We start from the raw sequence: 67,306 nt of genomic DNA, 5'->3' as shown, positions 1-67,306 counted from the left end.
ACGTGAATTCTACTTTGAGTTTCCGTGTTTCACTCCAGCTGTGAACTGAATTGTGGGATGCAGATCCTGACACGGAGCGGCTCTCGTGTGATCTGATTGGTTGATTTGCAGCATCAGTATTTGCAGACAGTCTGAGTGTGTGTGCTGGTTAGCAGCAGTCGTCCTCAGCTTTATGACAGTCGTGCATGCAGGACTGCCATAAAGTCCGCCGAGCTCGTTTGCTCAGGTGTGTTTTCTTACCTGCATGAGTGTAAAGGTCTTTGTTCAGCAGCTCAGTGAGTCACTGACGTGTGACAGCAGGGAGTCGCCGCTCTGCGATGCACTTTGTTGAAAACACGCAGTTCTTTGAATCTTTGGGCTGAAGGAAGGACAATACTCGGTGTATCAATGCTCAATCAACAATCATTTATTTCCATACAATTCAACAATAAGAGCATTACAACGTCCGGACGGGAGAGATGCTACCAGAGGGTCAGGCACATGTCTCAAAATGGTGACGGGTTGCTCAGCTTTTTATAGTCTCTAGTGGCCCCCGGCTAGTCGTAAAAGCCAAAACATCACATTTTTTCTCTGTTACAGCGCCTAAGTTATGACCTCGGCAGTTGTTTCTCTGCTTTCTGTAAGGTGGGGGTGTGGAATGTGGTCTATCTATCTCCCCTGTCTTTAGACACAGAGTCTCCTGCTTACAACCTTCTCTTCATGATTCAACAATTAAGCATGTCAAGAAAACAGTGTAACACATTCCCAGCAGATCAAGGATACAGAGTGATGCACATTTATCTAATGAACTAATATGTGAATATGTTCTGTTAACTCAAAAGTATAATGAGAACTAAACTACATACAGATCCCACACTCTATATTAAAGGGTATAATATGATCTACAACAATATCATAATTCAACTATTTTGATTACATCTATAAGGTAACATATAATAACAGAATAATATCACAACTTCAACAGAACTGATCAGACTTCTTTCAGTGTGACTAACAGACCAGCACAGGACCGATAACACCGATAAGATCCACCAAACACATCCAGACATGTTTGTTCAGAGCTGCAGCTCTTTGTGTACTCATTACACATGAAGGGAAATATCTGAAACCTTTAGAAACAATCGTTATTGATTATGGCTTCTAGGTCGTGAAAAACTATTACAAGATTTTCCTCATTTGGATCAAAAATGTTTCTGGAAAGCACATTAATGCTCTCGTGTTCGGTTGGGGCTCCTTTAATACGAAGCATAGCATGGAGGCGATCAGCTCACCTGGATGTTACCTGAGTGTCTCAGACTCTGTGGGGTTCAGGAGAGTTGCTGGAAAATCAAACACAGTAAGAACATCTGACCTCAGGTCTGACGCTGTGAGCAGCTCATAGGTGCTGCTGCACGAGGAAATCAGCAACTCCAGAAAGCTCGTCAGTGGATGAGCGCACGAAGCCCTCCGAGATCTCCTGACAGATGTTTCACTGACACCACGAACCAATCACCAGCACATGACCCCAAATCCATCTGTGCCTCTCTCGACTTCCTCTGGTGTCTCAAGCCATTTTGTCCTCGCCCAGGTAAGCTTCTCCTGCCGCTGTCTCTGGTTCAGGTGTGGCTTGATGTCATCAGTATGACAGTCAGAGCTCCTTTCCTTAAGATGTGTGTGAACTGTGACGCTCTGACCCCAGCACTCAGCGTTTGGTGATCTTATATGTGCAGCACTAAACTTGCTTTAATTTATGGACCACACAGCTCAGATTCCCACAGAGCATCAGATACAGAGAGTTCTGTCATTTATACTGATGATCAACAAAGTGCCAAGAGAAGTACGCCACGAGGAGTCAGGAAAGCATAAATAACGTGATTTAGAAACGGCACGACGGGTGTGACTGAAGAGAGGTCGCTGAAGGAGAACGACGGTGTTTATATAACAGAAACAGTTTTCATTCATAAATAAACAGTGACTGTGTGGTTGAGCTAATAGTTTCTGGATAAATCTGGCCCTCGGGCAGCGCTGGGCTGCTTAAATTTAATTCTTCTGCTCTGTGACGATGAAGATATTTAATAAAGTCAAAGGAAAGCAGCTCACTCGTCTGTCGGCAACAAGCAAAGTCTTCGGTCACGATGCTTCGTCAACATCTCTGACAACACGAGGCTCACCAATGATGGCCTGAACAACCACCTGGACTCTTACCTGGAGAAGATCCTTGAGCTCCAGGAGGCCCTCGCTGAGCAGGAGCAGAAGATCAGGAAGCTTTTGCATAGCCTTCACCAGAGAGCTGCAGAGCCAGGCGAGGCCACATCAGCCTCCCTGGCAGCCCTGAACGTGCCCAGCTCAGTTTGGGTCGGGTTCACGGTTAGCTGAAGAGCCTACAATATTCGCTCTGGTGTTGGTTCCACCAATCACACATCAGCCATTTCAACAAAAGTAATTTTAAGCCCAAACAGCATGTTCAGAAAAAAGGAATCGATTCTGCGGGAAAAACAGAAATCGTTAATGTGACTCAGTCCAAATGAATCCCAGACCCATGGTATGAATGGGTATCAATTTTAAAATGATAGTTGTTGTATTAGAAAGCTCAGGTGCCAACGCCACCCACCCAGCAGGGTGACCCCCCCCCCAACCATCTGTTTGTGGGTTAACTCCTGTGAAAACTAGCTGCTGATGTGACGATCGCTTTGACTCCACGATGTGCTCCGAACCTGTTTGCAGGAAATGTTTGAGATGCAAACAGGATGATGAGTGTTTGCAAAGCAAACAGCAAACTGGTCTGCTGAGGCGTGCGTGCTGGGAAAGGTGTCAGGTGTTCCTGATGATGTAAACAAACACCAGGGCCCTATTTCAGGAAGCCGGTTTAGAAAACTCAGAGTTAAAAATGATACTCAGGGTTGAGTAACCCCGAACTGTCCAACTCGGAATATTCGGTTTCAGAAAGGCTGATAACAATTAGTTCAGTCAACGCGGAGTTGCTTTAACCCCAAGTTAAGCGCGCGCACGAGGATACATAAAGCCCTGATTAGTGGAGCACAGATTAAGCGAGTCACCATGGAGACGGAGGGAAAGAAGGCGCGGTCAATGTATTTCACAGCGCTTGAGGCCGAAATTCTGATGGCAGCATATGCCGATAACATGCAAATTTTGCAGAAAAAAAGTAACACAGGCTCAGCTGCAAAAGAAAGGGAGCATGCATGGCAAAACATAGCCGACAGAGTCAATGCGTGAGTGTTAATTTAAACATTGATCGAGGGATTTCCACCCATTTAACACGTTATTTTATTACATTTTATTTTTTATTTCATACATTTTATTTTGTGATGTGATGTGAGCGCAGGTGCAACCCAACAGGCCCCAAACGTTCCTGGCAGCAAGTAAAAATGAAATATAAAAATATAGTCCAAACAGGTAAGGTGTAATTGTATTATGAGCCATAGTGCTTGGTCTGTTTGTCCCATGTAAATCAATTGCAGTTAGAGGCTACATTAATTTCCCCTCTGTAAGCACTTATTGAAATTATCTGAGCACATTACAAGTACATATTTGCTTACTCTGTGTGCTCAAATGTGACCCGTTATAGCCAACAGAAAAAAAAAGCGGAGGCCCGAAAAACAGGTGGGGGTCCTCCACCACCACCACTCACAGAGGCTGAGCAGTTGGCTTCCACATTTGTGATAATGTTGGCAGCATCACATATGATCTTCACAGTGCAGAGAACACAAATTAGCATCCATTACTATAATGAAATAATTTGTTAGTTTGAAATGCTACAGGGAACCATGTACCTGCACATTAATGCTGTGGAAAGACTTCCTGTTCACATAGTCTCCTTCATTTACTGAAGGAGCAATGATTGGAATGTGAGTGCCATCTATACAGCCAATCACGCCTGGGAACCGTGAGAATAAATGTAAAATTTAAGTAGTAGTCCAAGTATCACCACATCATGAATTAAGTTTCGTTCATCCTGATACCTGCAATTTTGTGGCATCCCTCTTTGATAAATCTTGTGGGTCTATGACCGGGGAACACCACAGACGAGTACAGGAGACGTTTCAGTGCAACTGTAACATTCCTGACTGCCCGACAGACGGTAGCCTTGGAAACGTGCTCAGTGTCACCAATATTATACAGAAAGCTCCCGTTTGCAAAAAACCGAAGTGCAATACAAATAATATGCACAGAACTGAGAGCATGTCCGCGATGTGTCACATGAGCAATATTAGGCCTGAGGATGTTATTCAAATAAATTATAGATTGTGCTGAAAAACGGTAACGTTCACACAGGAAATCATCAGGAAATGATAAAATGTCCAAACGCGCTCTAATCACTCTCTCCCGGCGGAGAGCTCTGCGGAGAATTTGGGCTTCAACATCTACTGGCTCTTCAAGGAAGGAGCACGCCATGTCTGACACTTCCTACAGTCAGGTTTCTGACAAAGAGGCGGAGACAGTCAGGGTTAGTTGAAGTAAACCTGCTAGGGGGCAGGTTAGCTTCACGGAGTGTGTCGTCATAGTAACTCACTCAGAATTAATCTGAACTCGCTTTGTGAAACCGAAAACCCAGAGTTTTCGTTAACTCAGGGTGTACTTACTCAGAGTTTGCACTGAAGCGGCTTCCTGAAATAGGGCCCTGGGCTCTGCAGTCTGTTCACACCTACAGGCCAGTGGACACTCTTTCAATGATGAGGATGTAACATCCTGGACAGGGAGGAACGCTGGTTTGAGGGCGGAGTCAAGGAGGCCATTTACGTGAAAAGGGAAAGACCATCTCTGAATGGAGGAGGGGCCTAAGGGTACATCTGTCACCATCTTACATGCTGTGATTGCAGCCATTCCCCAACTCTCTGTGAATGGTACTCATGGTTATTGATCAGTGGTCATGAGAATTTGCATAATTAAGATTAAGGAACTGACCTCACAGCCCATTGTTCCTTCAGTGGGCTGGTTTCAGTCATTATGTAAATGTCCTGTTTATAAGGTTGAAACCTGCGGTCAGCTGAGACTGAAGACGTCACCTGATGGTTTACGACACCAACTCTCTGCCATCTATAATCCAGTTTTGAGATCCTTCCCAGACGCCTTAACGCCCACTCACATCCTGGGCCATCTGACCTCAGGAATTCGCATGATAAGGTGGGGCCAGGTTTCACAATGAACACACCCGAAACTCTGGCTGATTGGGACCCACGCCCAGTTTCCCACCTTGGCTCAGGCGATTAGAGGATCATCAGGGGGTCCTTTGTCCCTCTGTGGGGGGTCACTCCCACTAGGTTTATATCTGGGACTCTCCACCATTTGACCTTAGAACTGAAGAAGCTTCTCAGATGAGAGGTGAAACGTCTTCAAGCAACTTAAAGAAGTCCAGACGCTTTTCTTTGCAAGCTCCTTTGACTACGATGACCTGGATGACTGAGAACCTTCACAGACATGATGACGAAACGTTTCTCCCTCTGAAGACGTCCAGATGAACAGAATCAACTTTTGGAGATTCACATATGATGTTTTTTGTTTAATCCCAGATATGAAAAATTTGCGACAGCAGGTAAAAAAATATGATTTTAAATGTATTAATTTAAAAATGATCGATAAATGTATTTACTGAGGTCTGAAAGCAGGACCTGCAACCTCTGCACCACCAGACCTCAGCCTGCATGTGGTAAAACACTGACCCCTAGTGGGGAGTCTGCTGTTATTACAGTTAGTTTTTCAATGATTTGCGGTTTTTTGTTTGTTTGTTTTTACAAAAACAACAACAAACAAAACAAACAAAATGTCCCCCAAAAATAAATAAATGACAACAAATAATTCAATAAAATGGAAGGATAACAAACTCTCATTATCTGAGTGAAAAGGCTCGATTTACATACTGACTTTTATGCCCGGCAACACTTTCATAATCAGATTTCACCAAAACAAAGATACAATAAATTATAGATAAATGAATAATGATAATCTCTTCCGTTTCACATTTTTCTGATTTTCAAACCTTTTTTAACATGTCTGCAGAGTGCAGCACGTCCTTCATGAGTTTTATTTTTAAATTTATTTATTTATTTTCAGATTTTTTTTAACTATTTGATTCTTTTAAAATATTTCCTCCAAGTTAAGAATTCATCTCCCTGATTTCAAACAATGGAAATTCTTTTGAAAATCATCAGAGCAGAACAGCTAGATCATACAAATCTGCATAAAAAACAGATTATTAGCATTAATTTAGATGAAGTCCGCCAGCAGAATTGATCACAAACAAAAACCCATCTTCATTCTCTTAATTTAAACATTACTCATCAGTATTTTATCAGTATTTCTTTTGTTATAATTTATTAATTATTTGTGTCAAATGATTTGACCAAGCTCCCACTAGAGGGCGCTGTCAGGTAACTTTAGCCTTCTGCAGAGCTTCTTAGCTTTAGTTTCACTTCAGATCAAATCAGCGTGTTTTAATTGCATCCATTTCACTTGGAGTAAAAAGGAGTAAAACTGTAACAGAGCGGAACAGGCATCGCAGCAGAAAAAGACCTGATGAAGAAGAAGAGAAAACGCACAATTGTTGGGCCCTGATGAGCTCGCCACCCTCTGATGTGGTCGCCGGCCTCAGGGACCAAACTGTGACTCACAAAGTGAAGCAGGAGCTCCATTCAGCATGAAGACAGTAAAACATCCCAGCAGAAACAAACTGAACATGTTTCTACTCACAGCAGAGTCTCAGAGGTGAAGCTGTTCAGTGAAACGCTGCCCTCTGCTGCTCACAGGAGGAAACACAGCCTCCAGCTTCAGCCTCTCAGAGCTGCAGCAGAGCACTGACACAGGAATCTATCCAGAGCTGGGAAGTAACTAAGTACAAATACTTCAAGTATTTGTAGAATTTTCAGGTATCTGTACTTTAGCTGGGTAGTTTTTCTCTGACAACTTTTTTATTTTTACTTCCTGCATTTTTTTGTAATGCAATGTTTATTTGTTTTTAGGACAAATGGAAACTGTCTTATACAGCAGCGGTCCCCAATCCCCGGGCCTCGGACCGGTACCGGCTCGCAGTTATTTCGTCACTGCGAGCCTTCAATCATCAAAGCAACTTCGGCATCTGGCTACTGCTGCAGGAGAGGAGTGAGCACAAAGGGAGTAACGTTTTCAAGTGTCAACAAACACCAGCAAACACACAAACTGTGTGTGTGCAGTTTGTCCCACAGTGTGCTGCCGCTAAAGTCCAGCTGCTTATTTGACAGGGACAGAAAAGACAGAGAGCTACGTTCACTCAGAGATGGAGACAGGTAAGAAAGGAGGAGAGGAAGCAGAGAGCTTAGAGTCACAGGAAGGATGCTCGTTTAAAGCTCACATGGAAGTGTTGTTAAATCTGTACGTGTCACATGATGTTTGTTCATAAAGCTGCTGCTAAACAGACTGACTGTTATTTAAAGGCTGCAGGTTAGTGCAGGATGAACAGGTGAGTCTGCTGCACAGTGATGGTTTAAAGTAAAGACCAGTGTGTGACTGTCTAATATAAAGACAGCATACACAGCGTGGAGGATGAAACCAGCCAGGACAATTGAAACATCTGCTCACATCTGGTTGAATTCAGGTGCGAGCACACCTGTGTGTACAGCCTGCACTAAGAAAACTTAGCTCCACTGGAGCTCTCAGTAGATGATTGTGAGCTATGATTATTTTCCCACACTGAGACATTCGGCTGATTTCAGGTTCCCCCACCTGCTGAATCCACTTTAACCTCTGACTGCTCACATTTTCCTGTTTGGAGTCAAAGTCACAGGCAACAGGAAAAGCTCATGTTCTACGTAACCGACTCAAGCTGAGCACATTTACATCTACTGATATTATTTTGTTGTTACATTAGGCTCAGGGTTCAGTTAGCTTTGCACAAAAATGGAAACCTTCTCCAAAGAGCTACTTTTACTTTCTTACTTTGAGTACATGTCAGAGCCGCCATCAGACCTCCACTCGGTGTGTGCAGGTCCTGTTCATGGTTCAGGTCAAAGAGACGTTTGCAGAATAAATATTGATAAATATTAATATTATTATTGGTTATTAGCTCTGTAGTTGATTCAGTTTTCTGTGTTTTTAAGGGAACAGGGAACGTGAGCGCTGCACTCAAAAAAATGAATGAGGTGGATTGTTCAGTGTATATTAATTATTTATTTTCATTTTACTTAAAATATATGTTTTTGTTAAGTTAACATATGTTTTTCTAATCAAGTCTACGTAATTGTGTCTATTATTCAACGTACATAATACTAATGTGTTACTTGATCGCATAACATTTAAGTTAAGTCAATTAGGATCGATATACCTTGTATATCCACAAGGTGGCAGTAATGCAAAAACAGTTGTAATGAAACCGCGCAGAACAAGAAGGTTTCACGGCTTGTGCCTGCTCATGCGCAAGACTTCAAATTTAACTGAAAAAGGCTGTTTTGGCGCCAAGCTGCTGTTTCTTTGAGAGGTAAGACCACTTTTTTCTTTGACTATGTTGTGTAGTATCTATATGTCCAGCATGGTTATATTTTGCGTTTGTCTTACAAGACATGTTATATCGTTTGCGTGCGCTTGTTTTACATTAGTTTTACTGGGTCCTGGACATGCTTATTTTGTGGACTGTGTAAGAAACATTTTTATTGTTTTTTGTTTTATTAAGGGATTAGCTACAGGGGTTCATGGGGTTATTCTTTCAAGGGGTTATTTTTCCATTTGCTTTCTTGGGATTCCTTTTCTGTAATCCGAGAGTCGGAAATATCGAATAGGATAGCAAGGATAGCATAAAGTGACATTTAAAATCCAAAAAGTCAAGGGCGAAAGCCACTGTGACACCATTGTTCTGCTCTATCAGTAATCTGTATTATGTAAAAATGGTCTGTAAATACAGCATGTTTCCTAGCGGAGTTATACATATCAATGTAGTTATAAATTACAGTTTGTGAAAGTACACACTTAATTTTTTTAATAAAATTATTCAAGACATATGAGTGGACAGACAATCCGGTTGTTCAGTGATGACGCGACGAATCCTACTTCCGGGTCTAAAGTAGTCTGCGTTTAATATGGCTTTTGTGTTGTTAACATGTTTAATGTTATGTATTTTCTTCTATTTGATCTCAAAAAGCTCCTAAAAAAGTCAGTGATCACTGTTGACCTCCCTCGGCTTTTATTACCGCTAATCATTTATTTAAGCTCAGTTTTTAAAACCTTAGGATGTAACTACAGCCCAGCCCATGCAGCAGTATATGAACGACTAACCTCATATGTGGATGGATTATCTCAGTTGTTCTCCTGGCTGAAGTTTGGTCCTTTTACAGCATCCTGCCATGCGATTACATTTGTTCCTGACCACCGAGAACACTCACATTAACTTTTATCGAGTGGAAAAAAAGTTAGCTTGTTTATATTATGCTAACATAGCTGTGTCGCTAGCGGTCACGTAGCACATCATTATATACCAGCTAGCCCAACTTCAGTAACCCTACAAACGTCACTGCTGTTTAGTTTTCTGTCTTCATTTATGCTGGAAGTGATAGCAGAGCTGTACGTTTTAATTTGTTTCCAAAACCCCGCAGTCAGGACATGCTATATTGTATTTAGATAGAAGCTAGCGAGCTAACTCCCTGCTAACTTCTAACTCCGTTAAATGTCATAAATTCCGTTTTCATGGATGCCTGGATGTTAAACTCCATTGTTACACCTGGTAGAGCAGAACGCTGATCATTTTATTAAAGATGAAAGACTTTAGACAGTTTTTCAACTCTCAGTAATGCCACAGTGATCGTTTGATATATGGACCTGCAGCGGAGTTTAGGCCCAGACACGGCTAGTGACGTCAGACTGAACAACCGGATGGAGGTCGACAGACCTGGTGATAATTGCTTCTATAGAAAGTTAGCACATGGCAGTGTCAATCTCTTGCTTTTCTTCTGAGTAGTATTTTATTTAGTTGTAATTCAAACAATAATTTGCTTCTTGAAATTAAGGAATTAATTTTTTTTTTCTTTATAAATCTCAGATCCTGCCTTTACCTGCTCCCTCCTATACTGATGTGGTGTATGTGGTATTGCTGAGCTTGTATGTGGTATGTGAACTGTTATACTTTTAAAAACAAAACTGTTTTATAAGTTAAGTTTTCTTTTGTGACCCATCCCATGCCCCTGTTATTTCTTCTCCACATCTGAACCATGGTTGCAGTTCAAGGGCCTGAGGCATGAAATTCTTTTCAGATCAGCTGTGATCAATATTTTTTGGAACTTGATAAATAACAATAAAAGCTGTAATGGCTCCATTAGCATTTTGTGTAAATGTTTGTGTTAAAATTATAGCTTTAATGAGGTCTTACTACATTAGTTTTAGTTTGTATATGTGTACATATAGTATGTATATTTACAGTACAGTATGTTGTGTTTGTTGACATATTTTCAGGTGGAAGCAGAATATGTGAGGATTACTACTGCTGCACATGTTCCAAGGCTTTTTACACAACTTGACCAATACACTGACCAGCTCATAAAAGTCTTCAAGAAAAAAGGAGGCGTTGCAGGGAAGAAAATTAGACAAACTTTGGCCCCAGCCACACAGGTGCGTTATTCTGTTGGTAGCAAAATATTATGGCTAATAAGATCATTTTCAAATTTAAACAGCTAGTGTATGGTAGCTGCACAGTGCACTTACATTTATATTAAGCAAGACAAAGTTTGGTACTCAAAACATTGGAAAATTTAAATTACCTAAACATATGTAAAATCTGATCCCTTGATTTAGGTTAAACCAGAAGTGAATGTTTTTATGTTATGTTTTGAATGCAAAAAAGATGATGTATTAGTTTGTCTTTACCTCCATTATGGACATATATAATGTGGTGGAAACCCTGCCCAACAGGTTAACTATTCATGTCCATGTGATGATTAGTTGGTCTTGTGTACATGTCTATCTGTGCAGTGGATATGTCATTCATTTTGCGTATAATGTGAGTTTCTGTCATCCTAAAGTATATCTGTTTTCTCTTCCTGTATCTCTGCCACTCTCTACAGAAGGAAACTATTGAAAAGGGGAGGGAGTGTGTCCTCAGGGCACTACCTTTTTACCTGAATGAAGACCCAAGCATCCTCTTCAAAGAATAATTGGTTGGTAATTTTAGTTTAGTTTTTTATCTGTATTAAACCAAATTTTGAATAACTAATGTTGTTGCATGTTGTTGTTGTTGTTGTAATTTGCATGGAACCTGTTTAAATGTTTTGGGAAATCTTCTTGTATACCCAAACTATTTATATTTATCGTTGAATCTGTAGTCTGAAATAGTGGCGCACTGGGGTGCATGTTCCTAATATTGTGTTTACGTCATTAAAGGGTAGCTTTGGCCCTTTTTCTTTCTTTTTTTAAAACTGGATGCCATTTTTCTATGTTTTTGTGTCTAAGCTACAGCTGTTCAGAGGGAGCTGGAACAAATTACCCTTGCTATCTTTACCATCGAAAGAGCTGATGCCAGCACTCCTCCAGCCGATGTGGGTATAACCATCTAGTGTGTCCTGCATGACCTGGAAGACCTGGCCTCTGCATGTGCACTCTTAATGGGTGGGATATATGCACTGAATCTCAGTTAACCTCAAGACTGAAAGCTAAGAGACAATCAAAAGCATTGAGATTTAAAGGATTTAATTGAGAGATGATACTGCACCAGAAATGTTGAAGGGTGGTGTGTATATTAGCGTTCAAGGCATATTGTTATGAGGTGGAAATATGTTCATATTCAGTTTGTGTTACATTGTGTGCATTGTAAAGGTAATTGCAATACATACTAAAAATAAGGGTAAGTTAGGAGGTTGATCTGATATCCTCGTGTTGGTGTTGTTCCCAGATCATCATACTAAATGTTGTTCCAGGATCAACATTGCAAGTGACCAATCAGAATGTTGTGACGTCATACTTTTGCGACTTCGGGAAAAACCGGCGTAAAACAAAAAACTGTACTTAAGCTGCGTGAAACCGCCTCTGTCCGCCGATCAACTGACCCTAACCCTAACCGTAACCCTTTAATAAACAGTAAGCAGAATTGATATTGTCCTTGCAACATTGGAATTTCATAAATGCACGAATGGCTTGGAATAGAATAACGTCACAACAATGTGATTGGTCACTTGCAATGTTGAACCTGGAACAACATTTTCATGATGGTCTGGAAACAACACCAACACGAGGATATCAGATCATCCAAGTTGGGAATGCAGGATGAATGTATATTTTGTGGACTTTTAAAGACGAACAATTGTTTCCATGTTAAAATGTTTACATCTGAAGTTTTTTGCCCAAACACTAGTAAAATAAATGTTGACAGTGGCGAGTGTTAAATGGTTACTGCTGTGCTGTTGCAAAAAAACTGAACGCTGACAAGCTGTTTTATTGTTAGACCATAATGTTGGCATGTTTTGTTAAAGTTTTATTTGGGATGGTGATGTAATTTTCTTTGATTGCTAATATCAGTGGACTATTTATTATCATTGTTGTTGTTGTTGTTACATTTTTTTTTTTATTTTTTTTTTTAAATTGTGGCTGTTGAGGTGGACACTTCACTTTGCATTGTTAAAGGAAAGCACTTCATTGGCATTGTGTTACTGGACTGACCCTAAGCAATCATTGCAAATAGCAACTTTGCTATCCATTTTAGACACTAAAAGAAAAAAAACACTCACAGACCTTACTAGCATCACATGTGCATAACTCAAGTGTCATCTTATCAATGTGTTATGTGATCTTCAATGCGTTTTTTTTTTTTTTTTTTTTTTTCTTCTATTTCTGGTAGATACAGACATTTAATTTAAAGTCTTGATGTTGCATCTGTCTACATACTGTTAATTACTAACCCTAATGAGCTGTTGTGTTTTATTTTGGACTGGGTTTACACAAATGCTCACTGAATGTGTTGGCAATAAAATAAATTTTAAAAAATAAGTTGGATGTACTTAATTCATTTGTGTGGAACCTGTTGACAAAATAGATTTATGTAAAACTAATTAATAAAGCACAAGGTGGCTGAAAATATAATATTTGAATTAATCTAACTTAAATTTAACATTTTACTGCCACAAATAAGAAATGTGTTGAAGTAACTAATCTAAACTATCTAACCTGAAAATATATCATCTTTGTTCATACAACATAACTTGATTTAGTTAGTCTTAAATATGTCTTGTTAATCTTAAGTAGTTTTTTTTAAATTAGATGAACTAAAGATTTTTGCTTTAACATAATTCAATTTCGTGGAACCTGTTGACAAAATAATTTTAATTAAAGTCAACGTTTCATTTTTTTGAGTGTGTGGTGCATACAGGGTGTCCCTCACGTCCACATCAGGCTCTGAGGCAGTCTCAGCGTCAGCTGTTTGTTACAGTATTCATCACTGTGAGATTCACGGTTTGGTGAATTTATCACTCACATATCTCGATTCCCTGCGTGGTTGTTGTATTGTGACACACACAGCTCTGAAATTCATATCTAATGAGGTCGTCCGCAGTAATAACTGAGTTCACAGGTTCACCAACACTGCACAAACGGGGTGTGCTGTGGCTGAACTCTGACCCAGTCCTCACCCTGCACGTTCACAGCCCTCGATAACAAACCACGGCCCACACCACCTGAGCACGCCCGAGCTCGCCGGATCTAAGCCGGGCCCGGTTACTACTTGGATGGGAAAACCTGGATTTTACTGAAACTGAGTTTCAGGTTTTCAGTCTCATTTCTGCGCAGATGCAGAGACGTTTGATCCTGAACTGATCTTCTCTGTGAACACACCTCTACAGGTCGTTTATTTGAACGTGTGCCGAGCTGCAGCTTTAACGTGACTGTATCAGCGTGTCGGGCTTTAATAAGCAGGGAAACCGGAGCGACGCACACGCGTGCGCAGTAACGGCGCCTTCATTAACGTCTGGACAGCTCTGAGGGATTTTTAGTCACAGACGCAAACTCTGCTTCTTGTTCACTCGGTTTTACACTTTCTGCATCTTCACCGGTTCAGAAGCTTCTTTCTGAAACTCCAACAAAGATGTTTCTGTTTCAGTGCTCTGAAAGCTGCCGTGGTTGCTTCAGTGTCTGTGGCTGAATGATTGTGCGTCCTTTGTGTTGCTGAATCAGTTGAGTGAGCACACCTGTGGGACAGCCTGCACAGTCAAAGCAGGACTCACGTAAAGAGTTGTGATGTGTGCATTTGCTCCTTAAACTGAACTAATGGGAAAGACTGAACTCCTGATAAACAGCAGCAGTGCTGTTCACACGTGCGGCCGTTGCTCTGGGCCTCGTTTCTGTCACACTTGTGTTTGTGTAACTGCTGGTTGTGCTATTTGATGCTGGAGTGAGTCCAACAGCCCTGAGGCTTAGAAACTGCTGGAAGGCTTTGCGTCTGTTATTATCAGTGAGGTATTTGAGGCTTTTTGATACCAGTGAGACTCGACGAGTTCTAGGAAGAGTGAACTCAGAGGCCACGATAGTAAAAATATTCAGCAGAGTGATTTCAGCTCGTCTGCTGCTCTGCAGGGATAAACCACATCATGCCTGGCAGGAAATAAGGAACCAGAACCAGGTCTGCAGAACCAGCTTCAGCTCCAGTAGCTGATATCCGTTTCTATCACGAACCCATGTTGTTGCTGCTCGATGGGAGCCATATTTGTAGTTCCCCGTTGATTCTGTCTTCAGCTCTGCGTCCTCCATAGTTCTTACTCCAAACTTCCTCTGAAATAAGCTAAGCTGGTGCCACAACCACGGCTTCATTGATGTCTGCAAAGACCCTGTATATCCCTCAAGCTATCGTCCAATATCCCTTATAAATGTAGACCTTAAAATAATCTGCAAAGCTCTCTCAAAGAGACTGGAGAAAATAACCCCCCTCTTAATTCATCCTGACCAAACTGGTTTCATAAAAGGTAGGCACTCATCAACAAATACACGTAGATTACTTAATTTGATAGACTACTCATACAGTAAAAACCTAGAAACTACAATATTCTCTTTAGACGCAGAAAAAGCATTTGACAGAGTTAACTGGAAATTTCTATTTGCAACTTTACACAAATTTGGTTTTGGATCCTCTTTCATTAACTGGTTAAAAATATTATATAATTCCCCAACAGCTTGTGTCAGAACAAATGACCAGACATCCTCCAGCTTCTGTCTCTTGAGGGGCACCAGGCAGGGATGCCCACTCTCCCCTTCACTGTTTGCAATTTTTATTGAACCACTAGCAGCAGCAATTAGACAGAATTCAGTAATTAAGGGCATAAAATGCAAGAACGTGGAACATAAAATCAGCCTTTATGCGGATGATGTGTTACTCTTTCTCCAAAATTCACAAACCAATATCTCTGGGGTGATTGAATTGATAAACTCTTTTGCAAGAATATCAGATTACTCAATTAACTGGTCAAAATCTACAGTTCTACCGATTAATTGCTCCTTCCATAATTCCTCTTCTACACCACTGCAATCGGGAAATATAAAATATTTAGGTATTAATGTTTCTCCCAAGCTTGCAGATCTAACTAAATTAAACCATATCCCACTTTTAAAGAAGGTAGAAGGTGATCTGGCTAGATGGAAATGTCTACCCATATCACTCATGGGAAGGGTTGCCGCTATAAAAATGATGGTCTTACCAAAAATAAATTATTTATTCTCAATGATCCCAACTAAACCGCCACAAGATTGGTTCAGATCTCTAGATTCATGTATGTCCAAATTCCTTTGGAAAAATAAACCCCCACGTATGAGCTTAAAAACACTACAAAAGACCAAGGATAAAGGAGGACTAGAACTGCCTAACTTTCAGCACTACTTCTTAGCCAACAGGCTTCAGTTTATCTCAGGATGGCTAAAACACACCCTCTTAGATGAACCTTGGCTAGATGTAGAACAAGCACTCTGCAATAATCTAGAGATCTCAGACCTACCATTTATCAGCTCAAACATCCAACGACATGAATGCTTTAAAAGCATCAACATCAGCTCTTCTCTGACAGCATGGTGGGAGTTTCTAAAATTGACGGCGTCTTCATTAATCCCATGCAAACGTACACCTATCTGGAACAACCCTGACATATTACAAAACAATAATATGATAAACTTTTCAGATTGGAGTGATAAAGGAATCAAATATTTAGAACATATACTAGAAGGAACAGAATTTATTTCATTTGACGGACTAGTTACACAATATGGGATCAACAAGAAAAGATTTTTAGAATATCAACAAATTAAATCCATAGTAAAAAAGAAATTTAAACCGGGTCAAGTTGAACTACAAACACCACCAAGTGTGGTTCAATTTCTTACTCTTAAACCCCCCAAATTACTTTCCAAAATATACAGAATGCTTTCTAAAACAGATGAATCAATATCACTTCCTATTGCAAAATGGGAAGCGGATTTATCAGTTAACTTAGACCTAAACTTCTGGTCTCAGATTTGCTTAAAAACCTTTCATCTAATTAGAAATCCCAGTCTTCAATTAATTCAATACAAAATATTACATAGAGTGCACTATACAGGTCATCGGATGTTCAAGATGGGCTTTACGTCTACCAACAACTGCTCACACTGCCAAACCAATTCACCGGACAATTATATCCACGCTCTTTGGTTCTGTCCACCAGTTCAGAAGTTTTGGCGCGAGATATGTGAAGACTTATCAAAGTGTCTGAAATGTAACATTCCAACTTCCCCTTTAGTGTGTTTGTTGGGCAGCTTAGATAATGTCACTTCAGAAAAGAATATAGCCCATATGGTTTTCACTGCCCTATGCATAGCCAAGAAAACAGTCCTCATGAACTGGAAAAATAAAAATAATCTTAATTCTAACCAATATAGAAATTATCTATTAGATTACATTAGTCTTGACACAGCCTCTGCCACCACATCAGATCAATTGCTCTGGGCTCCTTTGATCAGCTCCATCACCTAGTGGGGGTGGGGGGTCATAGTTTGGTCCCGCCTTCACTGTTGTGATTGGTGTGGGGGTAGGGACAGGCTTAGGGCGTCGGGGGGTTCCCCGGAGGCATCTTCCTTGGGGGGCTCAACCCGGGGTAGCGGTCATGTCCGGTTAGGGGCTCTGTTGGCTCTCCAGTGACTGTTTCCTCGCGGCTGCGTGCAGCGGGGCTAGGGGAGGGTCTGTGCTGACGGACGTGGGTTACTGACCTGGTAGCCTGGCTGGCCCTGGGTGGGTCCGGGATGGGCGTGAGGTTCTGGGGGCGCTCCGTCTCTGGGCTGGGACCCGGACTGGGCCTCGGGGGCTTGGGTCCTGGTTGGTGTGTTGCCGGGGTTGTGGGCGGGTGGGTGCATGGGGGCCCAGCCCTGGAGCAGAGTGCCGCCGGTGCGTCGAGCCACCTGGGGGGCTCTTCAACTGGTGGGGGAGATTGTCACACGTTGCAGGAGCTTTCCTCTCCTCAGGAACTCTCTGCAGGAGGGGGAGATACAGGAGAGGTGGAGGAAGATCTCAGCCTGGGTGTTTATTGTCTTATGTAGTCTGGAAGAAGAGTGGATGGTGGGGTGGGTGCAGTTTTCTCTGTGGTGGGGTTGGGTGGACTGTCCCGGGCTCTGTGGGGCCGGGCGGCGCTGCTGCACTGGGCCCGGTCTGGATGGGCCTGGGCCCCCTTTCCCTGGCGGGTCGCAGAGTATGGGGGTGCCTACTGGGGTCAGCGGGGGAGCTGGCCCCAGGGAGGGGTCACCTGCCCCTCCCTTCCTTCCCTCCCCATCTCCAGCTGCCTCCCTCTTCCCGCTCCACCACAACCACCCACACATGCAGCGCCTTGGAGTAGGGGTATGTCACCAGGGTGCAGAGGAGGCTACCCCCCCCCCCCCCCCTCCCCTTCTGGCTGCCTCTGCCTCAATTTTATCCCACAACTTAGACATTCACATTATTCACACTCTCATTACACATACATATAGGATCTTGGGGGTGGGCACGATACACGGAGTCCAAAGTACCATCAGGGTGTACACCCCACCCCTGGCATCGTTGCCCACCTCTCAATTTTAAATACACGTAGACATTGAGGGCCAGCAGGAGGGACCATGCACTTACCTGCTGCTCTCTGGCAGGTAGCTCCATGCCCTCCTGGGTTTTAAATGCACCTTAGAACACACATGCATCAACACTACAATGAGCGGGTGGAGGGAGGTTTGGAGTCTTCTCTCACCCCCGTTCTCTGCGACCTGCTGGAGCAGGGGGGCTAGGAGGAGGAGTTGGCCGTCCGACTGCGGTCTGGAGTGTGGAGCCTTCCTGCTGCTGCGGAGTCGGGGCGGTCTGCCTCCCCCCACCGCAGGGAAAAGGGAAACACCACCTGGGTCTGGGTGCAGTTCCCCCCTCCAGGGGCAAGGGCACCTAGACCCGGTTTGTAGAGTACGCTTGGGGAGTGTGATTGTGTGTACAGCGTCTCTTTATGTCTGTCTCCACGTTGGTTGAGTGTGGAGTGAGTGCATATGAGAGCATGAGGGTGGGAATGGATGTTTGTGTCTGTGTGTGCCTGTATGTCTGTGTCTATATGTCAGGTTGGGTGTCAGGCGCCACCTCTCTGGGGACATCTCAGGCCCTCCAAGGTTTGGAGGCCTATCTCCCCCCACCACCACTTCCCCTGCCAGTGGCGGACTCCCTCAGACATCGGTGCGTTGGTGGTTCTTTGTGTCCGGGGATGGGCGTCCAGGTACACACCGGCTCACTCCTTGGCGGCCGCTTATCGGGGCCTGGAGCCTGGGGCTCGCTCGGGCCACTTCGGAGGTGGGGTGCCCCCGGCCTCTCGGCCTGGGGCTCGGTCACTCAGGCGCAGCTGGGGGCCGGCGGAGCTCACGGGCGCGTCACTGCAACCCCCCCTGGCTTCTGCTCCGCGGCTGCTGAGTGAGCCCTCATCTGGGACTCTCCTCAGCTCTTTCTGGGACAGTGGCGCGGCTGCCCCTCTGTTGGTCTTCCTTGGTCTCTTGTGTTCTGGGGGCCTCTGGATGTCTGGAGTTTTGATCTCCTCCACACCTGCTTCACGCCCTGGAGGACGGGGCTGTGGCCCCCCCACACCCTCTAGCAGATCATTACATGAAGGAACCTTTTAAAAAAAACAAAAAACAAGCGCGTCCATGCTCACAGGTGTACACACGGGTGATCACACCCACAAACTACACCCTTTTTGGCTCCTACCTCAAAGCACACTGTGTTCTGTTGATCTTATGTGCTGCACAATAATGTTTAACATTTAGTATTTACTGTCATATTCCCATATATCATTGTGATGTTGTTTATTCTATTACTCTTGTTCTCTTCTGCTTGTTTTCTTTTTTCTTTCTCAGCAGGTGATCCAGGTGATTGATATATGCATTTTTTTTTCTCTGCCCGTTCTGTTGGTTTTTGTTTTTTGCCCTTCTCCCCCGTCCCTCTTCTCAGCTGTTTCTCTTTCCCTCTTTCTTTCTCCCCTTCTTTCCGCCAGTCAAGTCTGTCCCGTATTCAGTAAGTGAAAATAAAATAAACAATAAAAGGTGAATCAAATGGACCATTACGGCAAGGCTGGGATGGTCAATTTGGTAAAGTAAATCCGTTGGGCATCTTTCTTTGCCTTTAGACAACAATTCTGATGCAAAAGAGCCAAACGGGACAGGCAAAAAAAAAAAAAAAAAAAATAACTGAGTTCACAGGTTCACCAACACTGCACAAACGGGGTGTGCTGTGGCTGAACTCTGACCCAGTCCTCACCCTGCACGTTCACAGCCCTCGATAACAAACCACGGCCCACACCATCTGAGCACGCCCGAGCTCGCCGGATCTAAGCCGGGCCCGGTTACTACTTGGATGGGAAAACCTGGATTTTACTGAAACTGAGTTTCAGGTTTTCAGTCTCATTTCTGCGCAGATGCAGAGACGTTTGATCCTGAACTGATCTTCTCTGTGAACACACCTCTACAGGTCGTTTATTTGAACGTGTGCCGAGCTGCAGCTTTAACGTGACTGTATCAGCGTGTCGGGCTTTAATAAGCAGGGAAACCGGAGCGACGCACACGCGTGCGCAGTAACGGCGCCTTCATTAACGTCTGGACAGCTCTGAGGGATTTTTAGTCACAGACGCAAACTCTGCTTCTTGTTCACTCGGTTTTACACTTTCTGCATCTTCACCGGTTCAGAAGCTTCTTTCTGAAACTCCAACAAAGATGTTTCTGTTTCAGTGCTCTGAAAGCTGCCGTGGTTGCTTCAGTGTCTGTGGCTGAATGATTGTGCGTCCTTTGTGTTGCTGAATCAGTTGAGTGAGCACACCTGTGGGACAGCCTGCACAGTCAAAGCAGGACTCACGTAAAGAGTTGTGATGTGTGCATTTGCTCCTTAAACTGAACTAATGGGAAAGACTGAACTCCTGATAAACAGCAGCAGTGCTGTTCACACGTGCGGCCGAGGTCAGTAAATAACCCGTCTGTCTGCCTATTTTCAGCCTCGTTTCTGTCGCACTTGTGTTTGTGTAACTGCTGGTTGTGCTATTTGATGCTGGAGTGAGTCCAACAGCCCTGAGGCTTAGAAACTGCTGGAAGGCTTTGCGTCTGTTATTATCAGTGAGGTATTTGAGGCTTTTTGATACCAGTGAGACTCGACGAGTTCTAGGAAGAGTGAACTCAGAGGCCACGATAGTAAAAATATTCAGCAGAGTGATTTCAGCTCGTCTGCTGCTCTGCAGGGATAAACCACATCATGCCTGGCAGGAAATAAGGAACCAGAACCAGGTCTGCAGAACCAGCGTCAGCTCCAGTAGCTGATATCCGTTTCTATCACGAACCCATGTTGTTGCTGCTCGATGGGAGCCATATTTGTAGTTCCCCGTTGATTCTGTCTTCAGCTCTGCGTCCTCCATAGTTCTTACTCCAAACTTCCTCTGAAATAAGCTAAGCTGGTGCCACAACCACGGCTTCATTGATGTCTGCAGCATGAACATGAACACGAGTGAAAACGGAATAGAAACAAATTCATATTTTAAAGAATAAAGAAAACTGGGCTGGACTGGAGCATCTTTCAGTCAACGATGAGTTCAATCTGAAGGCAGTTTGCTTTCTCAAAATATAAATCAAGTTACCTTAGTAGGTGCAGACGGAGGTGCTGCTCAACCAGTGTTGGGGAGTAACGGAATACATGTACCGCCGTTACGTATTCAGAATACAAAATATGAGTAACTGTATTCCGTTACAGTTACCGTTTAAAAAGGTGGTATTCAGAATACAGTTACTTTGTTGAAATAAATGGATTACACTGCGGTACTTTCCTGTTTCATATTGTCGCGGGTCAGGACTGTTTGGGTTTTGTTTGACAGCTACGTTCTGTTGTTCCAGGCGGCAGCGTTACGGTTGCCATGGTTACAGGGCGACGCTCTCTCTCTGCGACTGTGTGTTTCCTGGGTGAGAGAGCGCCTTTTCGTTGTTGTTGTTGTTGTTGTTGTGCTAAGCTAACAGGCAGAATGCTACAAGCATAGCTCTAAAGAATGTAGCATCATGTTCAGTGTAGTCCGTGTTGCAGGGAGAATGGACTGCCATACACGTTATGTGTCTGTGAGCGAGGAGGGAGAAAAAGGGGAGTGGAAAGGTACGAGTTGTCGTCGAGGAAAAACGGGAGCTGGAAGCATGTAAATATAATAATAACCACTGCAGCCAAGAAGAGAGCCTGACGAGCCCAGTTGTAAGTAAGCTGTTAAGACTCGACTGTACGCTGTGTTCGTGTTTTCCTCCGAAAACAATAAGTTCCGTTGGAGCCTTTCAACGCCTCTCTCTGTCTCTGCTAGCAAAGTTGACCCACACAACAAAGTAAAGCTATTTTTCGGCTACGAGCCGACAGGGACCCCGCCGTATTAGTCAGAGGTCCCTTTACTACAGTTCGGAGTCGCGGACCTTCAGTAATAGTAATAAATCACACAGCAATAGTACATTCACGTTGTTGTAAAAAGCATGATAATATATTAAGTAATCCAAAGTATTCAGAATACGTTACTGTCATTGAGTAACGTAACGGAATACGTTACAGAATACATTTTGGGGCATGTATTCTGTAATGGAATACATTTTAAAAGTAACCTTCCCAACACTGTGCTCAACAAATCAGAGCATAATCTCGTCCCAGGATTGCTTACACCCCTACTCATCGTCTTCACCTCCTCATCACCTCCATTCGTTCATGCTGCAGACATCAGTCAGGAAGTTCATAACCTGTATCTGAGTTTAGAGAGGCATTTAGTCCCAGCTCAGCAAACAAACAGTTCTGTGAACTTTGGACAAACAGAGGCGGGAGTTCGCCGGACATGTGGCGCCTCCACCCAGACAGCCGGAGAAACAACAAGAGGAAGATGATTGTTTTCAGACGTGTCTTGATGCTCAATCATCCATCAAGACACGAACTGCTCAGTAAATTCAATCTTAAATATGAAGTTCTAACTCGAGTTGGATGTTTTAATATTTTAACAATATTTTTATTCAGATGGTTCAGTTCATGGTGAACCATCACTGGAGGCTGAGGAATGAACAAATCGCCTTCACCTCCACAGGCCCCACACGGATACTTTACTCTTTTAAACACCATGAAACAGTTTCACCCTGTTAACAGCAAAGACCTGGAGGACATCTTAGGTCAACTGAACTCCTCCTCCTGCTGTTTAGATGTCCTGCCAACAAGTTTTTTCAAAAAGGTCTCAAAGACTTTAGAGTCAGACCTGTTACAGATCGTCAACTTTTCCTTAATGTCAGGTGTGTTTCCAGAATCACTAAAAACTGCTGTAATCAAACCTATACTGAAAAAGGACAATCTTGACAAGACACAAATGAACAACTACAGGCCGATCTCAAACCTCCCATTTTTAAGTAAGATCATTGAAAAAGCAGTTTCTCAACAGCTCAGTTACTTCTTAAAACAGAATAATTGCTACGATGCCTTCCAGTCAGGTTTTAGACAGAACCACAGCACTGAAACCGCTCTGACCAAAGTGTTTAATGACATATGTCTGAATACAGACAGTGGAAAAATGTCAGTCCTAGTTTTACTGGATCTCAGTGCAGCATTTGATACAGTTGACCACAACATATTACTCAAACGACTGGAGAACTGGACAGGTCTTTCAGGAACTGTACTAAACTGGTTCAAAACATACTTAGAAAACAGGAAATACTTTGTATCAATAGGTAACTTCACATCTGAGCAGACAAGTATCACATGTGGAGTTCCCCAAGGTTCCATCTTGGGACCCCTTCTGTTTAACATCTACATGCTCCCACTGGCACAGATTATAAACAACAACAAAATAAACTACCACAGCTATGCAGATGACACACAAATATATATCACAATGTCACCAGGAGACCGAGGCCCTGTACAGGCTCTTGGTAAATGCATTGAGGAAATCAATGACTGGTTGTGCCACAATTTTCTCCAGCTAAACAAAAACAAAACTGAGGTAATAGTCTTTGGCGCCAAAGAAAAACGATTACAGGTCACCAGAGAACTTCAATCTATACATCTAAAAACCACAAACCAGGCGAGAAATTTGGGTGTAGTGATGGATGCAGACCTAAACTTAGAAAAACACATTAAGACAATAACAAAGTCAGCTTACTATCACCTCAAGAATATATCAAGGATAAAAGATCTGATGTCTCAACAGGACCTGGAAAAACTAGTCCATGCATTCATCTTTAGTAGGCTTGATTACTGTAACAGCATCTTTACAGGTCTACCTAAAAAATCAGTCAGACAACTACAGCTCATTCAGAACTCTGCTGCTCGAGTCCTCAGTAAGACCAAAAAAGTGGACCACATCAGTCCAGCTCTGAGGTCTTTACACTGGCTGCCTGTCCGTCAGAGGATAGACTTTAAAGTTCTGATGCTGGTCTATAAAGCTCTGAATGGTTTAGGACCAAAATACATCAGTGACCTCCTGACCCAGTATGAACCATCCAGATCCCTCAGGTCATCTGGATCCGGTCTTTTATCAGTTCCCAGAGTCAGAACCAGACACGGAGAAGCTGCATTCAGCTTTTATGCTCCTTATATCTGGAACAAACTCCCAGAAAGCCTCAGATCAGCTGAAACACTCAGTTTATTTAAATCCAGGTTGAAGACTCACCTGTTCTCAGCTGCATTTGAATAAAGCACCAAATCCACACTTTAAGCTTAAATTTCAAAACTTACATTTAACTACTGATTTTATCTACTGTTCTGATTTTATCTGTTTTGATTTTATATACTGTTGTTTGTTTGTTAATTAGTTAGTTTGTTTGTTTGCTTGTTTTAATCAATTATAAATCATGCTTTTTATTTGTTTTTGTTGCTAATGTCTCTGTAAAGCACTTTGAATCACCTTGTTGTTGAATTGTGCTATACAAATAAACTTGCCTTGCCTATGTTGGATGTTTTTGAGTTTTTGTAGTGGGTGACTGATGGTTCATGTGTTCCTGGTGATTGAGTAAACTCTTTTTACTAAGTGTGTTTCAGCTGGGTGGCTGTGCTGCCCTTCCATCGAAGTATGTGCATTTATTATGTATGATTGTAGGTCTACCTTACAATATAAAGCACCTTGAGGCAACTGTTGCTGTGATTTGTTGCTGTATAAATTAAATTCTTTGGTTATCTTGGGTGGGGTACACTGAGGAGTTTGGTAGCTCGCTCCCGAGTTTGGGTTTAGTTTCCTCGAGCCCCGTGCGCCTCTGATAAAGTGAGGTTACTGTTGTTGGTGTTGTGTATCAGATTATTGGGAGTTGCTCAAAGTAAACCAGTGGCTCTGACCTCTGCAGGGAACTGGGAGCAGGTTGAGATCCTTCATTAGTTATGGTTCTGAAGCAGGTGGGCCTTTGGTTGAGTTGGTGTAGAGGGTGTAGTTGTAGCCGTGCGCTGATGGTGTAGGACCACATGGTACACGACTGTCTGTGGGGTGGAGACAAAGATCACTGGGTGTTGCTACTTTTGGTTTTTGTAACTGTCTTGTTGTGCTTCTGTGTGCAGGTCACATGTGGCTTTGGTGTGTTCGCTGTAGCACATTGGGATCCTCGTGCAGAGGCGTCATGTGACAGCATTTAGCTTTGCTGTAAGACGTCTGCTGGTTATACGTATCTGCTTTGCTCAACGGCATTTACAGAGATGCCTTTTACTTTAACTGGTGATTTGGTCTGTTGGAGTTGTGTCGTTTGAGACTGGAAGAAAGCAGTTTCCACATCGTTCAGGTCTGGAATATCAAAGACCCGAGACTTCAGAGCGGCTCGTGCATTTGTTCAGGGCTCCTGGAGGAAGCCTGTTGAGGGGAACACTGCAACAGCTGTTATTTATATTCTCAGCAGTTGTTGTTGTTGTTGTTGAGAATTTTTATTGTAATTTTTGTATTATAGTGTCTCAACAGTACTTGTTTGTTTTAATTTCTTTACTGGTTTGCAAGCATTTTTATTTAAGATCCCCCCCCCCCCAAAAAAAAAAAGATAATATTCATTTTCTATTTAATTATGAACTTTGTCCTAATTATGTCCTGGGGTTTAACTATTTAAAATAAAATGGATCACAAAAAACACTCAAGGTCATGGAAATTCATTGAGATTTGCAATTCAATGACGCATCCACCTTATTTATTGAAAAGTATCTGCGATACTGGCCCGTATTTATTTGGTATCAGATCGATACCAAAAAAATGCAGCATCGCACACCACTAGTATCCAGTTGTTAAACTGTTTGCTCACATGGAAACGAAACACTCTCAGTACCACAGCTGCATGTTTGTGGAAACCTTCAGTGAGGCCATACTGTGGTTTAAGCTAAGAGCTCTGGCAGAACAGAATAATCCTTTAATTGTCCCACAAGGGGAAATTTGGTTGGAACAGCAGCAGAATAAAAGCACATTTACACACAGAACAGAAACACAAACCATTTCTACAGAAAAAATATTTACATCATGGACAATAGTTACAAAAACAGAGTACTGTACAGTTATTAAGATTAAAGTAAAGGTTTTTTCATATACTCTGAGAAAAATAATATGCAAGTTACAACAGTAGTAGTTGTTTCATTGATTAGTGCAAATTACAGCATTGATGTAAACATCTGTGTTTGTTGGGAGCAGTTCTGATTGTGCAGTCTGACAGCTGCAGGGAGGAAGGACCTGCAGAAACGCTCCTTCATGCATCGAGGATGCAGCAGTCTGTCACTGAAGCAGCTCTGCAATTCAGCAACATCTACATGCATGGGCTGGGAGACTCTGTCCATCAGAGATGCTATTTTGGCCAGAGTCCTTCTGTCTCCCACCACCTGCACTGGGTCCAGGGTGCATCCCAGAACAGAGCTGGGCTTCCTGATGAGTTTATCCAGCCTCTTCCTCTCAGCTGCCGATAAACTGCTGCTCCAACACACCACACTGTAAAAAATGACAGATGCCACCAGAGTCATAGAAGGTCTTTAAAAGCGCTCCCTGGACTCCAAATGACCTCAGCCGCCTCAGCAGGTAGCGTCTGCTCTGACCCTTCCTGTACAGAGCATCAGTGTTGTGGCTCCAGTCCAGTTTATTATTCAGGTGAACACCCAGGTACCTATAAGAGTCCACTATCTCAATGTCCACTCCCTGGATGTTCACCGCTGTCAGTGTGGTGGGTCTGCGTCTCCGGAAGTCCACCACCAGCTCCTTGGTTTTCCTGGCGTTGATCAGCAGGTGGTTCTGCTGACATCAGTCCACAAAGTCCAGAGTCCACTGTCTGTACTCTGAGTCGTCCTCACCTGTGATGAGGCGACTATGGCAGAGTCGTCAGAAAACTTCTGTAGGTGGCAGCGTGGGGAGTTGATGGAGAAGTCTGCAGTGTAGAGGGTGAAGAGGAACGGTGCCAGCACAGTTCCCTGTGGGGCCCCCGTACTGCAGACCAGCGTGTCAGACACAGCCCTGTGACCTCACATACTGTGGGCATCCTGTGAGGTAGTCCAGTATCCACTGGGACATGTGGTGGTCCACTCCTGATAGCTTCCAGCTTGTCCCTCAGAAGTCGTGGCTGGATGGTGTTGAAAGCACTGGAGAAATCAAAGAACATGATCCTCACAGTGCTTCCAGGCTTCTCCAGGTGAGTCAGAGCTCGGTGCAGGAGGTAGATGATGGCGTCCTCCACCCCGATGCCAGGCTGGTAAGCAAACTGCAGCCGATCCAATGAAGACCTCACCAGGGGGCGCAGATGGTTTAGAACCAACCTCTCGAGGGTCTTCATCAGATGTGCTGTCAGGGCTACCAGCCTGTAGCTGCTGAGGTCCTTGGGATGGGAGGTCTTTGGTACCGGTACCACACAGGAGGTCTTCTACAGCTGTGGTACTTTCCCCGGTGGGATGGTATGTGCGTTCCTTCTCAGGAAACACTGTCACCTGGTTACTAAAAGTGTAACGCCCTGCACACCTGTCGCTCCTGACAAATCGCTGTTTTTTTTCCAGGTAAGCTTAGCTGGAAATGAGTTCTTCAGTTAAATACAAACACAGCAGCTGTTCGGGTCTGATGGAGGATTCCAGCTGTGCAGCAGTCCTGGCTCTGCTTCACCCTGTTGTTGCATTCACGGACACTCAACAGCGCTGTTTCTCCATCGTGGCGACGTGTGGCTTCTCTGCCTGATGGCGCTGTAACCTGCACGTGTGGGCGGCTCACTGAGCTGCTCGTAGATGCCGGTTTCTGGAAGCGGAGTTTGAAGGTCACGGTTATCGGCCTCGTCCCTGCGCACAGAGGTTCTGCTGATGATGTCGTGTTGTGTAGCTGATGAGATGTTCACAGTGAGGAACATGATTCAGTTTGTTATTGACGCTCTGCCTCTCTGATACACTCTTTTGATACCCGATCATGTGACCTGTCAGCAGGTCACATGATCGGGCGTTAAACAGCAGAAACAGTTTCCTCCAGCTGTTTCTTTAGCACTGCTGACCGTTCCAGACTTTTTGCTTCCATCTCAACCTTTTAGAGACATTTTGATGTAATCAAACTGAAAAGTTCTTAAAATGTTTCTTAGTTTAAACGTTTGACATGTTTGCTGTTCTTTTGTTAATAAAACACGTCTTCTGTTGTGTCGTGTGTTTGTTAAGAAACATAAATTAAGAACATTTTGATAATTGTTGCCATGTCGAGTTTTGGAACCTCAGCTCAGAGCGATCAGCAGAGACCGGCTCGGCTTCTCCTGCGGGGCGGGTCAGAGACGTCTCGGTGAGTGACGGCTGTCATCGTGTCATACAGTGAAAGTCAAGCATCACGCTGGGAGAAAGCCAGGAAGGGTCAGAGGTCAGCTCAGGGTGTAGAAGCAGGTTAGGCGACATTCACTGATGGCAGCGAACCGAGAGGGCAGTTTCACTGTGATTTTAATCCCCTCCCCTCGCTGTGTGAAACGGGCAGGTTTACAGTCCTGAGGAGGGCGTGATCGGCTCCGAGCCCTGGGCGTGGGGTTTCACAAAGGAATGGGGAGGGGTGGTCATAAACACAGCGACAGTCAGAGTAATGAGCACGTTCAAAGGGCAGGAGATTAAAGTGTTCCAGCTCAGGATGTTTCCAAAGAAAAGTGATGACATTCAGCTGGCAAACACAGGCGATTGTTTGAGAGCAGAGAAAGTCTCCTCTGAGGAAGAGAGACGCTTTTTGTTCTTGTCCCGTTTGGTTCTTTAGCACACCTGGGTGCACACAGGTGTCACACAGGTGTCGAGGGTCACCCAGCACCCACGGAGCAGAAGCCAGAGTGAGCCAAGCTGCAGGCCCATACCTTCCTCCTCCCGCTCATGTAGTGTTGCTGCGTGTTGTTTGTGCAAGAGACAATCTTCTTATAACGGCCTGAAAACAGAGGGTTACATGAAGGATACTCACAGAGCAGCTTTAAATAAAGTAAAACATGTTGTTTTGGCTTTAATTAGAAATTATTGGTGCGTTTCTCTGAGTGAACGGCGTTCCTGAACGCCCACGTGTGTGTTTGCTCTCCTTTTACTCCCACGGCAGCGACCCTCGACCTGCTCGGACTCCACAGGTGTGTTCGCACCTGATAACCTCAGATCATTTCTCACAGAGCTCATCGACATGTCGGCCGTGTTTGGATTTCTCAATCCTCAACTGCCTCATGAAACAGTCAGCGATCAGCTCACTGCAAAACGTACCTGCGTTCATATCCCGAGTTCTCAGTACACAGCTCTCTGTGAGAGTACTCTGATTACTGCTGCTGAGGAAAGATAGAAAATAAAAAATATGATAACACATACAGAGGTGATGTCAGAGTCTGCAGGAGCGACTTGGAGAAGGTCCCGGGTGGATTTGGACTAACCTTTCCTAAATCCCTGCATAGATTTGATGTGACTGAATAAAGGATGTTAGGGTGTGTTCAGATTAAGAGCTTTAACCTTTAAAGGTTAAACGCGTGTTCGTTCTGACACCTTCAGAGGCTCGCATGATGAAAGTGGGACAATCTGTCCTGCAGGCAGCTCCTGAAGTATCCTGGAGAGGATACAGCTGGTTCAGTGTTTTGGTTCCTGAACACGAGGTTGGGCTCACAGGCGGAGCTGCTTTCAGGTCCAGAGACCCCGACCTCCAGCTCGAGGATCTGGAGATTCTTCGCTGCCTCTGTGACCTCAGCCCACCGAGCCATGTTTAGAGCAAACTGTCACATTTTACAGCTTTCATTAAAAACATCCGAGCTCTGAACAGTTCCCTGGTTATCTGATGAATATCTGATGATCTGCACTGATTGTAACTTTGTAGATTCATGTTTTTGTTTGTGTTAAGCTGCTTCACTGTCATCGCTCCTCTGCAGGGTGCCTCCTTGGTCTAGCTTTGGCCCGTGTGTGCAGCAGGGAGCCTGATCGCAGCCTGCTGTTGCTGTCGGGCTGTTCCTCGAGCTGTTACCACCCCCTCCACACCCGTCATTCCTCAGGAGTCGCTGATGTTTACTGAGGCTTTGGCTGAAGCGTCGTCTGCTCATTAATCTCCCTCCTTTCAGGATGCAAAGGTCGTGCCAAGCCTGCAGGTGAAGCAGGGTTGATAAAAGCATCAGTGTGTTACAGGTTACATTTTTCCGTGACCCCCCCCCCATGCCTCGCCCAGCCTCACCTTCTGTTTGAGTGACAGCTCTTAGGCTGCAGGAGTTATAAAAAGGAGGAGAGCTCTGCAGCTCCTCACTCTGCTCTCTGTCGTCTTCAGCTACAGCAGGAACGCAGCATCGACCATGGCCTCCTTCACCCGCTCATACTCCCACTCCGTCAGGTCCTCCATGGGCAGCAGCGGCTCCATGAGGGCCAGCAGCGTGTACGGTGGAGCTGGAGGCTCCGAAGTCCGCATCTCCTCCTCCTCTGTGGGTGGAGGGCTCAATAGCAGCCTCGGCGGAGGACTCGGCGGAGGCTACTTGTCCTCCGTCAGCTACAACGGTTCTGGCATGGACGACAGCCTGATCGGCAACGAGAAGTTCACCATGCAGAACCTGAACGACCGTCTGGCCTCCTACCTGGAGAAGGTGCGCAAGCTGGAGAAGGCCAACACCGAGCTGGAGCTGAAGATCAGGCAGTTTGTGGAGAACAAGGTCGGCCCCTCCACCCGGGACTACACCACCTTCTTCGTCACCATCAGTGACATCACTGCAAAGGTAAAGCTTCCTCACCCTCCCTCTGACAGCTGGTCCCACAGGTGCTCTCACCTGCGCTGCGTTTTTAACCCTCTGTTTATTTCATGTTTACGTTATTTTGAATGATGATGTCACTGCGAGCTTCGTCCTGTTCCTTTGAACGTCGTTCATCATGATCTGCAGGATCTGTTCCTCTGCAGAACTTTAGTTTTCTACACTCTCTCCAAGCTGTGACACAGAGCGCCCTCTACAGGCCATATCCAGGCTTTACTTCTCACTCATCTTCAGTTTGTTTCTCACAGAAACTCTTTGTTAATGTTTTTCCTCCGGACTCGCTGAGCGGTCCTTGGTCTTTAGATCTTTAACTTTCTGCTAACCTGTCCTTCAATGAAGTCATCATCCCCACAGTCACATCTTTTTAAATCTGAGGATTACGCTCGCAGGACGCTGCTTTTAGTTCATGAAGGGACAACAAAAGGCTTCATTCAGCAGCGCTGCACCTCACCCCGCATCCGAACAAAACCCAGAAAGAGCTGCAGACAAAGGTAGCAAATCTCCCGTTTAACTGGAGCGGTGCCTTCAGAAATCAGAGGACTGAAGGATGTCTGATCTAAAATTAGAAAAGAGAACATAAACCTACACGCTGTAGCTCAGTTAATACAAATTAAATGTAAAATAATGCATTTATACAACTGTCAAATCTAATCACGCAGGAAGTCTCCAACTGGGTGAACCAGCACACAGTCTGAGGAGGTTTTACTTTTCTGATCTGAACCTCAGTCATCTCTGACAATCTGGGTTTTCCTCACAAAGATGAATAAAGTCTGTTTTAATTAGAATAAATTTTTGGTTAATTAAAAGTTCTGAAATATCTGTAAAATGAAAAGTGAATAAAAATGGAAAATGGGAAAGTATCACTGCTCTGTCTGATTGGTTAGAACTGGCAGGGGGCGTGGCAGTAATCAGTAATCCTGTGGCCCCGCCCCCTGCTGACTTTCACTGGCAGCCAAGTATTTATCTTGATTAAGAAACATGACCTTGTGTTTCCTGTAGTACAAACACTCTTCAAACTAAAAGACCTGCACTGCATCGGTAATTACAAAATAAAAGCACCTTAATGTGGATCAATAAAGTTTCATCTTCATCCATTACGATGTTTTTTGTCTCCAGATTCAGGAAGCCACCAAGAAAAACGGAGCCATTCACCTGAGCATCGACAATGCCCGGCTGGCTGCTGACGACTTCAGGACAAAGTGAGTCTGCAGGAACCCGCAGAGCGGGTTGCAGTTCCTCTGACGCCCAGCAGAGGCTGCTGCAGCCATCAGTCCACATGTCTGAGATCACGTGCTACTTAATGTTAGCACATAACTTCGCATTATGTTATTCCTCCCCACTGTCGCCACGTGGTGCTAATATGAGATGTTTTGGGTTCTCGAGACAAAATGAGGCTTCAGGTGGAGACATCGACGGAGCATCGGTGACGTTCTGATAGAGTTGCCAACTGGGAAATTCCGTATAATCAGCAAATCTGGTTCAATCTGGGGGCGATTGTGGCTCAAGAGTTGGGAGTTCGCCTTGTAATCGGAAGGTTGCCGGTTCGAGCCCCGGCTCGGACAGTCTCGGTCGTTGTGTCCTTGGGCGAGACACTTCACCCGTTGCCTACTGGTGGTGGTCAGAGGGCCCGGTGGCGCCAGTGTCCGGCAGCCTCGCCTCTGTCAGTGCGCCCCAGGGTGGCTGTGGCTACAATGTAGCTGCCATCACCAGTGTGTGAATGTGTGTGTGAATGGGTGGATGACTGGATATGTAAAGCGCTTTGGGGTCCTTAGGGACTAGTAAAGCGCTATATAAATACAGGCCATTTACCATTTACCATTCTATCTGCGATGTCACACACAGTGCATATTTACACTCTGTTGTGTCCCTTATTTGATGGTTAAAAAATTGGCAGCCCTAGCTTCAGATGATGCTTGGAGTCTCCATCAGCAGCAGTAGATCAGAGCGGCGTGTCATGGTGAACATTTGAAATAAAGCATGCACAGGAGCAGGATCTCCTCTGATATGAGTGTCATTGTTAATACTCCTGTTACTGCAGGGGAAAAGGTCCAATGATATTAGGAAGTTTGAACAGCAGGTGGCGCCACAGCAGCTCAGATTGAATCACTGAGCCTCACCTGTGATCCATCCTCCTCATGCAGGTATGAGAATGAGCTGGCCATGCGTCAGTCGGCGGAGGCTGACATCAGCGGGCTCAAGAAAGTCCTGGATGACCTGACGCTGGCTAAGAGCGACCTGGAGATGCAGATCGAGGGCCTGAAGGAGGAGCTAATCTTCCTGAAGAAGAACCACGAGGAGGTGAGTGTGAGAGTCAAATCAGTGTTGTTGCCTGTGGAGTGTGGAGTCAGCTGCTTAAACACAGATTTTGTTCTTTTACTGTAAGAAAACTTGTTTTTAGCTGAACATGAGTGTGTGTGTGTGTGTGTGTGTGTGTGTGTGTGTGTAGGAGCTGCTCGCCATGCGGAATCAGATGAGCGGTCAGGTGCATGTGGAGGTGGACGCCGGTCCACAGCAGGACCTCACAAAGGTCATGGCTGAGATCAGAGAGCACTACGAGGCCGTCACCGCCAAAAACCAGAGAGAGCTCGAGTCCTGGTTCCAGACCAAGGTACCTACCACCATGACATCACTTCCTGTGACCGCAGACGTCTCCTGTGTATTAACCTGTGTGCGTGTTTCCTGCGCAGACTGAGACTCTGAACAAAGAGGTCATCACTCAAACCACCTCGCTGCAGACGTCCAGGTCAGAGGTCACGGAGGTGAAGCGCACGCTGCAGTCTCTGGAGATCGAGCTGCAGTCCATGTTGGGCATGGTGAGTGTCACATGACCTCCATTCTGCAGCTGGAGGAGCTTCAGGTTGTTCACTGTAAAAGAGAGAGGGGCGAGCTGTGAACAGAGGCGGGCGATAAACGTCCGATGAACTTCAGGCTGTTTCTAATCTTCTGTCTGAACACTGACGGGTCACATGAGCCGAGGTTTGAAAGCAGAGAGGAAGATCAATAAAAACTAGGTTTTAGGATAGGAACGGCTGAGATGAGTCAAATCTGAATAAGGGTCTGACTGCAGGTGTAGCTTTTGATCAGCTGACCTCACAAACGCTGCGTTCCTCTGCAGAAAGCGTCGCTGGAGGCCTCTCTGGCTGAGACGCAGAACCGCTACTCCATGCAGCTCTCCAGGTACCAGATGCAGGTGAGCCGCTGTTCATCCTGAGCTTGCGGGTTGTACCTGAGCACGCTGCTCTTCGGTCTCACCTGTGACTCTGTTGTCCTGCAGGTGATGTCGCTGGAGGAGCAGCTGACGCAGCTGAGGTCCGACCTGGAGCGGCAGGGGCAGGAGTACCGCATGCTGCTGGACATCAAGACCCGGCTGGAGATGGAGATCGCTGAGTACAGGAGGCTGCTGGACGGAGAAGCCACCAGCAGGTGAGACTCGCGCTTCGATGAGTGAAGCTGAAGCTAATGGGCGATGCAGACGCTAACCTGTGCGCTGTTCTGATTGGTCTGCAGTGTCACCACCAAGTCCTCGAGCACCACGACCAAGCGGGTGGTGATGGTGGTCGAGGAGGTTGTTGACGGGAAGGTGGTGTCCTCTTCTTCCTCCACGTCCTCCTCTGTCCTAACCAGCTGAGCCGCTGCAGCCAATCAGCGTCTCCTCTCAGAGTGCTGACAATAAACCGAGAGTCGACATAAAAACTCAGAGTGTGTCTTTATTTCAGCGCCAGCACAGCAGACCTCCACCTCTTTAAGCTCAGAGAAGAAGAGCGCTCAGGTTTCCTCCAATCAGGGAGTCAGAAGCATCAGAGTAACCTGCAGCGTACCTGCAGTGCATTCTGGGTAAAGTGTGGGACAACTGAATATGTTTTTCCTTCTGGGTCAAATACATTTTTTAATAAGGTCATTTTTTTATATGTAAAACATTCAGGGTACAAAGTGGCTGAAAAACCTGAACGGCCCGCACAGTCATGTTGGCGTCACTGTTCTCGCCCTTCATTCGAACTTTATTTAAACCCCTCGGAGGGTTTTGGCAGCAGCTGCAGCGACTCTGCAGGCTGCTTCATGCCCCGCACCGCTGCAGCCTCGGTTTCCTCCCATCATGCCTCAGGGCGTCATTGCTCAGGTTGAGTTTAGTGGCTCTTATATAAATCAGAGCGTCAGGCAGCAAAAATATGATTGCATAAAAAATGCACAAATCAAACATCATTAGTTTGACCTGTTTTTATGCTTTTTTAATAAGTTTTTGTATTTGTTAGCGAAGTCCCAGCACAGCTGTACCTGCCACCGTCACGAGGATTAATAAAGACCAACGCTGGCTCGATGTCCACACTTTGTTAAGCAAAGTGCTTTATGGCTGTAGCTCAGGCGGTAGTGCAGGCCATCTACTGATCGGAAGGTTGGTGGTTCAATTCCTGGCTTCCATTAGACTGCATGCCAAATGTCCTTAGGCAAGATGCTAACCCCAAATTACTCTCCATACTCTGATGCATCCATCGGAGTATGAGTGTGTGTTAGTTAGAAAGCACTCAGAAAATGTGCTGGAGTGAATGGCTGAATGCACAAGTTCTGCAAAGTGCTTTGAGTGCTCAGAAGAGTAGAAAAGCGCTACATCAGTGCATTTACCATAGGAAGTCATCATTTTTAAACATTTAATCAGACACTCGATTTAAAAGCCGTGAGAGGTGAACGATGAGCAGGTTTGCACTGTGTCGTCATGTTTTTGTGTTTCAACACAAGTTTTTCATAAATAAGTAAAAGTAGAAACACAAAATCTCCTGAACACAGTCGTCACGTTGTGACTCGTTTACAGTACTTATGAGGACCCGGCCTGTCCTGATAACCAGGACTTAAAACCCCAAAACAACTTCAACCTAACACTAGTTCTAAACATGAGCCTGAATCCAAATATTCGCCCTCACACGGCTCTGGAAAAACGACGGGTCTTTATTTTGGAGAAGTTCATTTCCCGGTTCTTCCCCTCCACTGTCCCGTTGTGTGTGTCACTATTTAGAAGACGCTACACAAACAAAGGTGTTCTCACCCAATTTCCATGAAACTCGCACTTTATCAAAACGTGTCCTGACAACAACAGCGTGAGGAATCAGGAACCACCTCAGTGTCCAGGAAGTCTTATCCTGAAAATATGATAGAAATAGAAAAGTACCTTCAGCGACGACCTCTACATTTAACAAATGTTGTAACTTTATGTGATCATCACAAAGTGTCCAACACATCGAGACTTTCTTAAAGTCTTTCCCAACCGTGTTCCTCCTTTGGCTGGTTTCTCCCACATAAAAGCTCGACTTTAACATAAATACGGTGACTTGAACACTGGTTTCAGTCACCCTCTGGCTCTGTGTGTGATTTTACTGCTTTCGCCGTTCTCACTGCATTTTAAAATGTTCCTCAAAGTCTTGGCTGTGAACTCGGTTCCCATAAAGGAGGATGTGAAAGAGCCCAACACAGAGTGACGCTGAGGTTTAATGGGCAGGTTCAAACATCTATCCAAGTCAACACACGTCAATAAAACTGCTCTAAAAATAGCGATAAACCGAGCGCCTGCTGTAGCTGCTGCTTGGCACTGAACACGTTTGCATCTCTAATCTGATGCTTGTGAACTCATAATGACAGTTTATGGGAGTCGGCCTGCAGCAGTGTGCTGACCTGTGCAGCACTAACACGACTTCAACACAGCGTGACAGTTACAGTGTCATTACCACTCCCACGCCGCAGGCCTGAATTTAAATGACTGCGAGCTCAATATAAACCTGCCTCCTGCCTCGGTGCAGCCGAGCGTGTTGCTAATTAGATCCAAATTAGCTGTGAGATGTTTCACAACTGTTCTTTCCTGTTGACTCGGTGAAAACTTGGCATCATATTCAAATCTCATCAGGACAAAAACATCTTTAATGACGTTTCTATTTCCAAATCAACACTTTCATTGTTTTGCAAACATTTAAAGTAGAGGGAGCATTTTTGATTGGTTGGCCATTTTTATTTTATGAAAGAAGTCAAACTCTTCAACGATGCCAACGTCAGGTTTTTGTTTTAAAGAAACTGTTGGACTAAATTTGATCTTTGTCACGTTTTCAGTGGGAGAAACGTTTCATCATCACCAGGTGACGTCTTCAGTCTCAGCTGACTGCAGGTTTCAATCTTATAAACAGGACATTTGCATAATGACTGGAACCAGCCCAGTGAGGAACAATGGGCTGGGAGGTCAGCTCCTTAATCTTAATTATGCAAATTCTCATGATCATTGATCAACAACCACTGATCAATGTCCATGAGTCCCATTCACAGAGAGTTGGGGAATGGCTGCAATCACAGCATGTAAGATGGTGAGAGATGATTGAGCATGCATCAGGAGGTTTTAGTTTTGGCTCATGTGATTAGGTAGAGGATCAATAGAGGGTCCACGGCCCTCTTGGGGACACTCCCATAGGGCTTAAACTTTCCAGGGAAAGTTGAGTTTCATGTTCTCTACACCTGTTCCTCTCACTGTGGTTAATCTCATTGTTGGAGCTGATTATACAGAATCACCGGAGAATAACCTGAAGGCAGCAACGATAAACACCGATAGGTGGGAGAGCTAGGGTTGCCTGCTACCACAAACTGCCCTTGAGCAAGGAACTGAACTGAGGCCAAACGGTGGTTTTGCCACTCTAAAGGTCGTCTACCTTTTTAATGCACACGTCGAGCCTGCAGCTGAACATGATCTTGAAGTGGCAGCTGGTCATCTGGTAATATGTTAAAACCTTAAAATGAGGCGAGCCAGTTAAGCTACATGAGACATTTCAAATTAAAATCACCTGAACTGATGGGAGTCGACTTGGACACTGATGCTCTTGTTCTGAAACAGCATCGTGTTGTCACCGAGCTGTGGACATGACCCGGGACCCGTCTCTGACCTGAACTCATTGTTGGAGCTGTTGGTTTGGTTCATCCTGAGACTGGTCTGTCTGTACATCTTTGTACTGTGTTTTACCAGGAAAGGTTGTGAGTCTGTTGGCTTCGTTCCCCCAGCAGACTGAACATGCTGCCGTGTTCAAAGAAGTGTGACAATTTCTTTTAAATTAAATTCAAATTAAACCTGAGTCGACATTTTGAAGTGGAAGATTACAAAACGAGACCTGGAGATTTGACTTTCAGCAGTAATAGTTCATAAATGGGCTCACACATGCCTGCAGGTTTGCATATACAGAAATATGAGCCTGTAAATCAGCCGTGGTGTTTTCAGCTGCAGGGCTCGGGCTGGTACATGTGGTAGCAGATCTTCAACTGCCAGCCACATCCACTTCTTGTCATTCCAAAGATCAGACCTCATTTTGCTGTCGGCCACTTTGAGCGAGTAATGGTTGCAGTCGAAGCGTTCCCCAGACTGACGCCTGAACACGAGCACCGTACATGGATCACACAGTGCAGCGATTCAGAGAGAAACATTATAAAAGAAAAAATAAAATCAAATATAAACAGACAACAAAGCGATGCGGTTACAGTGCCGTACCAAGCTCTGACGGGAAAGTGACTCGCTGTGTTGTCCAGCCACTTGATAAAATTCTTGGGTTTTGATCTTGGAGGTTTATTTGAAATGTGCTGGTTGTGTCTTTGTGGAGATTCAACCTGTTGACAAAGCTACAGAGTTTCTGGTCGACCTTTGTGTGGGCACTCGATTCAGGACACGGTGGTTCTGTTTTGGTGACTTATTGTGTTTGATTTGGGAATATTGGAGCTTAACGGTCCTTTGGACACGACTGGCCAATCACGACTCAGTTATTTTGTTATGTACACAGTAAAAAATGGAGTGTCAATATTTCAGAGTAAACCTATTTTAACCTAGATAGAGTATTTACAACTTTATGAGGAGTAAACCAGCTCTAACATCAGAGTTAAAAGTCAGTGTAAAGTTTGTTAGTCACGCAGTGAAGACTTCACACAGTGTTGATTATTACCAGTCCGCAGGCGTGTGCGGCCTCAGAGCTCTAATGCGCAGGGAATTTTCTCCGAAGAACTGCCACAGTTAACGTTCCCATACTGGTCACATTGTTTAAAAGGTATTTTTAAACTAAGTAGCTCTTTATAGTTTCACTGATGTCGAGCGAGGACATGTTAGCAGCATTTACCCATAGGTTTAATGGCATTCCAGTAGCTACATGCTAGCAGTTGCTAAAAGTTAAGATGTTCGTTATCTTCTCACTGCGTTAATATGAACCTAAAACATTTTAACTATGTATTTCTGCTGTCTAAATAATACCATTGTCACATGTCAAATCGCACAGTTTGAACAACTAAATTACCGTTTATCAGTAAGCTAATAATCGCTAATTAGCTTACATAAGCGAACATACTTTCAGAAAAAGTGGGTAACATTACCATAAAGTTAACTTTACTGGTTTATATTATTTTAAGCAAATGCCAAAGGCATACACTACTTTAGAGTTTTGCTCATTATTTAGTAAGAAATATGTATTTTGTGTAAATTAACTGATAGCAATGTTAATGACATGTTAAGTAATATTAAGTAATGTTCCTATTTTATAGAAAGGTTTAAGAGTATGGAAAAACCAAATCTCTGAGAGATGCAACCAGAAGACGGATGAGAAACATACTTGAGGCTGAGATGACAGAATGACATGGGTAAGAATCAAAAATGTAAGATATAAAGAAACATTTTAAACATTGTATTATTTTTAATTGTGATATTTAATGCCAATTATTGAATTTCTACATTAGGACATCTCCCCCTAAAAACGTAAGAGTGATGTATGCGCAGGGCATTGTTGCTCTGTCTCCATATCTGGAAGACCCATATTCACAACATGGATATGTAAGTAAAGGGAACTTTTCAACATGAAATACATAATTGCCCTCAGAAATGTTGATAACATAGTCCTTCTTCGTTTATTTAATTACATAGAAACATTACTACGATCCAGAGAGCAGTTCAGGATACATTGCATGGCGGTTGAAGACCATTCAACGAAAAGCTGTGGAGGAAAGAAGCGTCTCAGTTTGCAAATCTCCCAAAAGTAAGTTCACTTATCATTTAAATGATACCGATGTAATTTGTAGGCAGGATTCAATCATACACCTCTCTATGTTCTGTATTTTTGCATTACAGATAGAACAAGATTTCCGACTCCTGTTTTGTGAGGTCACTGGGAGCAAATTCTTGGAGAGGTGGCTCACCAATCTCAAAGCAAAGGTTGTAAAGGAAAGTCATGGACTTGTCCCGACCTCAGAGCTCTTGGAGTTAATGTGCAATGCTGAGTCAGGTACTGAAGTTGAGAATGCTATGATTGTGACTGTTTTTATTTGCCATTGTTGGTTATATAGGTAATTCTGTCAATTCAATGTATTTTTGGAGTAATTCTTTGTTTATTCGTCTGTAGGCTGGGACAGTGACTTGTCTACTATCTTGCTGCTGCTACATCTGCTACCACCATCTGCACAAGGGCGAAAGAGACCAGGAAAGATGTCTGCATCTCAAGCTGTCAATAACCTCATCAAATTCCCAAAGGTATGTTGTTTAAAATATACTTTCCATCACCTCTATTTTCATGGACAGTGAGTTGAGCTAATCTACTGTCAGAGGATAGTCACTTAATACTGTTGTTTAATGTGTTGTTGTAGGCTGGAACCAGTGTACAGCAGCATCTAGACAACATCACCCAAAGCAGTCAGCCCTACCATCTTACTCAGGGATCCACAAGAAGCAAACAAGACAACAGCGGGTCTGCTGGGGTTTCTGCAAACCCTGAATTATACTCAGTGGAGCCTGAAACACATTACTGTGACACGTCAGAAAACGAAGCACAGGTTAGCGTTCTGACCTGAGGACGGATTTACAGTGGTCACCTCTGGGTTGGTCTTTGCATGTGTTGTGAGAGCTCTTTGTCTCGATGTGCTTCATTTCGAGGTTTTAATTTCGTCTCGCTCATCATGATTTGGACTTGCTGTAAAAATTCGGGATGTTTCAGATGTTGATTAATCTGAAAGTCAATCGCAGACTTGTTGACAATAAACTGGAAAAGAGTCCTGATAGTTTTGTTTGGGGTTTTTTAACATTTATTTATTGGTTTTAACCGGTTTTACATGATACACCGTGAACATACAACAAAAACAACATAGTAACAGAAACAAAAACAAAGCAAACCATAACAGAAGGGAAGGGCAGATATAGGACTGTTCGATATAACGATATATATCTGATGACGATATAAAAACGTCTGTCGTTGCATTTCACGCTATCGTTTGTTTCGTGGTGTCGCAAAATAAACTGTTTACGGGAATTTTTTTTCATGGTTCTGATGTCACTGTAGTGGCTGTATTAATAAACTTCTCTTCCTCTTATATTTAATATAACCACACTACAGACGGACAAGCGCCTGTTTTTATGCGTTGTCGTTAGCAACAACGACGGTAACAGCATCGCGTGTCCGCTTGTTTATGTTCCACATAAACTTTTCACAATAAAGCTCAAGATCCGGTTGAGACTTTTCAAAATAAACTGAATCACGTGAAAGAGCAGATTATTTACGGATGAGAAGTAAAAAAAAAAAAAAAGACGCCAGGTGCTAAAAAACAAACAAACCTTAGACTCAAACGTTAGAACAGGCTTTTCCCCGCAGCACGCCGTGTAATAAATACTCACAAAGAAAACAGCGTTTCATGCATCGGTTAAAACACTCGACTCCAGCTACATGATGCGCAGCTGGAAACACTTCAAGCAAGTCGAGCTGCTCGAGATTCACAGAATTTACAGAAAATGTTACATTTTTGTGATTTATATGGTTATTAGACGATAGATGTCTTATATCGGGATATGAGATTCTGGTCATATCGCACAGCCCTAGACAGATATACAAATCAAGTTAGCACTTCAGGCCGTTAAGGCCACAGTGTGCACGTTGCAGTTCTCCAAAACATTGTAGAATTTTGATCATAAAGCCCCAAACTTGTACAGTTTATTTCTTAATGCATAAGTTATTTTCTCCATAGATAGTATAGATGTCAGTCTATTAAGCCGCTGAGATAGTCCACATATTTTTTGATTTTTCCAGCACATAGCAATACAGCGCTTGGCTTCCAAAAGTCCAGTCGTTAACAGAGCTCTATTGTTTGCAGCAGGTACAAAATTATTCGGGTATATATTTAAAATACATATTTTAGGATGAAGTGGAATCACATCGCTAATAATTTGACTCAACAGATTTATTACCTTTTCCCAAAAGATTTTCACACGTGGACGCTCCCATATACAGTGAAATAAAGTGCCTGTCCACTCCACACTTAATACAGGAGTCTGGGATGTTTCAGTTAAAATGATGCATTTTTGACGGAGTCTTGTTAACCATTTATATTGAAGTAGTTTAGATTGCACATTAATTGTCTGACTCTGGGCCAAGGAGCATGATTTATAGCACTCATCATCAGATATGTCCATTTGCAAATCTTTCCTCCAAGCCTCTAAAATAGACTGTGTTGATTCTTTGGAATTTTCCATAAATAATTTATACAATGCAGAAACTCGGTATTGTAGCGGCAGCCTTCGGTCCTTCTTTGCCGCTTCTGCAGAACGTAAAGTTTCTGACTCGTGCTCTTGTTCAGTCGCTTGGATGCCTTCCGGTAGCAAAAAAACGAGGCGAAGGAGAAAAGGGGCAAAACATTTATTTTCCAAACAAATCGAAAGGTACAAAACAAATGCCTCTGGTGGGCGCTCCGTTTATATTTCCTTTATGTTACAACCAAAAAATAACATTAAAACGGCGACGGTCAGAACGGCGACGGTCAGAAAACTGTTGCTCCACGTCCTGCTTGCTTACCTAACCTTTTTTACCCACACCCCTCCGCATGCGGGCCAAATACACACCCCTTTACGACATCTACCAACACTTTACAACAACAACAGACTAATAAAGCAGGATTAATTTATGGAGCACAGCATATTACATTATAACATAAAATGATCAAGATTATAATGGAAACTTAAAGATCATGACAAATACTTAAATATGGCATGATGTAACTGAGTGAAATTATTGGCCTGGACTTGGCTCCAACACTCGGCCTCTCCCATTTAGATGCTTTATAACTGTGTTCTCTAGAGAGGAGGAGGTGGGGATTTCTAAACTGTTACCTTGTGTGGTTAAGATAAAATTTCTTAATTGAAGAAATTTAAAAAAGGTTTGACAGGAATAGAAAAAGTACTTCTAAGTTGTTCAAAAGACATAAGAGTATTATTCCTAAATATATCAGACACTTTTCTTAAACCTCAATCGAACCAAAATCTAAAACCTGCATCCGTCCCACCAGGAAGAAAGCTGTTATTTCCAAATATCGGAGTAAACCGAGACAGTTGGATCATTTCTCCGAAGTAGTTATGTGTCTCAAACCAGATCATTATAGTGTTTTTTAAAAAGGGGTTCTTAGTTTGCTTATTTAGTGTCTTCCTGTCGGCTGAGTAAAGATATAAGTTCGGGGGACTTTTGATTTCTGTGGACTCCATAGAAACCCACACTGGAGTTTGCTCATTAACAAAATAAAACATTGCCGCTCTGATTTGAGCAGAAGTACCACTTTAAATTTGGAAGTTGTAAACCCCCTCTTTCATAAGGAAGGTTTAGTAATGAGATTCTGAGTCTTGGTCTTCTGTTGTTCCAAATAAAGTTTCGGAATAGTTTTTGCAAATCTAAAAAGAGTTTGGTGGAGAGAGAGATACTGATTGAAAAAGGTAAAGATGTTTTGGCAAAATTTACATTTTTAGTATATTAATACGACCAATTAAAGATATAGGTAGTTTCATCCATCTGTTTAGAAGTGTAGTAACTGACGTCGTTAAGGAATTGTGATGAGATAATTTCACACCCAGATAAGTAAACCCATGTTCAGATAGCAGAAAGGGAGTGTTGATTGGAGGATTTTGTCGTTCATTTTTATTCAAAAATAATATTTCGGATTTATCAAAATTTATTTTATAACCCGAAAATGTACTAAATGTATTAATGAGACTTAAAATGGATGGTATTGATTTGTTTAAATTGGTGCAGAACAGGATCACATCATCTGCATATGGGGCAATACGGTGGTCAGCATTACTGTAATTCCTGATATGTTTTTATGATTCTGAATTGCCATCGCAAGAGGCTCAGTTGCCAAGGTGAACAAGAGAGGTGACAAGGGGCACCCCTGTCTAGTTCCACGATATAATCTGAATGGTGTGGAAAAAAGACCATTAGTTAAAATCTCTGCTTGAGGGTTGGAGTATATCAACTGAATCCATTTAAAAAATCTGTTTCCAATACCAAACTTTTTCAAAACTTCAAATAAGAACAGCCATTCAATCCTGTTCTTATTTGACAGTGGACTCATCTCTGTGCTTGTCCTGCTAGACCTCAGTGCAGCGTTCGATACTGTCGACCATAATATCCTATTAGAGCGATTAGAACATGCTGTAGGTATTACAGGTACTGCACTGCAGTGGTTTGTATCATATCTATCTAATAGACTCCAGTTTGTGCATGTAAATGGAGAGTCCTCTTCACACACTGAGGTTAATTATGGAGTTCCACAGGGTTCAGTGCTAGGACCAATTCTGTTTACATTATACATGCTTCCCTTAGGCAGCATCATTAGAAGACATAGCATACATTTACACTGCTATGCAGATGACACCCAGCTCTATCTGTCCATGAAGCCAGATAACACACACCAATGAGTTAAACTGCAGGAATGTCTTAAAGACATAAAGACCTGGATGGCCGCTAACTTTCTGCTTCTTCATTCAGATCAAACTGAGGTTATTGTACTCGGCCCTGAAAATCTTAGAAATATGGTCTCTAAGCAGATTCTTACTCTGGATGGCATTACCTTGGCCTCCAGTAACACTGTGAGGAACCTTGGAGTCATTTTTGACCAGGACATGTCCTTCAACGCACATATTAAACAAATATGTAAGACTGCTTTCTTCCATTTGTGCAACATCTCTAAAGTTAGAAATATCCTGTCTCAGAGTGACGCTGAAAAACTAGTTCATGCATTTATTACTTCCAGGCTGGACGACTGTAATTCATTATTATCAGGAAGTCCTAAAAACTCCCTGAAAAGCCTTCAGCTAATCCAAAATGCTGCAGCAAGAGTCCTGACAGGGACTAGAAAGAGAGAGCAGATTTCTCCTGTTTTGGCTTCCCTTCATTGGCTCCCTGTTAAATCCAGAATTCAAAATCCTGCTCCTCACATACAAGGTCTTAAATAATCAGGCCCCATCTTATCTTAATGACCTTGTAGTACCATATCACCCTATTAGAGCACTTTGCTCTCGCTCTGCAGGCCTACTTGTTGTTCCTAGAGTATTTAAAAGTAGAATGGGAGGCAGAGCCTTCAGTTTTCAGGCCCCTCTTCTGTGGAACCAGCTTCCAGTTTGGATTCAGGAGACAGACACTATCTCCACTTTCAAGATTAGGCTTCAAACTTTCCTTTTTGCTAAAGCATATAGTTAGGGCTGGACCAGGTGACCCTGAATCCTCCCTTAGTTATGCTGCAATAGACGTAGGCTGCCGGGGGATTCCCATGATGCATTGAGTTTTTCCTTTCCAGTCACCTTTCTCACTCACTATGTATTAACAGACCTCTCTGCATTGAATCATATCTGTTATTAACCTCTGTCTCTCTTCCACAGCATGTCTTTATCCTGTCTTCCTTCTCTCACCCCAACCAATCACAGCAGATGGCCCCGCCCCTCCCTGAGCCTGGTTCTGCCGGAGGTTTCTTCCTGTTAAAAGGGAGTTTTTCCTTCCCACTGTCGCCAAAGTGCTTGCTCATAGGGGGTCATGTGATTGTTGGGTTTTTCTCTGTATCTATGAAGCGCCTTGAGGCGACTTTTGTTGTGATTTGGCGCTATATGAATAAAATTGAATTGAATTGAATTGAACTGTTGAAGGCTTTTTCCGCTTCCATTGAGATTAACGCATTGTCTCTTTTTTCTCATAAATGATATTCATGACCCTCCGTATACTGTGAAACCCCTGCCTCCCCTGGATAAAGCCGTTCTGGTCTGAATGAATCGTCTTAGGCAAGACTGTCTCTAGTCTCATAGCTAATAGTTTGCAAAGTATCTTGTAATCGTAATTCAACAGTGAGATTGGTCTATAAGAACTACAATGTGTTGCTGGCTTATTAGGTTTCAGTAACAGAGTGATTGTTGCCACATTAAGTGAAGGGGGGAGAGACCCAGATTCAAATGATTCCTGATACATATCCAATAAGGGCTGGATCAATTTATCTTTAAATATTTTGAATATTTCTATTGGTATTGCATCAGGAGTTTTGCCCCCTTTCATGTTCCTTATAGCATTAGTAATTTCTTCTACTGTTATATTAAGCTCTAGTTCATCCATATCGTTTTCTGGTAGTCTAGGAAAATGCAGCTGATCCAAAAAGATTTTTTGTTTTGATGTAAATGAATTTAAATGCTCAGTTTTGTATAGCTGTTTATAAAAAGTACAAAAAGAGTCATATGTTTAGGATCAGCTGTGATCTGTCCTTCATCTGTAGTTATGGAGTTTAATGTTCTTTCAACCTGAGCCTGTTTAATACGCCAAGCCAGTGTTTTACTTGCTTTTTCACCCTGTTCATAATATGACTGTTTCAGTCTTTATATGATGACAAAATATTAAATTTAGCTCTGAGTTGATTTAACTCTAGAATTCGAGCATTAGATTTGGATATAAATATCTCTTCCTCAATGTCTTTTATCTTTTTCTCCAAATGAACCAGTTCCATCCTGGATGCTTTATGTTTAAAGCTTGTAAAACTGATCATTTGGCCTCTCAGGAAAGCTTTAAAGGCCTCCCATTTTATAGTCGCCGTAGTTTGACTTGTGTTATAAGCAAAGTAATAATCTATTTGCTTTCCAATGTATTCTAAGGTAAATTATGGTAAGTTAGGTAAATTTAGTTGAAACAAAACGGTGGAGTGACCTGATATGACAACACTATCATACCAGGATTTAGTTACCATGGGTACCAAAGATGCAGAAAGTAAGAAATAGTCAATTTTGGAAAAGGTGCCATAAGTGCTAGAGTAGCAAGAGAAAGTAATCATATCCGGGTGCATGTTTCTCCAAGCATCAACTAATTGAGTTCAGTCATAAATGGTAGTACTTCCTTTCTAGACTGCTTATGAGCTGAATCGACTCCAGTTGATTTATCAACACTGATAAAGTTTCAGTTTAACCAGTTTATTCATCCCTCGAATATTCCAGGAGGTTATGTTCAGATCTGGAGCTGTCGGCATTTATAATAGGAAAGATGTAGACAAGTACAAGTCTGCCCTGAAGATAAAAAAAACAAAAAAACCCTAAACAAAGCAACACAATAGTGCAAAAGAAAACAGGTGCACAGCGCGTAACATTAGAACACCAAGACAAACTAAACCAAAGTACGTTTGTGATTCATACTGGTGTGCACCCGATCCATCCCAGTTTAAACAGGCCTGGCTAATGTTCACGGCCGATCCATCCATACCTTGCAGAGGACCAGCCAGAACAAACAAGCAAACAAACAAAAGAAAACAAAGCCGCTCTCTAATAATAAAACTAATAAAGTAGAAAAGTTAACTAAGAATGGATGGTCAGATATTATAAAATAACAACAGTAAATTACCACCACAACGAAAAAGAATTAAATCAGGCCATGACTCTTCTATACTCAAAGTATATTTGTTATTCACTGACTATATGGCCTGGAAGGAAATTACCCTTAAATCCAACATTACAATCATGACAACAGAAGCTTTACTGGTAAGTGAGCATTTGCCTTTCAGGTCGTAACGTTCTCTTGTCCATTTGGCTTGAGCTGTTGTACATATGAACTTGCCTCAGATGGATTAACAAAAATATGTCGGTCCCCTTGAAAGGTTATCAACATCCTTGCTGGGTAGATGAAGCCAAAACGGAGGTCCGGGATGCTAAGTGTTAACAGCTATTTTTTTACCGGGTCAAACAACCTTCGTTGTGTTGGATTTATTGTTGACTTTGAAACATCCCGGGGTCTCCCGATTCTGTGGGCTCGCTCAATCACTATGGGTTCTGGGAAAGACTGAATCCCAAGCACCTCTGGGATCCACTTAGTTAGGAATCCACACATATCTTTGCCCTCGTCTCCTTCAAGCGAATATTATTTCTTTGGCTATTATTCTCCAGCTCTTCTACCTTGCGTGTTAGTGTCTCCAACTTCGTTTCCAAAGTATTCGTAGCTTTCACATGTGGATTACAAACTCTCCAGGCATCAAAAAGGCCGAGATCTGAGCATAAGTCCATTGTAGCCTTTGCCATTTTTGAAGGTGGTTGAGATTTTGGTGGATTATAATCAGTTTCAGGACTCAGACCACAGTTAAAATCCCCACCAATTATTACGTGATTGGGACACACAGAGGAGGTTTCTGCCAGAAGGTTTGAATAAAACAATCTATCAAAAGTATTTGGTGCATAAACACTTCCTAATAGAATCTGTTCCCCATATAAAAGCCCAGTAATCAGAATAAATCGTTGTCTGCATCCCTTACAATAGTATTTAGAGTAATCGGTAGATTTTTATGGATCAATATTGCAACGCCTCTACTTTTAGAGTTAAAAGAGGAATAGTAAATTTGTCCCACCCAATCACGCTTGAGTGTGTTCAGAATCTGTGAGGTGAGTCTCTTGCAGTAATGCAATCTGCACTCTATCTTTTTTGAGTGAGGAAAATATTTTGCGTCTCTTAATAACGTGATTAATTCCCTTGACATTGAGAGTTTATGTTACTCATTGTAAAAGTTGTCAGTCATTGGACAAAGATTGTCAACCCGAAGCAAATAAAAAAGACCCATCATAATAAACACACTGTAAAAGATTTAACCCATGGTCTGGACTGGCCGTGAACAACACCATCATAAACGAATGGCAAAGGAACCCTTACACACACAACAAACTGCATGAGAATATAGGAATTAGGATAAACGTCAAAATATCACAAGCCAGAAACAAAACAAACAAAACGAAAAAGCCACCCACTGGGTGGTATTACAAGACCAGTGTAGCCAAAAGAAGTTTCACTCCACGGGAGAAAAAGAAAAGAAGACACCCCCGCTTCCCAAACCTGAATCAAATCGGGTTACTGTCAGTTGTGAAACAAAATTAAAGACTGAGTAAACAATCAGTACTGTATACTAGATATTGGCCCTAAAGCCACTTTAGGTACAAAGAATGAACAAATTTCTATTTTACCTTTAAACTGTCTCTTTTCCCTCAAGCTGCATTAAACACTGTGGACTTATGGCGAGCTGAACCAATGTCATGTTGTAAGTTAAATCCAACAGTGCCACAGTTTGTACGGGACAAGTATCAGTTGTCTTCCAGCGCATTGATGAAACTTTGTGCATCTTTAGGCGAATCAAACTTGTGTTCAGTGCCATTGTGATTCAGCACAAGCGTCGCTGGGTAGCGCATTCTGAAGCGGATGACCTTGTCAATTAAGGTTAACGTTTCTCACGGATCGCGTAGGAAAACTTCTGGTGTATAAAGATCCGCTGTCCGTCGTAGTGAAGTTCCGGGGCCGCTCTCACTGCTGCCATGATCTGTGGTTTGTCTCTGGAGTTGTGGAGCTTAATAATCACCGGCCTGGGGTGAGTCAATTTTAATGCGGGCTTTACCCGTGGAGCTGTTCCCCAGCCAGGCTTCAAAAAGCTGAATAGGACTCTCACCCTCTGCGCCTTCTTTCAGATTAATAATGCGGATGTCGTCGCGCCTGCTGCGGTTCTCTAAATCATCCAAGCTTTTTGTCATGATCCAGGGGCGATTCTAGGATCAGAGCTTTGGGGGTGCTGAGCACCCAGAGAGCTGCCCATCCAGGCAAGATCAACTTTACTCATCACGATGAGACGTTTTTCCCGTCTCTGTCAGTCCCTGCATCTTTAAATGTCTCCAGTTGTCCCGAGTTCCCTCTGTTCCTCCCTGTCCTCATCGTCTGTTGTCTTCGTCTCCGTTATCAGTCATCATAATTTTACAATCTCTGTGCAAGTCTGCAAATTTCTTTATTAAATCATAAGATTCTTAAATTCATCAAGTCTCTCTGTGCCTGGGTCCTCGTCACAAAACGTGACATCACTGCTTTGTACATTTTAACACAATTTAAACCCACATTTGTGCAAGAAAAGCAAAACACCTTTTTGAAAAGTCTGTAACAAAACCATCAAATCTGATCAAGGTTATTTAAATGCTGCCAAAGAAGAATGGATTGGAATTTAAAAAATAAAAACTGATGATGAAAATGATGCTCACAGTGAGTAAAAAGTGAACTGAGAGCATTTTTTGGACAGAGATTTACTTTTAAAGTGTTCGTATAATATAATACAGATATATAAAAATACACTCCAAAAATAGAAGAGTGCTTGAAATGTACAAAATATTATTAAAAAATTAGATAAATGGAGACACCTTGGCCTCTGGTACAATGTATGAAAAGATCTTTACTGCACTTCCATGGCTCTGCAGATCTTTTATTTTCTTTTATCCTACGTCGCCTCAGCTTGAGGTTGGTAAATCTGTCACATTTTGGTGGTTAAGTCTCTCAAGCATCTTTCTCAACTGACATCACAGCCAGGTGCTGGAGTCGGCTTTGACCCATGGTCCTTCTCAGCCAGGTATGGAGCTGACTCAAGACACTAAACGACCTCTCACAGCTACAGCTGCTAACTGGGTTTGTTAGGGCAACCTGAATAGCAGTTTTCAGTGTGGGGAAGATCTGATTATCCAGAAGATTGTACAATGTTAACATATCTGGGATGGAACCAGCCTCACTCTCGAGCTTCAAAAAGTTTTTGGCAACCGTGACTTCCTCTGACTGAAGCTCAGTATGGTGATGCAGTGCCAGGGCTGACAACCCAGTTTGTTTTGCAGACTCTGTATAGCAGCTTTAATACAACACAACTTCCAGATTGTGAGTAAAATTAGTTTGTTTTGTTTTTTTTCCTTTGCCGGATTAACAGTTTCTGCCTGTCACTGCTCCCTGTCTGTGTCCTCACCTGGTTCTTCCTGACCTTGTACTTTCTCCTCACGTTCCCTCTTTGGACTGACAATCATACACAAATAGATTGGATTCAATTAGATTAAAAAATACTATTAAGATCACCAACAAAAAGTCCTCTCAGTGTACTTTCAACCAAAAGGCAAATAACCAAACCACATGAACATCTAATAAAAGATATAAATATTGAAACTGATCCAACATTAATCTTTATTGACGGATGATTTGTTTTTACACTTTTACCTGACGTGGCTCCTTTTTTTGAAAAAACTTCCTCATATCCATTATGAACCTGACTGTCTCTGTACACACACACACACACACACACACACACACACACACACACACACACACACACACACACACACACACAACAGCAGTTATAAGGTTAATGGGAATCCAGTCAGTTAGCTAGTTAGTACCTTGGGTTTAATATCGGCACATATGACAAAATAAGCAGCTTCTCTCATTCCTTTTCAAACAGGACAGTGGTAACAACAGCAGGCTACAGACAATGTTACGTTTTAGATTTTAAATAGGCTGTATACATTTCAATGGGAGCAACAGGGCGGTCAAATATCACTGATTTCACTACAGAGCAGGACGGATTGTAGGGCAGCAAACATCGTGGGGAAACACGTTTCCCACACTGCAGGTTACCTGGTGTCATGTTTTTCAGCTAAAAGAAACATGGTCTGACTCCTACCAACTATATAAAGAGTAACGCAAGGTTAAAGGCAGCTAACATGTCCTGTTTTAAGCCAGGCTCTTCCACCTCCCTCTGCTGCGTCTCAGCCGCCATCGCTCTGGCAGCAACGGCGCCAGAGCCAGAGCAGGGGAGAGCTGGAACAAACCATTTTGGGAGGGGGGGTATCTATACTTTTGTTGTTAAAATGTTCCATCTCAATTAAGTACTGTATGCTTTTTGTATTTTTAGTAGTGTGTCCCACAAACAGCAAATATTGTCAAAAAAATAAGAAGTCTTTCGGGTGCTTTGATTCATTTTTGGGGGTGAAGCACCCCCAAAAATGGGCTAAAATCGCCCCTGCCATGATCTTAATCTTCTCCTCAGCTTCAGCCAGTCTTCCCGCGAGGTCAGTCACCCCATCTTCCTACATCTGAGATTCTCTGCTCTGCCTCCGTGATGCGTTTGGAGACGTTTTCCAGTGAGGACGAAATGTTGCTTGCTGTGAGGTGGAGGCTGAGCTGCAGAGGTTAACTTCACACAGAGTTTATACAACAAAGAGCGCTTCTATGTGACAAAAGAAAGTCACTAAGATGCTGCTCTCCATGACGATCCTACAAACAGACGCTAAGCCGGGGGCGTTTTCCCACAGTGAGCACCTTAAATAGGACGCTGACAGGTGATAGATGAGCGCTGGGTGCCAGAGGGCATTCCAGCTGCTGTCATCATCAAACTGAAGACTCTTTGTGCTGAGTGATAGAACACGATATTCACTTCATGTTATATAAAGTTATAGCATGCAGGCCAGAGGCACTGATGTAATCACACCTTCATACCTTTGAAAAACAGAATCTGATGGGTTTCTGCAGATGTGACTGTAAAGTGGTGAAAACATGAACATATTAATGCACTCTGCATGTTTTCCTCTAAACCATGTTTTTATGCGTAAAATGCTTTTCCACACACGCCCATTTCAACCCAACTGTGTTTACTTCAATACAGACTCGACGGCAGCTTTGAAGCTGAAAAACTAGTTCATGCATTTATTACTTCCAGGCTGGACGACTGTAATTCGTCCAGTTTTTAGGACTGTAAGTCCTAAAAACTCCCTGAAAAGCCTTCAGCTAATCCAAAATGCTGCAGCAAGAGTCCTGACAGGGACTAGAAAGAGAGAGCGGATTTCTCCTGTTTTGGCTTCCTGTTAAATCCAGAATTCAAAATCCTGCTCCTCACATACAAGGTCTTAAATATTCAGGCCCCATCTTATCTTAATGACCTTGTAGTACCATATCACCCTATTAGAGCACTTCGCTCTCGCTCTGCAGGCCTACTTGTTGTTCCTAGAGTATTTAAAAGTAGAATGGGAGGCAGAGCCTTCAGTTTTCAGGCCCCTCTTCTGTGGAACCAGCTTCCAGTTTGGATTCAGGAGACAGACACTATCTCTACTTTCAAGATTAGGCTTCAAACTTTCCTTTTTGCTAAAGCATATAGTTGTCCTTGTCCTGTCTTCCTGTCCCCAGGACTCAACCCCAGAGAAGCAGAAGAAAATGGATGAAATTAACTTTTTAAAATGAGAGTCTATAGGACTGACTCACTGCTGGAGCTTCTAGTGGATGTCAGAGGAACTGCAGGCTTAGGGAGGGGCAGCTGTGTGTGTTGATGGATGTAACGAGTGTAACGGGAAAGAAGCAAAAATTCCCCTCAAACAATGAGAGAAGTTAATAATGGAGGAATGTGCTCTCTGTGTCTCTGCAGATCAGCTGAGGATCTGTCAGAGCAGCCGGGTCAGGACGAAGATTTGGTCTCAGCTGCTGTCGTGTTCAGACAGATAACATGGAAACATGAAGCCTCTGAGCTCTGCCGTGCCTCACACGGAAAACGTCTCTCCCGTTTGTGTCTCATGAATCAGAATCAGAGAGACTTTATTGATCCCAGAGGGACACTGAGCGGTCACAGCAGCACACATACAACAAACGCCAAGCATTCATATAACATGAAGTGTAGAAACAGAGATATCAATAGATACATATTGAGCTACAGATATAGGGCTAAACATGAATATACATAAAAATATAAAAGGACAAAAATATGTGTGTAAATATATGTCATGGTGTGCAAAAGTGCCGAATGAAGTCGGAGAAAAGAATTCAAGCTGGAGGTAGGACATTGTGGACCGCGGCCCTCCCCTCCAGCCCTGCCCTCCCCGACCCTCCCCCCTAACCCTGCCCCTGTACCTGCAGTTCAGCCCACCTGAGAAGCTTTAAAAGCAGCGACCTCCTCACTCTCTCCTCACTTCTCTCCTGCTCCTTCCACCGGAGAAGACAGACTGACAAGCACCTCCTCTTTTCTGCTCCATCACTATGACTACCATGATGCTCTCACGAGGCTCCATCGGTGGAGGCTTTGGCAGCAGCCGTTCATCCAGAAGCATGAGCTCATACAGCGTTGCTGGAGGAGGCGGTAGTGTCAGGGTTTCACAGGCCGGGAGAACCTTCGCCGTTGGTGGCGGCCTCGGTGGAGGAGCTGGTGCAGCTTTCAGTGCAGGTGGAGGATTTGGTGCAGGTGGAGGATTTGCTGCAGGTGGAGGATTTGGGGATGGCTTTGGCGGAGGAGCAGGGATGGACGACAGCGTCATCGGCAACGAGAAGTTCACCATGCAGAACCTGAACGACCGTCTCGCCAACTATCTCACCAAAGTGGCGTCGCTGGAGAAGGCCAACGGCGAGCTGGAGCTGAAGATCAAGCAGTTCGTGGAGACGAAGGCTGGCCCGGCCGCCAGGGACTACAGCGCCTCCTACGCCACCATCGCCGAGCTGCATGCCAAGGTGAGGAAACGGGGCAGATGGTGTTCAGGGGTCTCCGCTCCTATTGGTCCACATTTTAAAGTTTACATTTATGAAATCACATAATGTTTTATGAAAAGACATAAAAATAAAGTTTGAAATTGCATGGAAGCTCAAGTGAACAATGTTTTGTTGTGCCTGAAAAACTCATATTTAAAGTTGGAGAAAACCTACATTTGATTTTTCTTGTTTTTAACAAATCCACTCACAGTGCAGTCCAGAAAGATGTTTGCACTGCTGGGGCTTCATTCATACTTTTACAATTTAAAAAAAGCACTCGAACCTTCTGGTGATTTTGAGAAAGAATAGAAAACCTTTGTAATCACAGCAGCTTTTGACCGAGAGGCTGGAAAGAAGAGTAGTGTCAGTAATCTGGTGGGAGGCTCCCAGTGAGGGGATGGAGATCTGAGGTGAACCACACCTGTGTGAGAGTGCTCCGAGTGAAGCAGCCACGCCCTCCAAGACTGATGTCACCTGTAAACCAGTCACTTGTTTTTGGTCTTCGTTTGGCTCCAACAGGAAACACGAGCTTTGGTTTTTCACATTAAAGAAGCTGCTGCGACTGATGGGCGTGTTACGACGTGACGAGATCTGATTGGCTTTGTTGTTATTCTCTGTAATGTTTGATTTATTAACCCTTCTTTACTGAATGGCATCATCTGATTAGCATTATTGATAATCTACCATTGATTGATTTCCCTTTTTTTGTGGCTCTGTGCTGGTTTTCAGATCCAGGATGCCATCATCGCCAAAGGTACCGTCATGTTGAGCATCGACAACGCCCGGCTCGCATCAGACGACTTCAGGTTGAAGTCAGTGGCTCCTTTTTTTTCTTTTTTTACCTTTTATTTCTCTTCATGTGTTCTTTGTACTTTCTTGCTGCCGTTTTCTTCTGACAGAAAAATGCTCTGAAATAGACGTCCTGACAGTGAAAACCTCCCTACTGTGATATTGCCTCTCTTCAGCCCCCTCTGCTGTCTGCTGGTAGAAAAACATCAAGAACAGACAAACTCCTCAGTCTGATTTTTTGATTTTCTCTCATCCAGAAAAATCCCCCAAACATCGTCCAGCAAGAGCAAAAATTAGACTTAGATTAGATAAACATGAGAACTCATTGGAGCTCATTTGTTAGAATTTAAAGATGATTTTAGCAGATGTTTCTCAGAAAGTCTAAGATTCATTTCTCTTTATTAAAGTTTATTTGAACATTTAACTGTTTAATCCGTAGAAACGAGCCTCAAGATTACTAAAAGAAAAAAATAGAGTTCTGGTTTTTGTCTCGAAATCAGCACAAACACCAAATGCTGATACCCCGCCTCTCGCCCTATGACAGCTGGGATAGGCTCCAGCGCCCCCCGCGACCCTGAAAAGGATAAGCGGAAGTGAATGGATGGATGGATGGAGAACTAACCCATTATTTTCTGTGTCTTTAACTTTAACAGGTTCGAGAACGAGCTGGGGATGCGTCAGTCGGTCGAGGCCGACATCGCCGGGCTGAAGGCGTTGTTGGGAGAGGTGGACGTGGCCAAGACTGACCTGAACATGCAGATCGAAGCCCTGACGGACGATCTGGCAAGCATGAAGAAGAACCACGAGGAGGTAAGCAGATCCGTCTCACACGCAATGTTAAAACATACTGGTATCCTTAGCCCCGCCTCCCTGTCCTTTAGGACCTGGTGTCCATGCGCACTCAGATGAGCGGTCAGGTGAATGTGGAGGTGGACGCTGCTCCTCAGCAGGACCTCAACAAAGTCATGGAGGAGATCAGAGAGCACTACGAAACCGTCGCCGCCAAAGCGCTCAAAGACGCAGAGGGCTGGTTCCAGGCCAAGGTACGTCAGCTTTCTGCTATTCAACAGAAACCTGCAGCAGCTCGTTTTTGTTCACTACTTCCTCTTTTTCTTCTTTCAGTCGGAGGTCCTCACCAAGGAGGTGGCAGCCACAGAAATGACACTGAAGACATCAACCGTGGAAGTAAAGGAAGTGAAGAGTCAGCTTCAGGCTCTGGAGATTGAGCTCCAGTCTCAGCTCAGCATGGTGAGATGAACCGTTTAACTCATAATTACATCAATACATTTTTAATAAGAACTTTATCTAATGAGAGCAACTCATTAAAAATGTCAAACGGTTAATGATGAGCTTGAACATCAGTGGTCCAAGCATCGAGCCCTATGAGCAGGTAACATACTGTTAGCTAACATTAGCCAGAGGAAAGCCAGCTCAGGGTCAGTTCTGATCCCTGAAAATAAACAAGAATACAGCAGCCACCAGTCTCTCTAATGTTAGTGCCCGAGGCTGCTGGACAGAGGGAGTTAGAAGAGGGCACAGAGGGGTCCTCATTCAAAATGTCAAAGGACAAAGTCAAAGAACAGGAATTGTGAGGGTCCTAAGTTCTGGGTTTTAGAAAATCCTCCCTGGGGAGTAACATCAGGCTGGTTCAGTTACATCTTCACATCGTGGCCTCGTTTCCTCTGATTCCTAAAATCCTGAGTCGCAGAGAGGTGGCTGAAATGTAGCCCAATGTCACGACCTCATCCACAGGTAGAGCTTCTGTCTCTGACCTGCTCATGTTTTTACAGAAAATGTCCCTTGAAGCCCAACTCGCCGAAGTCCAGGGCAGCTACGGCATGAAGATGGAAGGATTCCAGATGAGGGTGAGTTCTGCTCTCATGGGGTCGCATCCAAATGTTCCGTCAGCTGCTTTCAGCTTTTACACTCACACCGGGTTCACCTGTGCAGGTGAGCAGTCTGGAGGAGCAGCTGGTGCAGCTCAGAGCAGACCTGGAGAGGCAGGGACAGGAGTACCAGATTCTCCTGGACATCAAGACCAGACTAGAGCTGGAGATCGCCGAGTACAGGAGGCTGCTCGACGGAGAGGGAGGCGGGTAAGAAGAGCTCACCAGGACGGCCTCGGCTCTCTGTGGCCCTGCTCTCTCCTCCTTCTCCTTACAGAGGTTACTTGGAAAACTTAAATATACAGAGGAAATATCCTTAGTTTTAGTGTTACCATCGGCTGCTAACATTAGTTCAATCTGGAACGTCCTGATCAATGTACCTTTAATGGTACATTGTGTAATTCCCCTCTGTAAAATAGAAGTAAACTGTTCACCACAGTTTTCTGAATATGCAGAATTTAAGCTCCTCGTTAGCTTAGAAGAAAAAGAGTGTTTATCTAAGGAGCCTGACAGTGTCCAAACTCACATTCATGTTCTTCCTGTCCTGCTGGTCACAGGAAGTTGCACTGCCTCTTTGTGCCCTCTTGTGGTGCAAACTGGCATTACACAAAACCACCGTCTGGCACTCGTTTTTACTTCAGTTTGTAGATGTTTTGGCTTCTGCTCATTTTGGTCAACTGATGTTGGAAACTTGGGAGTTGCACTACAGCACCTACCTGTAAACGTGTGAGCGGGTTCTGCTTTTCAGACGAGCATCTCTGACCAGCTTTGTCTCATTTCCCACGCAGATCTTCGCTCTCCTCCTCTACCTCCACCACAACCAAAACAATCATCACAAAGGTTGTGGAGGAAACCATCTGAGGCCAATCACGTGTCTGCCTGCCCGGGGTTGGAGTCGGATCTCCACCTTTCTTCACCGTCCTTCATGCTGGGCGAGTGCACACCTCCACCTGAAGATCGCTTCTCACCTTCACATCATACCAGTTTCCTGCTTCACAGGAAACCACAGGCGGTCTAAAGATGGAGGGTTTGTGAGGGGAAGCATTTTCTTGGCTTATGCTGGTGAAACTTTACTGCTGTGCTTGCAGGTCTTCTGTGTTCCGCTTCAACAAATAAAACGCAACAAAACCCAAAAAGTGTCTGAAATGAATGTCTGTGCTCACAAACTTCCGCGTTACTCAAACGAAACGTCTTTATTCTCAAATATCAACCAAAGGCAGTAAAAAGTATTTTTAAAACACACCTTCACATCCTTTTCACCTCATAGCAACTGTTTCTTCTGCTTCATGAACAGAAATTCAAAACATATACATCTTTGCATCAGCTGTTAAAGAAATCGATCACAGTAAGATGAACTACTCCAGCTTATTATTCACAATCATCCATATTTTTATGGCACAGCTCTTACTCTGAGGTGGAGGATACCTGCAGGATGTTTCAAAAACTAGTTCTCAGCATTTTTGCTGGACATGTTTCGGCGTTAGAGACCGAACAACAGCAGCTCCTACCTGCAGTTCCTCTGGTGTCCAGCAGAGGCAGCAGTGAGTCAGTCCCCATAGACTCCCATGTTAAAGCTTTTGAGTTTGTTTCCATACAACCTGTTTGGTCTCAATAGATAACCCCCCCCCCCCTTCATGACTCTGTGAGGACGGCAGACTTCCTGTTTCTGAAAACAAGCCGACACATTCCAGCAGAAACAGACGGAAACTGCAACATGTATCATTAGTTTCTTTATTAACTTTCTTCCAGTACAAGATGCTCAATTGCCTCCACCTTCTGTTTCTCTTTTTTTAACTTTTATTACATTTTATTTTGTAGGAATGACATAATCAATAGATTTGTACACAGTGAGCGATCTAGACGGGAGGGGGGGGGGGGGGGGTTGGGCTCCTTTGTGCTGATGATGAATTTTGGTCCTCTGGAGCCCAACAACGGTAAAAACTGACTTTAACAAATTATTTAAAATAATAATAATAATAATGATAATAATAATAAACCGTCACGTGATTATCATCAGCAACAAAAAGACGCCTGCCGTGTCCCGATCAATCAATACTGCTCAATAAAAACGTGGAAAAGATCAAAGAGTTTAACAGTACATCCACATCCTGCGAGTACCCACACCTGCAAGTAAAATACTAGTAAACTGGCAGGAAGTACTCTCACCTGAGTTTAAGTACTTTGACTGCCAAAAACACAAATGGACGAACCTGAAGAGGTCAGACCCCGTTCACCGAGAAATGCGACGTTTCTTCTTTTCACATAAAAACTACAACGCTGTAACAGAGTCGGTCCAAGGTCAGATTCACGCGAGCTCGCAGACACGAACGTCGTACACTTATGAGAATACTGAAGGCTCTGTTAGGGGCTTCATGTTGCAGCTGTGGCTCAACCTCATGACCCACTACACCCGTTTATCGCCCACAAGGTTACCCTCGAGAATCAATGAGAAAAATCAAAACTGGAAGAACAGCGAGCTTCCCTTTCCACGAGCGGGACCGCTGATCGCTCTGCTGTCAGTGAACGCCACGCATTCAAGTCACTTCTGGCTGACAAGTATAAGAGAAAGAAAAAAAACTAAAAAAAAACAAAAAAAAAAAAACTAACAATCCCCCGGCTGGACAGAATAGGCACAGAGATTCCACCGAGTTTCAAAATAAAAGCCTAGTGTAGACCAAACCATTCCAGCTAGTTTGTAGGTTTTACTACAACAGCAACACTGTAAAAAGTTACAGTTCCTGTAAAAAAAAATCTGAGCTCTGATCAGTAACTAAGTTTGTGATCAGCTTCTATATTTCTAACTTTAGAGATGTTGCACAAATGGAAGAACGCAGTCTTACATATTTGTTTAATATGTGCGTTGAAGGACATGTCCTGGTCAAAAATGACTCCAAGGTTCCTCACAGTGTTACTGGAGGCCAAGGTAACGCCATCCAGAGTAAGAATCTGGTTAGATACCATATTTCTAAGCTTTTCAGGGCCGAGTACAATAACCTCAGTTTGATCTGAATTAAGAAGCAGAAAGTTAGCGGCCATCCAGGTCTTTATGTCTTTAAGACATTCCTGCAGTTTAACTCATTGGTGTGTGTTATCTGGCTTCATGGACAGATAGAGCTGGGTGTCATCTGCATAGCAGTGTAAATGTATGCTATGTCTTCTAATGATGCTGCCTAAGGGAAGCATGTATAATGTAAACAGAATTGGTCCTAGCATTGAACCCTGTGGAACTCCATAATTAACCTCAGTGTGTGAAGAGGACTCTCCATTTACATGCACAAACTGGAGTCTATTAGATAGATATGATACAAACCACTGCAGCACAGGTGAAGCAACTTAAAGAAGTCCAGACGCTTTTCTTTGCAAGCTCCTTTGACTCTTCAAATAAACCTCTGCAGATGATCTGTTAGCTGTTTGACAACTACTCTTTCAAGGATGTTTGATATAAAGGAAGGTTGGAGATTGGCCTATAATTAGCTAAGACTGCTGGGTCTAGAGATGCTTTTTGAGTAAAGGTTTAACTACAGCCAGCTTGAAGGCCTGTGGTACATAGCTGATCATTAGAGATAGGTTGATCATATTTAAGATTGAAGCATTAATTAATGGCAGGACTTCTTTGAGCAGTTTTGTAGGAATGGGGTCTAAAAGACAGGTTGATGGTTTGGAGGAAGTAATTATTGAAGTTAACTCAGAAAGATCAATTGGAGAAAAAGAGTCTAACTTAACATCAATGGTACTAAGAGTAGCTGTAGATAATATTACATCTGTGGGATGATTACTGGTAATTTTTTCTCTAATGATAAAAATTTATTTGTGAAGAAGTTCATGAAGTCATTACTAGTTAACGTTAAAGGGATTGTTGGCTCAACAGAGCTCTGACTGTTTGTCAGCCTGGCTACAGAGCTGAAGAGAAACCTGGGGTTGTTCTTATTTTCTTCAATCAGTGATGAATAGTAAGATGTTCTGGCTTTGCGGAGGGCTTTCTTATAAAGCAGCAAACTTTTTCTCCAGGCTGATCTCTTTGCAGGGACGGTGGAGAGCACAGCAGACTCGTGAGATATTTCACAGAAACCTGAATGAATCAGAACTGCAGCCGATATTGTTCGGGTCACATAGATTTAAGTTACAGAGGAAGGATAAAGCTTCCATCAGTTATCAGCGACAACACAGAGTGACTGGACTACGAAGCCCGATTCTAGCGCGCTGTAGAATGGGAGGCTGGGATTTTGGACCCTTTCGTGTTCCTTTAGAGCGTACCGAGATGGCGTGTCAGTGCCGTGAGTGTGCAGTTTTCGGTAAACGGGGTCACGGTCTGTCAGGAACTGCTGGTCTGAGTCAGTAAAAAACAGGAAATACAAAAATGAAGTACTCAAACTGTTGGTCTCTTAAGTATTTGTGCTTGTTAAGGTCTCCAAAAATAAGTCCTGGTACTCTACAGTCAGTCCAGTTTAAAGATTATCTACAGCCCCACCCACCCGCCACCCCAGACACACGGTATATAACGTGTATGCACACACAGACACTTGCATAAGAGCAAATGCGTCAGTCCGCCCTGCCCACAGATAAAATGCAAAAAGAGCACAAAAGGTATGAAAATGTAAGAAAAACTCATGAGGAAAAGCTTTATATATCGTATTTATAAAAAAAAAAAAAAAGGAATAATACTTTGTTTTTCCGGAGGTTAAAGGGTTTGCAGTTAGCTACTGTCACTGCCCACGGCGCTGCTGCCGCCGTCACTGCTGGTGCTCGCCGTGTCCGCTCGCTCTCGCTTGTGGATCTGCTCGTGTGCTTTGAGGTGGCCCGACTGGCTGAAAGTCTTCCCGCACTGGGGGCAGGCGTACGGCCGCTCGCCCGTGTGGATCTGCTGGTGCGCCTTCAGGTGGCCGAGACGGCCGAAGCTCTTCCCGCACTGCGTGCAGCCGAACGGCCGCTCGCCCGTGTGGATCTTCTCGTGGGTTTTTAAGACGCCCGAGTTGCTGAAAGTCTTTCCGCACTGCGAGCAGGTGAAGGGCTTCTCGCCGGTGTGGATCTGGACGTGGTTGCGGTAGCTCGTCTCCTTGGTGAAGCTCTTGCCGCAGTGCTGGCAGCAGTACGGACGCTCGCCCGTGTGGCTCAGGTGGTGCGCCTTCAGCTCCTTGGACTGGCTGAAGCTCTTGCCGCAGGTGGTGCAGATGAACGGGCGCTCGCCGGTGTGCAGCCGCTGGTGTGAGCGCAGGTCGTCGGCTTTGGTGAAGCCTTTGGGGCAGTGGGCGCAGACGTACGGCTTCTGGCCTGTGTGGATGAGCTGATGCCGCTTGAGGTTGCCCGCTTGGCCAAAGCTCTTGCCGCACTGTGAGCAGGTGTACGGCCGCTCGCCCGTGTGTATGCGCTGGTGCGTTTTCAGGTTTCCCAGCGTGCTGAAGTTTTTCCCGCACTGCGTGCAGGAGAATGGTTTTTCACCCTGCATGTTGCGAGGTTTCCTCACCGTTGGGCTCTGTGTTTTAGTCGTGACCACCAGACTCCCTCCTGCCCTTCCTGCCGCCATCATCGCCTCTGTGGAGGACTTCCCCACGTGTGTGGGCTGCAGCTCGTACAGCGCCCCCCCTCCGAACTCAGCGTCCGGTTTGCCGATGCTGTCCAAGTGCAGGGAGTCGGGGCGGAGCTTGTTGAGCTCCGTGCGCAGCTCGGCCATGTGGATGGACTCGAGGCCGTTGTGCTGCAGGTGGGCGGACATGGCGTTGGTCTCGGGGTACTCCGACTTGAGCGCGCTCAGATCGGTGGTGTAGTAACACTGTAGGTCCACGTGGTGGTCCGACTTGATGTACTCCAGAGTGTCAGTGACCTACAACAAGAAAACAGCTGCAGTCACATCTGCTCAACCTGAGCATCGAGCACATCAGGTCTGCTGACCAACATTTTATTAGTGAAGAAGTTATGAACGTTAAACGTTAACGTTAAAGGGATGGTTGGCTCAACAGAGCTCTGTTTGTCAGCCTGGCTACAGAGCTGAAGAGAAACCTGGGTTGTTCTTATTTTCTTCAAACAGTGATGATTTCTTATAAAGCAACAAACCGTTTCTCCAGGCTAAATGATAAAGAACAGCAAATCAGCCTCTGATTTCTGGTCTGCTCTCAGCGACAAAACCTCAAGGAAGACAAGAACTGTGACCTTCAGCTGCTGATGCAGCAGATGTTCATGCACTCATGTTTGATGCTGTTCTGCTGTTTTCACACTGCTGCGTGTCTGCACTCTGTTCTCAGACAAATCTTTGCATTTCTCTGCTCTTTGTTGCTATTGCTCAACTGACTCTACAGTAAACTGCATGATAAAAGACTACAGAGGAAGCATCACTGTCAGTACTAGACAGCATTAATGTGGGCGGGGATTCAATCACACCCTTTCTGTCCACACAGACCTGCAGCTTTTATGAACCCCCACTAGATCTTGGAAGACTTCCTACAAGACGTCAGTGTGTGTGGGACGTTCACATCGCGGGCCTGAGATACCTCCATGGACGGCTCTTTGTGCACTTCCAGTTTGCAGGTGCTGGATTTTATACGCCTGTGCCACTCAGGCTTAAAAACACCTGAGTTCACAGAGGCGTGGCCCACACAGTGTGAGAATGACTTTATTGTGAATTCAGCTGTTTAAAAGGACAAATTTCACATGGCTGTGATAAAAACACACTGAGAGAGTCTTGTGTGACCGACCTCCATGAAAGGCTGTCTGAGAGTTTCAGCCCTGATCTGCTTTCAGACCTCGGACAATGACGCAGCAGCCTCACCACGATTCATCAAATAACTCGATTATTCAAACTAACAGTTTTTGCTTCGATAGCGAGAATGCCGACACGCTCGACTTCCTTCATTGCAGCCACCATGTGCTTCTTTAAAGGCGCTCACACACACACAGCCAAAACTAAGGCATGCATCTTATTTTAACATCACTGTACTTGTAATTTCTTACGAAGATGTTTTCTTTAAAAGAAACATAGCAGATAAATACAAAATGAAATGTTTTTTATAGATAACACTGCATTTTCAAAGACAAAAGTATCCAATTACTCAATCAATAGAATACCCGATTACTAAACTGATGGCTAGCCTCAGGGCTAAAGCTCAGACTCTGCTTCATATCAGGGGTGGGCGATATAAACAATATAAATTTGGCCAACGATAGAAATTTTGACTATACCGCTCTATCGCGATAGCACATGTTGATGATGTCATCAAGCTGCGCTTGTTTTGGTCAAAAGCATCGCAGCGGTTACAACCATTATCATCTGCAAATGATGGCGGGCGACAGTCATAGCAAAGAGATGAAGCACATTTGAAATATGGGGAAAGCCAAAAACTGCGCTTCCTCCACTTCCGTAACATTGATTCATTAATGCTGAATTCTCTCGCAGCTGCTCTATTCCCATGTTGTTGCAGTATATTAATGACTAACCTCGTATTGTGGATGAATAATCTCAGTTGTTCTCCTGACTGAAGTTTGGCCCGTGTACAGCATCCTGCTATGCGATTGCATTTGTCCCTGACCACCAGAATCCCTCACGTTAACTTTTATCGAGTGGAAAAAAAGTTGGCGTTCATCCTCCAGCTTCACTGTGCTAATGTTATGCTAACATAGCTGTGTCGCTAGCAATCACGTAGCACAACATTATATACCAGCTAGCCCAACTTCAGTAACCCTGCAAACGCCACTGCTGTTTAGTTTTCTGTCTTCATTTATGTTGGAAGTGATAGCAGAGCTGTACGTTTGATTTTTTTCAGAAATCTCTCAGTCAGAACATGCTATGAAATGTTTAGGTGGAAACTAGCGAGCTAACTTCCTGTTAACTTCTAACTCCGTTAAATTTAATAAATTCTGTTTTCATGGATGCCTGGATGTTAAACTTAATTGTTACACCTGCTAAAGCAGCAACGCTGATGATTTAATTAAAGATGAAAGAATTTAGACAGTTTTTAACTCTCAGTGTTCGTTTGACTTTGGGACCTGAAGAAGACGGAGTTTTGGACCCAGATTACTCTGCGAAGCTCCTCCCTACGGCAGCCGTAATGCTCTGACGATCCATCAAACAGTGCGGCTTACCAAAGTTGTACTAAAACATTTTTTAACAGATTTCTGCCAAAATCGGTTCGAGGTCAGTAAGCACAACCAGAATTCATACATAAGGCACACTCTCGATTTTTGAGAACATTAAAGGATTTTAAGTCCTTATAGTGAAGAAAAGAATATATCGTGATATATATCGTTACCGCACATGCTTCAAATTATATCGCGATATGGATTTTAGGCCATATCGCCCCTACTTCATATTCAAATAAGTGTTCAGAATGATGCAGTGTGTGGTTTGTCCCTCTGAGCTTTTAAATGAGATAAACAGGAGTGGGATCAGCTCAGGTGTTTGCTTTAAAAGGATTTGCAGTCGTGAGCCCGATGATGAGGAGAAGCTGAGAGTCCTCTCGGAGCTCCTCGCAGCGACGGCTCCCAGCTTCGTCTAACAACAGTTAGACGACAGTTTGGTATAACCTCAGCTCCCTCCATGCCACAGCAACAGACCTGCAGCGGCTCACTGAGGTTCTTCCTGATCCGAGGAAAACAGCATTTTCTTACTGAGCAGCTTAAATGTGGAACCATCTACACGAAGAAGGAACCTTCATCATAAAAACATCATCATGAACACAGTGAAGGACACCAGCGGAGGGAAGCCACTTCATGTTGTGGGTCATCTACGATTTCCTCCATCGCTGACCCGACTCACAAAAGAGAAAAGTCACAACAACCATGTAAGACAGCAACACAACAGCAGACACTACTAAACTGCAGAGAACCTATTATGCACTTTGACCAAGAGCCACAGCCTTCTGATTGGTAGGGAGACAACCAATCAGAAGGTCAGTGGGCTGAAGTGCCCTCGGGCAAGATACTGAACCCAGAGTGCGAGAGTGGGAATGTTAGACAAGGTGATTAGGCACAGGAAAGAGTGTTTGTAAATGAGGGTTGTAGTAAAAAGTCAGATAATAAAAACCCAGATTATCATTAATTGTGGTTCAATTCAGTCTGACAGTGTTGCTATGAATTATGCAATGGAAATATCTCCTTTCATAAATGAACCCTCAAGTGTTTACTACACTAAAGGAGCTCATAAAGCAGGGGTGTCCAACTCCAGGCCTCGAGGGCCGGTGTCCTGCAGGTTTTAGATCTCACCCTGGGTCAACACACCTGAATCACATGATTAGTTCATTACAACTTCAGGAGATTTAAATGAGCTGTGTTGGATCGAGGACACCGGCCCTCGAGGCCTGGAGTCCCCCCATCCCTGTCATAAAGGAAGCACTGAGGCCCTTTCCTTCATATACAAACAGCTCTGACTCCAAGTCATCTCCAAAATGCTCTGATCTCCTTACACAGCGGTCTCCAACTTTTTTTGCGCCATGGGCCGGGTTTATGCCCGACAATATTTTCACGGACCGGCCTTTAAGGTGTCGCGGATAAATACAACAAAATAAAACTAGTACCGGCACCGAAAAAAAGAAGATTTATTCATAACACACGTGAAAAGACCCAGGAAAACCGAGTAAACGATCAAAACAATAACAAAATAACGCTGAAAACCGATAAAAACCCTGAAAACCAGACATTTCACACCTAAGCCTCAACTCGCACGGCCCGGTACCAAATGATGGGTCCAAGGCCCGGGGGTTGGGGACCGCTGTCCTAACAGGTTTCAACTTTGGGGATAAATCACCAGAGTTCTGTGAACGTCATCACAGGAGCTTCTCTTAGTACAGCTGTCGTCAGATCAGGTCCAGAGTCTCATAAAGGGAGAGCACGTCTAAAAACACTACAACTTCTCAAATATGGCAAAAATTAAACTGAGTTATTCAAGTCACAGTTATCACTTCGTTGTGTTGCTCTTACCACTTTTAATAACCTCTGTATGCTTTGGTTTACTCACAGGGCCTCCTCACACTCCTCTGACCCTCAGGTGTGCGACGAGTTACCTGCCAACCACACACCTGAGCCCTGAGCTGACCCCTGGGCTCCTCCTGCTTTGGCAAAATTCTCAGGGTTGCAAATTTACTGAATTTTAATCTCTGCCGTGATTTTGTCTCCCCGTACTTAATTAAACACGATCAACCAATAGTGACAATTCATTCTTCCTACATGAGCCAATCACAGCTGTCCCCTGCACACCAGATTAAAGTCAGATAAACAAACAGGACGCAACCAAAAGCCACAGCGGAAGGTGAAGCACTCGCAAAGAGCCTAACTGATTGCACCGTCCGACAAAACATGACAACCTGCAGCATAACAGCCGCACGAAGGCCGAGGAAAACAAGGCAGCAGCTGCAATCGTGAAGCGCCCGACATCACCTCAGATGTCCATAAAGGTGAGAGCGTCCATCGCACTAACAACATGAAGTGGACGCACACTCACAGCGCACCTCGGATGGATCGCAAAACTTCTACAAA

General features: G+C 43.8%; 4 protein-coding genes and 1 long non-coding RNA gene across 6 annotated transcripts in view; 4 read left to right on the top strand and 1 right to left on the bottom strand.

Moving 5' to 3' along the window:
• The first annotated feature begins 8,091 nt into the window (after positions 1–8,091).
• Positions 8,092–12,735, top strand: LOC146672332 (uncharacterized). The gene is made up of 5 exons (XR_014911548.1): positions 8,092–8,443; positions 9,995–10,060; positions 10,405–10,560; positions 11,013–11,105; positions 11,398–12,735. It is a non-coding gene; the product is annotated as an uncharacterized LOC146672332 (long non-coding RNA).
• Positions 12,736–30,092: 17,357 nt separating this feature from the next.
• On the top strand, positions 30,093–34,284 carry LOC146672331 (keratin, type I cytoskeletal 13-like). The gene is made up of 8 exons (XM_085404907.1): positions 30,093–30,558; positions 31,708–31,790; positions 32,733–32,889; positions 33,038–33,199; positions 33,279–33,404; positions 33,707–33,781; positions 33,866–34,014; positions 34,099–34,284. The coding sequence occupies exons 1-8, from the start codon at positions 30,145–30,147 to the stop codon at positions 34,217–34,219; spliced, it is 1,287 nt and encodes a 428-aa protein (XP_085261033.1). The 5' UTR covers positions 30,093–30,144; the 3' UTR covers positions 34,220–34,284.
• Positions 34,285–34,433: 149 nt separating this feature from the next.
• Positions 34,434–42,780, top strand: LOC146672330 (uncharacterized). Its single transcript, XM_085404911.1, has 6 exons — positions 34,434–39,222; positions 39,319–39,412; positions 39,503–39,614; positions 39,707–39,860; positions 39,978–40,105; positions 40,219–42,780. Exons 4-6 carry the CDS (start codon positions 39,842–39,844, stop codon positions 40,420–40,422), a joined length of 351 nt encoding a protein of 116 aa, XP_085261037.1. The 5' UTR covers positions 34,434–39,222; positions 39,319–39,412; positions 39,503–39,614; positions 39,707–39,841; the 3' UTR covers positions 40,423–42,780.
• Positions 42,781–53,615: 10,835 nt separating this feature from the next.
• On the top strand, positions 53,616–57,995 carry LOC146672329 (keratin, type I cytoskeletal 13-like). The gene is made up of 8 exons (XM_085404908.1): positions 53,616–54,155; positions 54,903–54,985; positions 55,616–55,772; positions 55,844–56,005; positions 56,085–56,210; positions 56,753–56,827; positions 56,913–57,058; positions 57,637–57,995. The coding sequence occupies exons 1-8, from the start codon at positions 53,691–53,693 to the stop codon at positions 57,707–57,709; spliced, it is 1,287 nt and encodes a 428-aa protein (XP_085261034.1). The 5' UTR covers positions 53,616–53,690; the 3' UTR covers positions 57,710–57,995.
• Positions 57,996–61,480: 3,485 nt separating this feature from the next.
• The window catches only part of LOC146672328 (uncharacterized), an 8,397-nt gene continuing 2,571 nt past the window's right edge, over positions 61,481–67,306 (bottom strand). For both annotated transcript variants that reach the window (XM_085404903.1, XM_085404904.1), the window contains exon 3: positions 61,481–62,666. In XM_085404903.1, coding sequence (XP_085261029.1) covers positions 61,542–62,666 — 1,125 coding nt within the window. In that variant the 3' untranslated portion in view covers positions 61,481–61,541. The remainder of the gene's footprint in view (positions 62,667–67,306) is intronic.

This window comes from Rhamphochromis longiceps, linkage group LG4 (assembly GCF_057381845.1).
Source record: "Rhamphochromis longiceps isolate RC_006_pf linkage group LG4, R_longiceps_female_GT1.1, whole genome shotgun sequence".
NCBI lineage: Eukaryota > Metazoa > Chordata > Actinopteri > Cichliformes > Cichlidae > Rhamphochromis > Rhamphochromis longiceps.
This window is presented reverse-complemented; position numbering and strand designations above follow the sequence as displayed.

What these genes read in the sequence shown, in the direction of transcription:
- LOC146672331 (XM_085404907.1), top strand. Translation starts at nt 30,145, where the DNA reads ATGGCCTCCTTCACCCGCTCATACTCCCACTCCGTCAGGTCCTCCATG. An exon ending in GCTGACGACTTCAGGACAAA is followed by an intron (nt 31,791 to 32,732) that starts GTGAGTCTGCAG and finishes CTCCTCATGCAG; the next exon opens with GTATGAGAATGAGCTGGCCA. An exon ending in GACGGAGAAGCCACCAGCAG is followed by an intron (nt 34,015 to 34,098) that starts GTGAGACTCGCG and finishes ATTGGTCTGCAG; the next exon opens with TGTCACCACCAAGTCCTCGA.
- LOC146672330 (XM_085404911.1), top strand. An exon ending in ACCTCATCAAATTCCCAAAG is followed by an intron (nt 40,106 to 40,218) that starts GTATGTTGTTTA and finishes GTGTTGTTGTAG; the next exon opens with GCTGGAACCAGTGTACAGCA.
- LOC146672329 (XM_085404908.1), top strand. Translation starts at nt 53,691, where the DNA reads ATGACTACCATGATGCTCTCACGAGGCTCCATCGGTGGAGGCTTTGGC. An exon ending in TCGCCGAGCTGCATGCCAAG is followed by an intron (nt 54,156 to 54,902) that starts GTGAGGAAACGG and finishes GCTGGTTTTCAG; the next exon opens with ATCCAGGATGCCATCATCGC. An exon ending in CTCGACGGAGAGGGAGGCGG is followed by an intron (nt 57,059 to 57,636) that starts GTAAGAAGAGCT and finishes TTTCCCACGCAG; the next exon opens with ATCTTCGCTCTCCTCCTCTA.